Source organism: Melopsittacus undulatus, chromosome 4 (genome assembly GCF_012275295.1).
Source record: "Melopsittacus undulatus isolate bMelUnd1 chromosome 4, bMelUnd1.mat.Z, whole genome shotgun sequence".
Lineage (NCBI taxonomy): Eukaryota > Metazoa > Chordata > Aves > Psittaciformes > Psittaculidae > Melopsittacus > Melopsittacus undulatus.
The window spans coordinates 94,214,917-94,287,005 of record NC_047530.1 but is presented as its reverse complement, the minus strand read 5'-3'; the positions used below and the strand labels follow the sequence as shown (position 1 = coordinate 94,287,005).

The 72,089-nt window shown below is 38.5% G+C and overlaps 1 protein-coding gene across 1 annotated transcript; it reads right to left on the bottom strand.

Annotated features, from left to right (window-relative positions):
- Nucleotides 1–28,767: 28,767 nt before the first annotated feature.
- Nucleotides 28,768–58,316, bottom strand: PCGF5 (polycomb group ring finger 5). The gene is made up of 10 exons (XM_034062129.1): nt 58,280–58,316; nt 57,545–57,854; nt 45,361–45,457; nt 40,883–40,938; nt 40,700–40,759; nt 36,789–36,937; nt 35,438–35,536; nt 33,747–33,836; nt 31,792–31,851; nt 28,768–29,630 (listed from the first exon to the last, which is right to left on the bottom strand). The coding sequence occupies exons 2-10, from the start codon at nt 57,654–57,656 to the stop codon at nt 29,583–29,585; spliced, it is 771 nt and encodes a 256-aa protein (XP_033918020.1). The 5' UTR covers nt 57,657–57,854; nt 58,280–58,316; the 3' UTR covers nt 28,768–29,582.
- Nucleotides 58,317–72,089: the final 13,773 nt, after the last annotated feature.

The window sequence follows — 72,089 nt, the reverse complement described above, 5'->3', positions numbered from 1 at the left end:
CTCATCTCAAGCAGGTATCATTGTAAAAACGGCTACAAGGCACTTTTGTTAGTGTTACAAATTTAACTGGAAGCAGAATTTTGTCACAGCAATGACACTGCTACTGCAAGTATTTTGCAATGGAGAAAAAAGCTTTAGTAGCTGACAAAAACATATATATTGAAAGAAATGGTACATTACTCAGGTCAGCATTATGTTTCACCTCTGATTTCCTTCTCTTTTTCCACACCCTCTGCACATTTCTTTCTTGCTGAAGGCTATAATTCTTGAGAGAGGAGGTAGTGAGGCTCTGTACAAACGTAATAGTCTAAACCTGTCTTTTTTCTGCAGATAGAGACCCAAAAATACAATGATTTACAAGACAACACCTCTGCTTGAGGCCTTCTTTCAACTTATATTAATTAAAAGTATGTCCTTGATACAAAGGGGAATTGGTGAGGTGGGAGGCATTGCATTCTATTTAGCAGAGAGCAACATAATAGATGCAATTTAAAGTCCTTCTGTACTGTTCATCTGTGATGGCATAAATTTAGCAAGTGTTAAAAGGTCTAATGCCTGTAAAACTTAGACATGTTACAGCAAGCCAAAAAAAATAGAAAACCAAAAAGAAGGGATGATTATACATTCTCTTAGGAATCTGTCTGAGGAAGTGATGGGTGTAGCTGCAGTGTTCTTTGGCTTTGGTGAGTCTAGAGCAGGAAGTATTGTGGGATGTCCCTGGGTAAACTTACAGAAACAAAAGCTAAAAGTCAGAGAAAAATACAGATAAGAGAACTGATAGAAATCCTTGGGAGAAATTAATCTCCTATTGGAATGAGAGCCTAGAAGAGTAATATCTCCCTTCTGGAGTTAACGTTTATGCAGAAGAAGAAATTAAAAGCTATAGCAATGATGGGCTCCCCCAGAGCAGTTACTTGGACCTCTAACAGAGAAACAATAGCAGTTTTCTTTTTTTATTCTGCTATTTTGTTAGTTATGGCTGTAATGGGAATTTAGGCAACAGAAAGAATATCTAAAACCCTTGGGAAGCTGTCAGCATTTTGTGATTGAGTATTATTTTGTGATTTATACAAGAGTGGGACTCAGTGCAGTCCGAATCCTGCCCTCCTCACTGCTGACCCCAGAGCCACTCCTAAGGTGGTGCTCTGAAAGTTTACACTTAGTACTGGAAAGATCAATCACTGACAAATGTGGTTTCACAAAATGTTCAAAGTAGTCATGTGGCCTTGTGTTGGACTTTTGTTTCTAAAAGCAGAAGTTACCTGCTTAGGTCTATTCTGGAACAATACTGTCAGTAGTTTCCTGGGTATTCAGAAAGTCCTGCTTTGTTTGCAGAAATAGACTAGAGAACAAACAAAAGTAATTTGCCAGCTTCAGCAAAACTATGTATGTGAAGTTGGAGGCAAATATCAGGATAACTTCTTGCCTGAACATTTTGGTCCAGACTACATCAAATGGTGGAAACCAGAGTCAAGTTCAACAATGCTATTTTGCTAGTTCCCAGTGACTGACCATCTGACTCTGGGCTGAGCTGCCCCATGGTCAGACCTCTGGGCAAGGTATTTGTTCCCCAGATGCTGCAGAAGAGTGCAAATGACCAGCTGCAAATAAACATTTCAAATGTAGCTTGAGGGAAGAGAGAGACTAGAATTAATCCTCTTGAAGCTATTTATTCTGCTGCTGCAGCTTTTTTAAGCATAGAATTTATTGCTGTAAAAAAAGAGACATGTGCCTAATGCTAAAGTTGCAGTGCCCAATGTTTTGTATCTCTGTTTACTTTGCAGTGTCATTCAAGCTCCAGTGCTGCCTGGGCCAAGTAGTCTTAACAATAACTGCTTAATAACATTAGGCCAGCTTCTCATGAAGCTTCCACATGAAAAATCCACTGCTGGCAGACTGAGGAAGGAAGAGGTTCAGATAAAAATCCTCCCTCTTGCATAGACATCTTTAGGATTGTTTGTGGACCTAAACATGTGAAGAATATAGCTTTCACCCACAGATGGCGATGAACACAATCTATGCCTTCCCAAAGATAGAAAACTACACATTTAGACTCAAAGAAATGCCAACATACAGCTTGCAGAAAGAGATCCAGTTTATGTCGAAACAGTATAATCAATTTGGCATGAAAAAAGTGAGAGTCAGATCAGTATCTACCCATTCATCAGGCTCCTGAGAACCAGGAGAGCGCAGACTCTCAGAAGAAAACCGCTTCATCCTAATAAGGCAGAGCTGTTTGCTAGAGACATAGCCCGGATGCCTTGTATATGAACTAATGCAAGCCATCAGGAGAGCTGCTTCTGTGTGGCTGAGGAGCAGTATCATCTTTCCATCAGTAACAAAGTATGATCGTCTTTGCAGGATTATTTGTGCTGAGTTGCACACAAATGCTTTGCTCATATACGTGCTGCATGAAAATCTCATGTTACAAGAAAAGCTTCTTCCTGGTGTCCTGGGTTACCCTCTGCATTTCCTTCAATATGAAAGCACAATAAGGGGGAAAAAAAAGCAGCCATCATAACTGAATAGTAAGCATTTTTTTTTCTGCACAGGGAATATAAAATTATAGCAAATATTTGAGTTACTTTTGACTCTGCAGTAAAATGATGTTGCTTCTTAGTTTGACTTGTCAGGCCCTTCCTTTGTTTAGATATAACCTGATATGACTGAATCCTTTAGAAATACTAGCTGTGCTTCGGAGCAGAATCAACAGCTCAGAAGAGGGGCATCTATCCAAACAGCCATGCTTCTGCCTATTGCTGAGGGGAGACAGCAGAGTGGCCACTGAGGTAGGAGCTGCTGCTCATATATTTTGAAGAAATGCCTTTACTTCTTAATGTATTTATAACATTCATATCCAGCACTTTAATACATTTCAGGGAGAGCCATATCTCCCTGCTGACGTCAAGAGAAGCAGCTGAAAACAGGCCAATAACAGTTTCTGGGTTTTAAAGCAGGCTCTGTGGCTGTGCAGGAAGGAGGAGATTTCTTGTTACAAGCACAAATAAGAAAAAAGTCATTTAGAAAGGAGAAAGTAAATCATGACAAAATTATTCATGTTTTGCTGTAGCTCTTCCACTTCATTGCCAAAAAAAATGATCCTTCCTACAGCAAGATTTCCATCTGAATTATTAGGAGATTTGCTTGATTGAGGACTGCAAGATGTGGCTTTTGCACCAGAACTTCATTTTGGCCTATTAGCATTGTAGGCTTTTCTAATTCAATCAGAAATACCCAGTATATTAAAATGAAAATGAACACTTGGTGACATCTACCAAATCCCACTGTTTTCTCTCAATAATTATAAACATCTACCCAAAACACAGAGACATTTCATTCTTTTGCAAAAAACCTTTTCCTACTGCCTGCAATAATCAAGTATGGCTCCACTGGCTTCCTAATCCTGCTCCGTGCCCACCTTCCAGATTTCTTCCTGGAAGAGGGTATTAGTGGCTTTACAGAGAACAAGGAATTGTGGTGGGGGTAGGAGAACACGCTGTGGTGCTTTTGGGTAAATAAACAGTGCAAATGAAAAGATTTTGTTTAAACAGAGTTGTGTACCTCTGAGCAGAAGAAAGCACAAGCTTACCCAACTTGCATTTTTATGAGGTGGTTTGCTTATCATCATTGGGGCTCCCTAAAGTTTGGCTACAATTAATCCTCAGTTTGGAGGAGATTCTCTCATTTGCTCCTCAATTATTCAGGAAATGAAGGCAGCCCTGACATTCGTATGCAGAAAAGAGCCTCCACCACAAACATGCTGGTAACTGTAAGCAGCTCCTTTAATAGTAAAAATACAAGATACACAAGAGGTGCACTAGATCAAACACATCTATAGCTAATAAAGCAGAAAAGAAGTGCAATTTTGAAAGGTACTTTAAAACCCCTTCTAATGAATGCATATACACAATTCAAGGAAAATTAAGATGGATATCTATGATGTTCCATCTCCTATAGACATGCATTGCCTCTACCAACAAACCACAAGTCAAACTCTACCTGTGACAGGAAAGAAGCTGGGTCTGATTAGAATCTACAATTTACTTACAAGGCTTCCTATTTCACTTGCAATTTTTTAATAACTAGTCATGTGTTTTCAACAGTGGCTACTTCCTTGCATGAGTTATGGTTGCCAGTTCAAATTCCCATATTTGAGTAAATTGACAGACTCAGTTATTTGAACTCATAGATCATGGAGCAGTCTATCTCATTGGAGCAACCCATTCCAGTGCCTCACCACCCTTACCGTAAAGAATTTCCTCATATCCAACCTAAACTTTCCCTGTTTAAGTTTCAACGTGCTACCCCTTCTCCTATCACTACAGTCCCTAATGAAGAGTCCCTCCCCAGCATCCTTATAGGCCCCCTTCAGATACTGGAAGGCTGCTATGAGGTCTCCACGCAGCCTTCTCTTCTCCAGGCTGAACAGCCCCAACTTTCTCAGCCTGTCTTCATATGGGAGGTGCTCCAGTCCCCTGATCATTCTCGTGGCCCTCCTCTGGACTTGTTCTAACAGTACCATGTCCTTTTTATGTTGAGGACACCAGAACTGCACACAATACTCCAAGTGAGGCCTCCTGAGAGCAGAGGGGCAGGAACACCTCCTTTGACCTGCTGATCACGCTCCTTTTGTTGCAACTCAGGATACGGTTGGCTTTTTGGGCTGTGAGCACACACTGAAGCTGGCTCATGTTCGTTTTCTCATCGACCAACACCCCCAGGTCCTTCTCTGCAGGGCTGCTTCTGAAAAGAAGTTTCACCTCTCTGTCCCAAGCAGACAAGGCAAGAGCAAACGCTGAGACATCAGCATTTCACATGAGACAGAAATTGCCATTTACGGCCACCTCTGCATTTTTCTCCTTTGGATAAAGGATATCACTCCTCTGCACCAGAATCTCTCAGCACACATGAAACAATAGTGACATATCCAAGCATAGTTACTCAGCACTGCGTACCCGAGCACCTACAGCTGAGCAAGATATTTGCTTGCTGAGCCAAATTTGGAGCCTTGTTCTGCTTACCCTAAAGAAATGCTCCATCATCATTCCACTGCTTACATCCACAGAAAGCCTGGTGACTCAGAAGTGCCCACTCTTGGGAAAAAAAATGAAAGGAATACATTAGAAAACAGAGGTACAAGAAAAGAAACCTCCTTAAAACCAGGAAAGGTCTTTTTTAAAGGTTTATTTTGAAGCTGGCTTGCCATAGAGGAAAACTTCTTTCCTCTTCCTCCATGTGGCTTGAGTCCTCTAAGCATGCTCTGAGTCCAGACTGTGGTTGGGAGGGAGCTCACTCATCTTTAACATCAGTTGTAATGCAGGTTTACTAGACAGAGCTCCTGCATTCTGGTTGAGAAATAGTTCCCTCATTTCACTGCTTTCTTCACTCCCTGAAGTTTCTCTCTGCTCTCACCATGGCACTATGATGAGAGAACAGTGAGTCCAGTCCCAAGCAATCATTCTGAGTATGTATTTCAACATTGTTGTGGTTAATTAACTTGTCAGATAGCAATCTAGGAGCAGTTGAATATATAGGTCCCTCAGGCATGCTGCATATTTTATCTTCACTGTATCACTAATTATAACCATAGTGGTGATTAGAATGCTGAGATTCACATTTTTACACCTCGCTCTTTCCTTGCCAATCCTAAGTTTCATTTCAGCCTCCTCTCTCTGGCTCCAGCAGCAAAGAAAACAGGCATTGGTGATGGGGAATGCCTGCCAATGCAGCAGAGGTGAGCCAATGCTGATCCCGCTTCCGGTAACATGTCCTGGCTGAGCATGTCCAGACTAAAAAGTCATTACAGCCAAACTTACACATCCTCAAAAGCAGCTAGTATCACTAAGTACTAAAATGAACAGCACTGTCATCAGAAGCTTCTTGAACAGAAAACCTTTAGATTAATGGGGAAATTGGAAGCAGGTATAAAACTAGCTTTTCCTTATACTGAAGAGCTTTTCTTATGCTTAGTTGCACTAATAATACCTAACCCCTTGAAATGCTCATCCTTTCAGAGAAACGTTGGGGTCCTTGCAAAGGGGAATTCAGACCAACAGACCTGTGGGATCCATGTGTGTGAGGAATGGAAAAGAGAAAAAAGGATACAAGGCAACATCAAGAATGACTTATGCAAAACTCAAGCACCTGATCGCAGGCTGTCTTTGCTTGGTTGCCTCCTAGCACTGGAAAGAACTCAGTTTGACAGATACTTACTTCTTCCACTTCACAATGCCTAGGTGCCCTGATCTGCACCACTTTGTACATCCAGAACTGTCTCAGCTCAGACAGAGCAGAGGAGCTCAGCATCTAGCTCTGCTTCAACCTGCTCTACACCCAGACAGATACAATGGTGGTGCTTGTCTACCAGAGAGGCAGACAGATACCATGATGGTGCCTGTCTTGTAGAACAGAGGATGAGGTAGGGTCCTCTTAATTCATTACAAGTCTGATTCTTAGCTGCCTCTGTCTGGGGTCACAAAAACTGTGATTCTGAGCAGCATGTCTGTCACTAGGTGAAAGTTTAATCCTCCATGAAGCAATACTCATCCCACTGCCTGAAGCCTTGACACTGTTCAGGGAAGCACTTGCCATACTCAGGGCACTCCAGTGCAAGCAGAAAATTCTGGTTACTGTCTCTGCTGCCAGAAATGCTTGCATATATTACTGTTTAATTGCCAAACACAATTCATCTTAGGGGCAGGAACCACAGCTCACAACTCCCCCTTCTTCACGAGTGCCCTAAGCATTAGCTTACAGTCCTGCAGCTTTTTTGTTTCTTTGTGTTCATGCTTTTAATTAATTTTGGCTTGGTGGCACACATTCATGAGGAGAGGGGAAGGGTGTTCTTCCAGGATAAGCACTTGGCTTGAAAATAGGATGTGTGGATTTGAATTCTCTCAGGTTGAGAAGGGAACTGAATGTAAATCTCCTGCTTTCTATGCAAAGGGTGTAACCACCCACTGCTATGGGAAAGGTGCACATCTGACACACCCAGCAAGCCATACCCAGCTCCTTGAAGGAATGCACCTTGGAAGAGTCCCCAGGGCAGAGCCAGGACCAAGTTCCAGCAGGAAGGCTTCTCCCTGAAGCTTGAAGTAGGACATTTCACTCAGGTAATTATCCCGGCAACATTTTGTTGAGCATATAGATTTGGCACAACCCTTTCCTCAGGCTTTTTGACTGCTAGACTCAAATGTTAGAGAAAAAAACCAATAAATCAGTGATTTTGTCTAACAATCACTATGATAAAACTGGCACTTTCTGGATTGAGCCAACACATACATGTGCTACACTGACCTTACAGTTCAGGTGAAGTGGTCTCATACCTGATTCAGTTACTTGTTTGGCTGAAAAGCACTCTTCCCCCATAACTTCTTTTCATGCAGCATTGGTACCAGGTCTGGGTTACTCAGATCTCATCAAACTACCAAAAAGCTTGCTGAGGGCATGATCTTTCTGCAAAAATGTCAACCGATATTCACAGAGTGGGCTTAGATCATGTGCTGAGTTTTGTAGGCTACTGTGAAGGTGTCAAATGATGACTACTTCAGGCATCCATAGCAAAGGCCTAGGAGCTGGAGAGGCTGTGACCCTGCCAGTCCTTTAAAACCAACAGCCTTGTGTGCCACACATCAAAAGAATCTGAAATAAGTTACCATGTTACATCATGTTGATTAACACAAATAGATGTCTTCACTTCAGCTTTTCCTGTGCTTTGAGAAAAGTGCAATCAAAAAAAACCCAAAACAAACTATGAAACGCAGTATGCCCAAAAGCCTGCTATGCTTTGCTACTTTCAGTTGATTTACACTAATAGGATTTTTAGAAGTTCAACCTACCACCACTGTCCTGCAATAATTACTCAGACTGTGGTGAGATACACAGCCTTATTTTCCTTCTTGGCACAGAGTGAATGATTCAGCCTTGTGTGTTTCATAGTCTGAGTCATAAATGTTGAAATTGGTTACACAGAGGAATTGGAGCAGTCTTTCACTTTGCTTGCTTAAAGATCTACTGAAATTCATTGAGACATTTACAGTTCCCATGAAAACTGGGCTTCTAACATGAAGCTTTTTATTTTTTCTCACCCACTGTCAGGACAGCAGCTCTGAGGCTGCAATACATGTTCAGAAACTGCAAGAACAATGAAACCCCCTGGTATTTAATGAGGGGGGAGTATGCGATGAACATTGCTTAAGCTGGCTTTCTTCTAGCAGTAAACAGGTATTATCAGAGTACAGGCATATGCTAATTCTTAGTGCTGCATAACCCCAGTGAGAGCCCCTGTTCCTCTACCTACAAAGAATTTTAGTATTTAATAAAGTTTCTGTTTACTGAATTTACCCCCTTTAGCTCTCCAGCACCTCTGGGTAGCAGAATAATGCACCTAAGACCCCCCAATCCTTTCTGTTCCAGGATAAATAAACCCACCACCCCCTTAGCTCTTTTTTTATCATATGCTCAGCCTCCTCCTCAGTCCCCCCATTTTAACAGCTCACCATTGAATTAACCTATTTGTCAATAACTGCACTTGATTAAAAAATCGTGCTGGTCTTGCTATTGGAAGTAAGCCCTAATACATGAGAATGCAGGATGAAAGACAATAAAGCGTGCTGCTTTTGGTTTTTGTTTGGTTGGTTGGTTGGTTTGGGGTTTTTAATTATTTTATTTATTTTTATTTTAAAGGTGGGATTTTGTTTCTTGCATATATGGAACCACTTGTGGTCAACTCAACAAGAGTCATTCGTTCCTCTGTTGAAGTCTATACAGAGCTGGAGTAAATCTACTACAGGAAATGCAGCAAAGGCAGGGTTATTGGATGTTGTTCTTCATACAAGTGTAACTGACTTGATCCCTCTACAGCAAATCCAATGCCAAAGCAGATTAATGTTTGCCATTTTGGAACAGAGATCAGGAGCGATACTTTTCTCACTTCCCTTTAACAGCCCCACGACAGGAGCTAGCTACTATCTAGCTAGCATCTAACAGAAAGGGCACAGCTCAAGGCAGTATGGCTAGTGGAAGAAGAGCACTAGCAATACCTACTTCAAATTCTCAGTATGCTGCCAGTGGAAGATGTTAGGAATTTATAAACATGGTGGCCATTTAAATGGTTGTGTTACATTAGATACAGTAGTGCAGATCTTCATCCATCTGCAAGTACTGTGCAAACATTTTATGCAATGCTTAATTATTTTCTCTTCTTCTGCAAGCTGATGGGCCCTGAAATGAAGGCTCTGGGGCAGACCAAAGGAGCTGATGGATCAACCTCGGCAGCCTGCTCATTACACTTCCTACATGACCAGGACTGGGCAGGATTTTCTGCACAGCATGTTCCTCTTCCCCAGCCTCACAAGGCAAATTAAAGTACATCCAATTAAGACATAGAGGAAGCTTCAGCTAGAAGGAAATAACCTAATTTGTGTTTCACTGGGACATGAGGGTGATACATCCATCTTTATTAAAGCAAACAGAAAAAGGATAACAATGTTCTACAGTCCAGGGCCACACCACAACCCCTACTGTAAATAGAGGGTTTTAATATTATTCTTAGAAGGATCATCTTTTAAAGAGTTGCCAAAACCCTCACTGGCCAGTACTAATGTCCTCTGACATGTGGGCAGTTGTATTTGTTTAAATGATTTGGGTTTGTGACAACCTTTGTCCCCAGTGAAGGGGTCATGCCCAACACACCCCACTGTAGTTTGCTGTGTTGCAGCTGGCTTCGTGTGTATTTCACACCTTTCAATCCTCCCTTTGCTGATCATTTTTGCAGCACTATACTTCAATACTGCTCTGATCAACTGGTTTCCTGTCATAACCTTAGGAATTATATAATTGTTTAGGTTGGAAGATATTTAAGATCAAGTCCAACTGCAAACCTAACACTGCCAAGTCCACCACTAACCATGTCTCTACATGCCATATCTACATGTCTTTTAACCACCTCCAGCAAAGATGACTCCACCACTTCCCTGGGCAGCCTGTTCCAATGCTTGACAACCCTTTTGGTGAAGAAATTTTTCCCAATAGCTAATCTAAACTTTCCCTGGTGCAACTTGAGGCTGTTTCCTCTCTCCCTGGACTGCATTCCATCATTTCCCAATTGTAGAACAGTTTCATGAAAAGGAGCATGGATGTGAGGGAAATCAGTGCCTACCAAGAAGGAAGAGATGTGCACATGCTGATGCCTGGGCACAGCCACATCACCTGGTCCTTCCCAGTTCTGTGTAGCTGCTCAGCAAAGCAGGAGGGATTGCTTTGCTTGCTGCATGCATTTTCAAAAGAGGACTACTACCAAAGTTAGAGATGTCTACACCACACAGCAGGGTGGGAAGGGAGTTGCAGTGAAAGTGAGTAACACTGTTGTAAACCTTTTATAACTTCCCGCCTAAGGCCTCAAAGCATTTCCCAGCTGCTAGTGTAGTCGCAGGAGCTCCCCAGAACATGGCATTCCTGAGCATGGGGGCTCCCACAGCACACCCAGAGTGGCTGCTCACCCCTATGACATCTTACTGTGAACTCCTTTCTGGTGCTGAGATGTTTTGGTTTTAGCTCTGGCCGGGAACATTTCAGTTGCATCAGCAGAAAGCTATTCTGTTCCTCGGGCAGCCTCCCAGACTAATGCATGAGATTTAAAAGCTTACTTAGTAAATATCAGATTTCATATTGTTTCATCTACCATTTCCCACCCCAGTTCCAGGGCCAAGGACAAAAGCAGGGATGTAGCTTTGCATCCAATTGCTGCCGGTCTCCTCTCCCACCCTTCCCCTCTCCCAGAGTTTCCGAACAGCAATCATTATCACTTCCCCAGCAGTCACTCCAACCTCACATCATCCTAAAGCCAAGTGAGGCCATGGCATCTCTTCAGGAACACGAGAGAAAATGAGACCCAAGACATCCACGAACTAGCAGTAGAAGGTAGAAACTATTTCAGTCTGCTCCTGGGTTTAAAGAGCCAGCTGCCAGGACAAAAGACTATTGAAAATGTCCTCCACAAAGACCCACAGCAAATGAGAAAGGTCAGCGGTGGCAAAGCTGCTAAAGAGATGCTAAGCGTAGCTAATTAAATGGGCTGCTGCCTAGCGGTCTGAAACCCAAGCATTTGTCTGAGAGATAGTTTAATTCTCTGAGACTTTGTCAGCCTTGCATACTTTGCTGATGTAGTTCCTACAAGATAAAGACGTTTATTTTCCTTTCTCTCATTATTCATACCTTAAATGCAAGACTGTGTTCTCCTTTGAGTCTTTTTTCCAGGAAAAGTAGGTGAAGGTAGGTAAAGGGCAGAGTTGCAAAACTTCACCTACCAGCCATTAGTGGACACTCCTGAGTATAATTTGCAGGTGCACAAACATTTCAGTGCAAATTTTTTCATTAGGAAAAGTTTTAGCATTTGAAATGGCCACTTCCAACGTTTTCCTGATTGATTTTTCAGTTCAAAATTAAGATTCCTGTTAGGGCCATTTTAGCCTGTCGTCTCCAAGTCAGCATGTCTCCCCCTTTGCAGCACATCTCTGCTCTTTCCCTGCTGGAGATAAGCTGGGGGATTTGCATGCTATTTTCTCAGTGACTCATTTTCCAAATATGGCCATTTAACAAATATTATTTCTGCAGGCAGCCATCCCCTTCAGATCCTTTATAAAGGAAATTACTCAATCAATAAAGTTAATTTTCACTCCCCCCTGAAGCAGCCACCTACCCCAGCAGATGTTCAGAAACAGGCTAGAACAAAGCCGGAAACCTCCTCAGATCCAAGCATCTCTTGCCAATGTCCTCCTGCAGCTAAGGTTGAAATTAATACTTTCTCTATAATTGGAAGCAGTGCAGAGAGCAAGACCATGTTCTGCTGCTTTAATTAGTGAACAAAGATTAACACCAGTAATGAGCTGTGGTCCATTGTCACTATGCTTTGAGTCAACCCACTTCTACCATAGATAGTGTTTTCATGTTGAAACAAATTCAAAGGTGATATTAACCCTAACTAGGTGTCCATGCACAACACAAATTACCACAGTTCTGAAATCAGTGCAGTGGGACAGAAGAGCTAGTCTCTTTGCCCTGTTTCATCCCAGGAGGAGGTTCATACTGGAAAGAGAGGAAAGCCTTACCTGGAGATCCTGAGGAAATCTTGGAGCCACATTACTTCAGCTTAGGTGTGGATGTCACTAGGGAGACCCTCAAAACTTCTTGAGTAGGGTCTGTTTTTGCAAACCTTCAGCCTGTGTCAAGTAACACACAATAGCATTAACCACAGGAGGAAAATACACAACAACAGTCTTGTACATCTCTTTTGTTTGCAATAAGAAAACCAAGGTTCAGTATCACATACACTAAAAACATAATCTTGGGATCTAATTAATCTGCTTTACATGAATATGGTGCTCAGGAGCAAGTTCAGACTTAAACTAAGAAAGCTTAGAATTAGGTTGTCCTCCAGAAGGTTCTTACCTGGTCCAGATTCTTGCCACATTACAATTTCCCTGATCTCAACATACTGGCTAAGTTAGCACAGAAGTTATCTCCAGTTTGAACATCCTTGGGGATGTTCATCACACTGGGGTAGAAGGGGCTCTAACACACTTAAGCAGGCTTTAGTGAGTGCATTAGCTAGCCTTAGATAAAGTCTGGAACAAGACAGGAAAATGAAGGTTTAAATTTAGAGTTTAATTAAAAAAATAGAGTTGTTCTCAGGCATAATACCAAGATGTTAACAACTGAAGCAGGCCTCCAGAGAGGCAGGGGGCATGGGGGCAGGGGGGGAATAAAAGGGAAGAAAAATCACTCAGTTATGGAAAAGGGGGGTTTGTGATTTATTGAGTGAAATAAATATTATGGAATGACTCAGAAGTGCAGTGCTTTAGAGCTTTCATCCTTGCAGTATATGTAGAGCATGATGTAAGAGAGGTGTAAAAGACCTGGGACCATTGATTGTAAGTGTCTGATATGAAGCTAAAACCAAAGTAAAAATACTGTGAATGCTTTGGTGCTGTGCTAATAAGGAAGGAGCAATTGAATACTAGGACAGCTTTGCATTCAGCCCTTAGCATTTGCATGTACCTGTGAGTGCTGTTTTTTCCATCCTCCTGACATAACCAGCACCAGGAGAACCAGTTGCAAAGAAATAAACCACTGCAATTTCAAGCAGAGCTGTTGCTATTAAAAGGGTGAAGACCTTTTAATGACAATCACAGCAAAATCTTTTGTAAGATCTGCTAAGTCAGTATCTCATTTGATCCAACCTGAAAGGATGGAAACTGGTAACACAATGCAGCTGGCTTCTCAGGCAGGACTTCTGGTGCTGAGGGCAAATAGAACAGTCACAGTTGCTGATAAATCAATGGCAAAAGCTCATGGCTTCACAAGATTATTGACTGCTTGAACTGAATCGGTAACAAGCAATCATGAGGAAAATCCTTCCGTGATTTAAATAAATATCTGTGATGTGTCATATGTACTGAGTATAAAATGTGGAGGTCCAGCACATTCCTACCAACAGCTCCTGAAATGAGTAACTCTTTGCTCTGCTTATTTCAGAGTGTCAGGTCAATTTACCTTAGTTTTTCTACACAGCATGAATGCTATCAGAAGAGTCCTGCTCCAGCTGCATCACCTGTTGAAAATAATAGAACCTGAAGATTAAGGATACCTTTAGAAATCTTCAGCACATCAGAGAGCTGGAGCTGCAGTGGTGCTTGGTGTGTCACGATGGCTGGGTCAGCAGTCACTCTGTGTGACTGGTCAGGGCTGATGACAGACTGCACACAGATGGAGCTTCCAAACCTTAAGATAACTCTTTACACCTCCTCCCAGCTATAACAGCTGATCTACAGCAGCTGTCTCCTGCATTTAAGCTCAGTTTTTGCCTAACCACTACAAAGGTATTATTTACAGTTAAAAATCCTGACTTGGACACATCTGAGATGAGGGAGTGGCTGCCATGGACAGATCATTAACAGCAGTAAATACTATGCTAACAGCTTCAGGCTCAACTATTGTCTTTGTACAGGAAGAAGGACAGATATTAAAGCACATGGTGAACATCTATAAAACCACTAACAAGCTCCTTTTTATTTTGCCTTATTCTGCTTTTCTTGGCTTCCACTGTCATGTAAAATTCAAGCAGTTGCTTTTTAAATCTTCTGTAGTTTTTTTCTATTTAATTAGACATTTTCCAGTCACAGAACCCTCTTTCTTTTGCTGCTGTCACATTTGCAGTTTCTCCATGCTGCTGAAGGACTTGGTGCTAAGGGAGGAGCTTTGCCTTCTGGCCTTCCAGTACTGAGTTTTACCATTAAATTTAGGGCTTTTGGGAAACTGGCAAAAAAGTAATTTTTCTTTGAATGCAAAGCACAAACTCTCCATACGCATTCCACCCTTGAGGAAAGCACTGGGTGTGGGTGAAAGCTAAACAAGTATGGACAGCCACGGAGGAACTTTGCCTCCCATTCCTTGGGATTTATTCTTCTGCCCTGTGTCTCAGTCTGGAACCTGCACCTTGCATACATCCACACTGTTCTGTTGATAGCAGTGAGCTGTGTTGCTGCTCCCCATTCTCACTCAGAACCACCTCAGCATGTGGGCACTGCTGATAATTTGTGGAAGTCAGGGAAAATCTTTCCACCTCCCTTTGTGAATTTGGTAGAAGCATGACTGGAGCATCTAAAACGCTGCTTGGAGGGGATCTATGTCACTTTGACCATTCTTAATGCAACCTTCATGGGTCATCACTGACCAAAGCTGGATATTTTCTCTTCTAAATATTACTGATGCATGAAGAGATGCAGATTCAGTTCACTTTCAGTTGCTCAAATTAGAAATGCATATGTGCCTTGTGGTCTGTTGCATTAGAGGTGCTTGTACTTGTAGGCTTTTAGAGATGTGTATAATTGATCCCGTACTGAAGTGGAAAAAACACATTTGACTTACAGAGTAAATGGAAACAATCGTTAGCCTCTGTGGGGACCACGTTTAGGTAAGTTCTCTTTACAGCAGACTGCAACTATGCTTTTGCTCTTGGGACATGGTACCTTTCCTTAGAAGCTATTAATAGCATGAAGTACTATCTACTGCTAACTTTCTCACAAAAATATTTCATCTTTACAGCTGTGCACTCCTTGACATGTTATTTTCTACCACAACCATTCCCAAATAAGTATTCTTATTTCAGGGCTTGCTTGTTGGCAAATAAAAGCAGACCAGATAATATAGCTGCTTCACAGCTGGTGGCTTTCCTTCCCATGACCTATGCTCCCAAAGTATTCAGCAACAAGAAACCTGTGAATCTACAAGGTCAATTTGTTTAGTAATGCCTAATGTTGGACTGCAAACAGTAGCTGAAACTAAATCTAAGCTTCCTAATGACAAAATGTATGTTTAGGAAACACAGTCATGTCTATCATTTAACTTCAGGCATGGCTTAGCAGCAATTACTAAGATGGGTGATATTAAAAATGTATTTATTGGTGAGAGGTAATATACACTGAAATACAGTTTTTGATATATAACCCATGGGCAAACATTCCTTCACATGGTGCTATCAGTGACGTTACATGTTTGGAAATTCTTGGCCTGACCTGCTGCCTTGCAATTGAGAGAGCTGAGAACTATGAGATCTGAAGACTGAATTTCTCACAGGCTAATTCAACTTTGATTTTAGCCAGTCTCCTCCTGTGACTAGCAGAATATGACATCAGAATGAAGAAAATTCGTATACAGCTCTCTCCCTTAGAAATATGACGTAGTCTTTACCACCACATCCACCCCCTGCTCAAAATTCAGCAGTGATTATGAGGAACTTAAAATAATTTAGCTTCTCTTCAGCTTCTTTAAGCAGTGATTACTGTAGTTTCCCCAAGTTGGGAAATGAGCCTGTATTAAGTCTCATAGCAGTGGAGCATTTTACTCTGTGTGTCCTGATGAAACAATTTTTTCACTTCTAAGAATTTGTCTGCCATAGCTCTTGGCCAGGAGCTGCAGGCAGAAATAAGAGCGATTGCAGTCACTGAAAGGGTTTTTCTGGGTACTTTTCTCCATTCAGGGGACAGACCTGAATAGATTTAGAATTCTGATTTCACATTACTGTTACCTTGAAAACTTATCTTGCAGTTGCAGCTGAATTATTTTCTTGTGCTAAGTTGCTCTATTCTACTTTCACCTATGGCCACGTTGCCATGGCAAAGTCACTCCTGCATGTCTATGTTTTAAATACATAACCAGCAAAGCACTGTGGATTCATCTGACATGGTAAGAATCTATCTTCCAGGTGATTTTCTTGTTTTAGATATAATCTGTTGAACACATAGGGAACATGCTACTGGCAGGCCAATTCATATTTCCAGAAGTGCATTACTAAATGCGTATATACATGTGGTGCACGTTACACATGTGAGTGCTCTTTAAGTATGTACCTTTTTATAAGAGCAAGCAGCTGTATAATGTCTTTGGTTTCTTGCTGTTATCATGCTGCAACATAATTCCTTGTGATTTTCATAGCAAGTATCAAAAATTAAATCATAGCAGCCTTTGGTGGTAAACAAAGACAATGTAGATTTTATCCTTTATAGTGTAACTTCTCTAAATAAGCTATAGCATCATTTATTTATTACTATTTTAACACAAATTTCCACTATGTTTTCTGTCACAATGACCAAACATTTTTGATTTTAAATGTCTGCGAATAAGTAAAAAAATCTCACATTAAATGGGTAATTCTCTGAAGAGGCACACATTCACATCTCTGAGCATTCATTCCCTCAAAGTATTAGCCAGAGAACTCTTTAAACCAGCAATTATTCAAATAATGAAGACCAAGTCACATATTGCTTACCTTGAACAGATTAACAGTGCTTATTTAGTTATAAGGTACTCTGGAAGGACCTTTTTGCTCTAAGAAGAAAGATTCTGGCTATCAGAACATGAAAAGAGGGACAGGTTGACTGCTACAAGTTACACAGCTATTTACCTGTGCAGATCCATGCCTTTTCTCGTCTTGTTCCAGGGATTTTCATTACTACAGAACAACCTGACCGGAACATTTGCATAAAGGGTCTAGAAGTCAGTGAAACTGCTGCTTAACATCATAATGCAACTAACACTGGAGATGAAGAAAGAATAGATAGAGAAGTACAGGTGCTAGTCTGGAATCCTGTTTGCTTCTAAGGGGTAACCATTGCGAGTCCCTTTTTCTTTCCTTATAAATGGATTCAAACACATTCCAGAACTCAGAGAAAATGAATGCTGTCCAGATAGCCAATGCTGGATGCTGTACCATAGAAAACCTATGCAACTATTTAATATATGCATTAGAAAACCTAAGACATAGTCTATACACAATATAGTCAATATAGTAGGTTTTACAATAAATAGTGGGAAATCCATTATTTTCAGCTATGATAGCACTCCTCAGATGTGCACTAGAACAAATGCCATTTTTTGCAATGATAAAATTCTTTTATGTCAAGGCTGGTGACAGTCAAATTGTTCACATGAACCAGATTCAAGTTACTGTGTTCAATTTTGAAAGTCCTGTGGAATTAGGCCAGTAGACCCTTATATCAGAAGTAAATAATTTATCTCTTAACATGAGTCATGCATTGTCTGTCTCAGAAGAGATCATTACATCTGCTGTTCAAAGCCATTTTTCTGCTGAGAGTTATTCAGAAGTAATGAGGTAGTTTACAAATTCAACATCATAAACCGGTGAAGCACAGGAGCTGCAGTGAACTTCCTGAGACCACCTTTTAGGATCTTCAGAAACCTTGAGGCTGGATGCAACACAAGGCCAAGAGGAGCACACAGTTCTCCTTATGTCCGCATCACTTTTAGTAGTTTACAGGGAGGAGCATGGGAATAAAGCACATTATAGAAAGTAGTGGAGATAAAATTATACCACTTTGAGAAATATATGAGCAGAAAAACTAAAGGAAGAATACAGGCTAATTAATACAAGCTCTGCCAGTTCTACAGATGTACCAGGACAACGAAGTCTGTTGAACCTACTGGCAGCAGAACTGGAAGTCTGCAGGGGCACTGACACATACATCTTGTTCATCTTCAGTCACCGAAGGATGACATTAAATCCAAGGAATTTATAGTGTCTCCAAAACTGGTATTGAGTAAAGCTTTTCTTAAGAACGGGTTCATTATTGTAATTATTTACCATATCTATAAATGCACTTACTGTATTTGTGTACTGCATGAAAGGACAGAGCTTCACCTATAAATAGTTTAGAAAAGATGGACAGAGTGTTTCTGAATATAAGAGTGTTTTCTCTTCCTGTATTAGTTTAATGGGATGGATGCCAATGCTTTTATGAATTATGAATGCAGCAGTCTTCTTTCCAAATGAGGATGTTGGAAGTCTGCCACTGGAACGAGGTGCTCATATTACATACTGCCAGCAAATTTCTGTTTCTTTAATGAAAACTAGATTACTAAAGCACTTTTCTTTTGACAAACACTACTCTTGCCTATAATGATGTTTCATAGCATGCTCTCCTCTAGAATAAAAGAGAAAAAAATAATCAGGATAGAAAACAATTTGAATCACAGTTCTAATAGGGAAATTCATATGTTGTTCCCCTAATGTAAATAGCTATTTGTATACCACCTACTTTCCTCCTTCATTAGAACATAATCCAGGTTGATGACTGATCAGGCATTTGTTACTAGTCCTATGCATGTTTTTTTCCCCCACAAGGATTCTCTTTTTAGCTACCTGAAACAAAGTAGTTATTAAAAACAATTTAAACACCAATATTTTTAATTGAAATCTTGCCTGAGAAAACATTGCTTGCTATTTAGGGGCAGAATTTTGCACTTAAATACAATTAAATTTCTGTTTCATAAATAATGTAGTAGCATTATATAGAAGCATTATGCAAAGTTTGGGTTTTTTTTTCCACTGAGTCTCAAGAACACTTTTAGAAAAAAGGAGAGTATTAGTCTATGACCATTGACAAATCTGGAGTTTAAATATTCAGCATATGAAAGGGTCAAAGAAAGCCAGTGAGGCTGCACTGCTTCTGCTGCCGGGGTCACACAGCAGCCAATGATGCCACAACTGCCTGTGTATCAGCAAATGGCAACATTACTAACAAATCCCATGGACAATGAGTTTCATTTATTCCTAGGTACATATCGCAATATATTTCATACACCTACACATTTTGTGTTCACAAGCAATTGTTTACTTCTTCTGCTAATATGGACAAGGATCTTACAAGAGGAAACACTATTTGTCTCTAATAATTTTAATTTAATCTGCAATCCTTTCTATCATTTTCAAACGTGAACCACACCTCAGATCTCCTGTGGCGGTTCTGCAGGTTTCACAGCAGCATCTCTGGTAAAACGTATGAGTTTTCTTGAAAAACAGCTCTCCCTCCACTGTTTTTCTTTGCAGTAACTCAGTATAGAGTATGAGGACTGCTGGTTCACACCAAGGGCTCATTTATAAGAATATCCTCTAGCTTCCAATTTGCATCCACATTACGTTACCTTAGAGTTAAAAACCCCAACATGAAAAAGGGTAAACAAGGATAAGTGCACAGAACAATAAATACCAGTGAAACCATATTAACTCAGTAAAACAACAAAAAGAGAGAGCAGAAAGGAAAAAATAAATCTGACATGATAAAACCCAGTGAAATTAAGTAAACCCCCCAAAAAAAACCAACTGTGGCAGAAACTCTAAGGGATTGTTTAAGCACTGAAATATACTTTAAAAATAAAAGCATCAAATAGAGTCTCCCTGTGTAACCCACCTGGTTGTATTTTACAAACAGGGTGCCAAATCCAGTAAACTTCAGTGTTAGGCAGGCTTTGCACACACAAAAATCATGAAACACTCTCTACAGCATTAATGAGAACAAAATTAGGCCATGTAAGTATCTTCTTGTTTTTCTGTAAGGCAAAATATTACTGCATTCCATTTTCTAGTCTGCATTTCTGTCAGCTGCATGATTAAGATATAAAGCTGGTAAATGTTTTAATTCGAGTATTATTACAAACTAGAGAGAAGTCAGATAAAACCAGAGATTTTTTTATTGCACAAAATAAATTATATAGAAACAATGCAACAAAACAACTCGTATTGTAGGCTGCACAACAGATGTTACAACATGAATATATTTATTGCTTTGAGAAAGGAGCAATTCAGTGCTAGTAAGCAGATTAGTTATACTTCTTGCTCATCTAGATTTTTCATAAGATTAATCCAGCTGGGCTAGAGGCATCTTGCAGCATATGGGTCAGACCAAATTGTCACTTGTTTTCCACTGTTACAAAGGTGCTGTGAACATTCTTGACATTAGCATGGATCGATTTAATGTCACCAGTACTGAGCAATACAGGTAGTTACATATTTAGAAACATCATTATGTATTAGTATAGTTATGTACAAAACAAAAGGTCCATTTACACATTTTGTATGAGCTATTGTTCTAAAATAAATCTTGTTTGCAAATGTTGATGCAGCTTTGAACAGCCACACTTCACATCAAGAGGCAGGACACCCCTGACTACCAGCACTTCCCTTCCCTAATTGCAAAACTGCTCACTGATGTTAACTCAGTAATAGGTGTCTCATTTTTTCCCAGGGCCACACTCAGCTTCTAAGGACTGTAGCACAGATTAAAAAAAACAAAACAACATCATTCCTTTGGTAGAACTGGGTGAAATTTACAGTGCTTTTGAAAAATAATTCAATCTACAACATATTTGGTTCTTTAAAAGATATAAGGCTGCAATACTGTTATTGTACTCAGCTTGTAAGGATTTAAGTTTTTAAATGGCTACTTTGTGGACCCTGAGGTGTTGACTCCCAACAACAAATACAGAAATTAGTTCTTAACTGAATTTAAAAAAAAATTGACAGTATTCAAATAATAAACCACATCAAAATCTGATCACTTGCAAATCTTTGTGAAGTGTGCGTATTAATGAGATAGTGCCATTACAGGTGTTGATAGTTTTAGTGAAATTCTCCCCCAAATTTGACAATTATGCAAGCTGAATTCTACTGCTAGAGTACACATTCAATGCAAAACTTATTTACTTAAGGGAAGGTTAATATAATAAGATTAATTTTAACAATATTAGCCACCCACAAAAGGAAATTCAGTGAGGAAGTGGGAACTCTGGGTCATTTCAAGTCTCAGCTACAAAGATAACTAAAGAAAGTAACTCCACTGAGGTCAGGCTGAAGAGCTTAACTCTAGTGTCAGGCCCATGGAGTAGACCCCTGCAGAATCCTACTAAAATAAGTAAACACATTTTGGATCATATAATAATAACTACAAACAAATGTGGTGGCCACTCTTTACTGTACTTCAATAAGATTCTTTGCTTTAATGTCCATTTGTTATTTTTTTTCCTGAAACTGTTAATGCACTACATTGAATCAAAATACAGTTGCAAACAACTGCAAAATATTACAAGAAATGAGCTAATCTGATTTTTAAAAATACTATTTGTACAAATGCTCAGAAACCTTACAGATGCAATCATGTTCCATGCATGTACTCAGCAGTAATTTCCTTTGGAGGAAAGTAAGTATTAAATTTGACCAATCTGGTGTAGGTTTTCCATCCAGGGAACTGACGTGAAATTTTGCCACAATTTTCTGAAAGTGTTTACAAGCACAGTAAGATTCAACTGAATAACCAAATATACCCTGAAACATCCATTAAAATGCGAACATCACCAAAAATATTAGTATTCTTTATAATTACTATGAAGTAGAAATGTTATAAGGCAGGATGAAGCTAATATCAAAGACGAAAAACAGCACCACCAGTCTATGCTTTTCAATTAGCTTTCTGATTGGACAGCAAATATCATAGTCAGATACAATTGATTAAGAAATGCATTTAGCCCAGCTGTACTAACTATACAGCTTCACACAGAATAAACATTCCATAAATCAACAGAAAATGTATTTGAGCACAGAAAAAATAAAAATATGTGATTCTCTAAGCAGCATTTTGTTTTCTTTTTTCTTTTTCAAAACATTAACATAGATAGATATTGGACTGATTAAATATCTACAAGTGCTTTTCCTTTACAAAAATACATATATTCTTAATAGTAGGATAGACTGTCATTAACAATGACCTGTGTTTTTTTCACTTCAATTTGAATGATTTATATGCTAAATTTTACAACCACAAAAAGGTTTAGTTGTAATACGATGTTATCACTTTTGACAAAAAGCTTAAAACATTTTATATTTTAAAACAAATTAGCAACATAACATCACAATATGTTCTATGAGCTCCTAAGTACTGTGAGGGCTGCTTTCTTTAAAATGGTAACTACTAATCAAATGCAAGGAAGCATTAGAACATTATTACTGCTCACCGTAGGCTCCTTTCTTATCGTAACTTGGATCACAGCTTATATAAGGACACTTAGGCCCCCATCCCTAAAAAAACTCCATTGAGAGTAACTCTTTATCATCTCTTCAGTAGCCTGGAACATCCAACAATTCAGGCTTTGCATTAATTTTAAAAAATGCAAAATATTTTCCTTTCAATAGTTAAGTCTGCAATAAGGGAAAAAATGATGCATTGCTTCATATTTATTCTAAGAAGCTTGTATTTGAGGAAAAAAAATCAGTAAGTTTTTAGAATGAAATATTGTAGTCAGCTAAACAATTAAACTGTCCTATTAATTTCCAGTTTAGTTAATCACTATCCTGGAAAAGGAAATAAAGACATTTGTATTTCTTTATTCTTTCTATTTCACACTGCACAAGTAAAATAATCAACTTCTTGCTAATCAATAGTCTGATGTCAAGGACAGCAATGCCATTTGCTAAAAAAATATCTATAAAAATCTGTATAACATACTTAACATCTTCTCATTATCCTCCCAGTCTGTCCTTTCCACCCTCCAAAATATCACTGAACTACAACTAGAAAACCCCGAAGTAGCTTGGTGTATATTTTGTGCTTTGGAAGGTTTACAGGATTGACAGCGCACTGAAGTTTTTTGTTAGTTCACAGACCAGGTATAGCAGACACATCAGTAATGCAAGCCTTTGTGCTTCTCACTGGGAACATGAGCTATGACTCAAAGAGCTACTCTGTTAACTCAACCTTCAGGCTACTCCTGCCTTTTTTTTTCCTTTCCTATTTTGTCCTGGAAACTGCTATGTGCCTAACCTTTTAGCTTGGTGACACAGGCAGCTACCACTAGTTAAGTTCTGCCTGACTGATTCCAGGTGCAACTCTTGACCACTGTGTTCCAAGTCAGTTTCTGGGTGGCTTTACCTTTGGTATTAAATAGGTCCCTTAAAACTATTAGGCAATCAGACTATCCATAAAAATAGTTTATTAAAAAAACCCAAACTTTTTTCTAATGAACAAAACTAAGTATCTGACAACAAACAGTAATTTTAAATCAATTAGTATGGGATTATTTTTCAGTAAAAAGGGAGAGTGTTTCATTTTACTGCATCAAAGTTAATGAGAGAACAGCAAAAATGTCTACTATACTCATGTAATACAAACCAGAATTTTAGGAGTAGAATAACATCATAAAATATGTGCCTTGCACTTTGATAATAAACATCTTTACTACAACTTAATTATTAATATAAACCTCAGTATTTTAACTAGCAGCACAAATGTTTTACTGTTGCAGTAATGTTGTATAGCAACTTACTCTCACCTTGTACTTTGCTTTCCACTCACTGTCATGAAGAGAAAATGCATAGTAACTACTTCTGTTCACCTCATCCTGTCACCTGTCACATTATTAACCTTGTTAGAAGCATTTGCTAAAAATACACATAAAAGTTACTTCAAGGAAAAGTACATCTACTGGTTCAGATAAACAAGTGAAGTCAAACCGATGCCTCTATTTGGTTGAAATTAATGTGATGACAAAAATTTCCACTTGCAGACATCTCTTATTCTAGACTGTTTCCTCTATCCCGTGCCTACAGAACTAGGTCTTTTACTGCAATTACAAAAGATAGCCTAGACATTTCCACCTGTCCACAGAGCTCCTCCATTTCACTGCCACACTCCAGAACTGTACAGATCTAAATTGTGAACTAGAGAATGAAACAATGTCCTTACTCAACTGTAGTAACAGCTACCTAAATTCAGAGGATTTATGGCACATATCTTGGATGGAAGAATCTGTCAGGAATTAATTAACCATTTTCTTATTCTGAAATCCGGTGTTTTAATTTGCTCTACAGACAGAGTAGACAGTAACTTAAAAAATGAACAGACAGATCTGCTTCTATATTACCATAAATATATTTATGGTAATAAATACATTACACGATTGTTTTTTTGGAGGACATCCTTCCATGAGAATGTTTTGGCTGAGGTCTGAAGGCCTGACTGTCCATATATGACAAAACTAGGGGTAAATGCGCAGTTGGAAGCTTTTCACATTTCCTTTAGGGTGAATCAATCCCCCTGTGTTTCGGAACACATCCTGGAACACACTCCAGTAGACTGCAAGCACCCCTCAAACAAGTATCCTTAGCTGAACGCCTCATGGAAGCATTAACTTGCTCAAACTAGCTATAAAAGATTCAAACTGCAGAACTGCGAAAACTTCGCTGAAATCCAGAAGAGCTGCTTGGTGAATTAAACCTATGAGCTGATTCCTCCGGTGCAATTTCTCCTTTATAACTCCTCAATGTTTTCACTTGGTGGGCATTAAATAGCGTGGTGTATGGGAACGAGCAAAAGATGTGTAAGAACCTAGAATTAATTACAGGAAAGAGAGCGCCTGAATAGACATTTTAAACTGAGATAACTAATAAATTAACATAGCATGAAGTACAATGAGGGTGAATATTCTGCATGATATATGCATTTTTTATGGAAGCAGATGCCTTTAACCTGGCTAGGTTAAGTGAAGAAACTGGACCAAGCTCTTGATTTAAACATCTCTGTTTATATATTTGTTGTGAATAAGCATATGTATCTTAACTGCCTTTGGTCTTTTCCAGGACAAAAATTAGTTTGATCAGTCCATGTAATTGATTGGTATTTTAAGTAGCCCATCTATAAACAGTGCTCGATCTGTTTGAGACACAGGACTTGCTTTGAACAAGGATCTGTTCTCTAGTATTTCTAGCACAGTGTCTGGCTGAACTGGATGCTATTCCTTTTGTTGCAAGTCTTCACAAGAATATTTTTTTCTCGGGAGTGAATGCTTCTTCGTGTTTTCAGTGATATGAAAATGCAAAAAAACCCACAAAAGGGACAATGCAATTCAGCGATTGGTTCAATGAAAGGACTAAAACCTGGCCTATGTTGTTATTTTAGAAAACAGCGGAGAAGGAAAAATTGTTTACTTTTCTCACAAAGTCATGTCTAACAATTATACATGAGAGAGATGAGATGGAACTCTGGACCATTGCCTTGTCTGCAGCAGGGAACAACAGCCTAGCTTATATCTAAAAGGAATGTGATCGATCTCTTTTCTCCTGCAGATATACAGGAGTTATTTTTGATAACTGCAGAAGAGAAAAGTCAAGTGAAATTGTTGAAACCTATGTAGAAAAAGACAGAGATTCAGAATTCAAGGGTTCCGCATTCAGAAAATGAAATAATTTATATAAAAAAATAATTTTTTCATAATAGTTCCTACTGAGATAGCGTTTTTTGTTAAATTTTAAATTATGCTATGGAACACATTCCTTTTTTTGCTTGCTTCCCATGAAAGAAAGCTTCTCAATACAGCATGTTTATGAAATATTCTTGCAGAAACTATTCAGATCGTAGATAAAATACAGAAGCAAATATTACCCTGCCAAATGCAAATAATGGGCTTAAAATGTATTAATAACCAGGCACTTTGCTTTACATAACATTTTCAGTAAAGTCAAAATGATACTTTTTATTTTTTTTTTTTTTTTATAATAACTGCAAGCTAGCTGAGTATGCACAATATAGCGTTTCATACTCCTAGGACCCAAACCACAGAAACTTTCATGTGAACAGTACCTACTATAGCAATGAGTCACTTAGATTATTGTAGCAATCTTTTTTGGTATTTCATCCAAATAAAAATACGTTTCTAGGACTAGGCCCTTAGCTATGAGCAGTGTAGTAATGCATGGTGGAAGATACATTTCTTGATTAACCATATAATTCCACACCATTTAAGATATTGTAAGATCTCGTTTGTAAATTCTAATTTACGGTTTGTTACTACACAAACGCAGTACACAGCTAAGCTCAACAAAAAATTACTTATGACTTTCATTAATGAGTTACCCCAGAGTTAAAAGCAGATAGAAGTTTTTCACTTTTTGGGTAAAAAAACCCCCAAAACACCAAATCTACTAAATAAGAGATGGCAAGGTTAGGTAGTAGTGTGTAATTTTTTAGGTCTTCTTCCTCTACAGCTAGGTACTGTCAATATGGGAAAGCCATAGAAACAGAGTGGCAGCAATACTTATTTTATATTCTTATTCTTTACAAGCATGCCGTTGTGACACTTTGTCATGGAAATGCTCAGAAAGTGTGACTGTATACAGTCATCTGCTGTATGATGGCATATGGTGCAGTTTTAATGGAATGCCTAGGTACTCATCTCACTTTACCCCATCTTTGGCACACAGAAATCTATAGACACATTAGCATATTCCTACCCTGTTCAGATACTCCTAATTGGCACAGATGAATTATATATGCATATCTGTAGACACATGGCACATATGTAATATACGGGAGAGAAATATCCTGTAAAGAAGGCAATGCCTGTGTCACACAAGCTGCCCGGTTAAGATACATACTTCACTGGCACTTCACTGCTACAAAAACTATTAAACTGTAACAGCATTCAGGCACTGTGCCGTCAAATCAGAAATGCATGAAGTGCAGGTGGCTAGATCATATGCATTTAATACCATGATTCTCAGCTGGGAACATTAAATCGTATCTGTCTGCATATTCCATGCTTAAAATGAAGATTTGCCTTCTGTAATCTAGCCTTAAGTTGCATCAAGATAATATGATGAATTAAGCCAGTATCCATGTCCAATCAAAAGAATTCATGGTTCTCTGAATTGTGATTACAGAAAATCATTAAACAGTCATTAATCTTCTACTAGTTGCCATTGAGAAGCCAATATAAAGTAGTCCTGTTTCAGGGGTCTGTTTGGTGGATGAAAACTTCTGTGTAAGATAACTTAAAATGGATTACAAAATAACGGTTTTCTCTTTTTAAAACAAGTCTGTTCAAACTTGTCAAAACAGCAAGCACAATTGTTGAGAAAAAAACTGTCCCCTCAACCAAGCAGAAATCATACTTACGTGTACTACCACTAGTTTTGCAATAAATTGAAACAACCATTTTATGTCAAGTGAATCTACAGTGAAGATTCTGGTATAAAAACACGTGAAATATATAAAAACTGTAAGGTGTCATTTGTATGTGCATGTAAATATTTACAAACAATACCTTATTTCTACCATACAAAACAACTGTATATACTAAAGAGAAGAATGATTTGCAATTAGAATGCACGCTCTGCTCTTCCAAGCTGCTCCATGAGGAGGACGTGTATACACACAAAGAATCTCTGCTTCCCTACAGATTCTGCAGAGGAGAAAGGCCCTCCCTACACGGAGTATCTTCTTGTTTCTGTCAAGTAGCACATCATAGACTGGGTGGGCAAAAAGATGACCATTTCCTGCAGCCAGCACATGCACCTATCTACAGTGTGGGCAAAGCGGTGCCTGTAACAGTCAGTTCACTATGCCTGCAGAAAGGAGCAGCAGCTGCGTTGACATTTTGCTTCCCCAGGTTTCACTGGCATCTGCACAATATGTGCAACCTTGACCTGCAATGGCAGGTTTCCTAAACAGACTGCTACTGACTGCATCTTTATTTCTGCATGTCATATGGGCTTTGGAGTGCAATGGTAGAATTCAACCCGACTACATACAGATTCCTCAAGTCATCAATGCTAGAACTCCTGCTAACATTAGAGGGGGCAGATTTACCCAGAGCATGCTTAGTTCTCCTACAGAAACATACTAAGGTACATTAACATAAATTCACAAAGAAGTTACAGCCTTGCACCTATTTTTTTTTTACTTGATCCCAAGATATAATTTTCACTTTGTCTTATCTAAGAAGAATTAGTTCACTCTATCCTAGCTTCTGAAAAACTGATTTGGCTCCTTTTTGCTGTATGCAAAAGGCCTCAGAAAGTAAATTGTTATCTACAATACTAGCAGGTGTGTATTAAATAGAAATTACATATAAGTACTGAACTGTAAGTATCTCCATAGAAGTTAAAGTGAAAAACTCAACTGAATTTTAAGCAGAGCAAAGACAACAGAAGACTACAGAAGACATATGCATTACCATGCTCCCTGCAACATTACCAGAAACCTCAATAAACATTCTACACTAGAACCATCACGCTTGCAATACCTAAGGCAACAATCACTTTATCCAGCACTAACAGGTCTTAGAAAAATAATGACCTGAACAATTATTTTGGTCAGACTGCTTATCTTCAGTATTGCATTACCTCTAATTTCATGGAAATATTTTATGATGTGACTTTAACTAATGAAAAATTCTGTAATGAATTCTAATCTCCAGGTAGTCACAAGAGATATATAATGTAATTAAAGCTATATGTTATTTTTGTCTTATATACCTCCAACCAATCTTAAAAGGAAATGCTTATTATGAAAGGCAACATTTATGTAAAATTTTGCCTTTGTTGTAGTCTTCTAGTGAAATTTATTTGTTTCACAGACATTGACATTATTTTTAACTTCATTTTTTAGGGAGGGTTTATTAGAAGAAATGTAATCTGACCAGAAGATATTTTCCAAAATTAGTTAGTATCCCAAATTCCAATCTTTAGGGAAACCATAGAAAAGTGCAATCACAAAGGCTGCGATGCTTTTAAGCAATATTACCAGAATCTATTAAGAAGATTTAAAATTACCATTTTGAATTACCACGTTCTGAAACTCTTGTTAAGGTAATTAATCTTCGTTCACTGCAAAAGGACTGTTGAGTGAGCTATACCTGGACCCATGAGAAACTTACCAAGAAAAAAGTAGTGGCCCAATCACCACTTTTCTAAATATGTTTTCTATACAAAATATTTTCAAGGTATAATCCTTAGTTATTTGTACAGTACTCTATGGTTTAAACAACAATATCCAGTAAAATAGTAAGTGTGTGAAACTGCAACACCACATGGAATGAGCACTCTGCCATTTTGCTAGTGTAATCAATATTAGGACCAGAAAAATTTTCTAACACGCAAGCAAAAATATTCCATAGTTTCTGAATCTCAACTGTACACTTCATGATTTTGGCTATGATTTGCAGCACACTCGTAAGATACACAAATATCTTATGCACATTTCAGTAGCAGAATGGCACTTGGCTTGCTCTAATAAAAACAACAGAGATGCAACTGACAATTTTAAGAAAGACAATGTCCTTATTTGCATGCTGAAAATCTGGTTGTGTCCCCCCCTAATCCAGGCACATCCATTCATTGTGCAATCTGTCGATGGGTAAACAAATAGTGCAGGATTCATCTCAGTGGGATCTGGCCCTTTGGTCTAACCGAAGTCAATTCTAGGTCGATACTGAAGTACCATAGGGTAAGACTGAAAACAAAAGCAAGAGAAAAACAACAACACACAAGACAAGAAAAAATAAAGACATAATTCATAAAAAATAATAATAAAATGCAGTTAAAGATTGCCTTCAGAATAGCCAGAGATTACCACTGTGTATGACAATCAGCTTTATTTATATAAATTAACTCTATATATTTCAACAGTTAAATCCCTATTCATAGTTCATAATCCATATTCAATCTCTAAGTCAGTTAGTTGTAGTTATTTGTCATTAATATAAAACTCCTGTATATGCTTTTATGTATTTCATGATTATGTTCTGACACAAGTACTTAGAGGGCTCAAACAACTGCTCTTCTGTTGCTGTGTTTGACAAAAAGCAATCTTGAAATTTTATACTTTCTAAACCAAAGTCTAGATGTACTTGGTTTGATTTTTATAGATACACAAATTCATTGCTATACTAGTAGTCAGCACTAGGTAACGGGAGCCAGGTTAGCCTAGTATTAAAAAGAAAGATGAGAAAAGAAAGAAGGTCAAATAGCCATCAGCTGATTTTCTGAATTGGACAGAATTGTTCTGGAAGGGGAGGCAAGAATAGGCGGGCTTCCAGAAAATGCTCTGAGCACTTGTTGCTGCAAAGTCCTCTTTTACTAAATGTCTTACTTTTTTGATCTGTTAGCATTTTACGTAAATCTGCTGTTTTCCTAATAACTTCATTAGGACACTGGATGCTTTCTATAGCATAAACCCCAGGAAAATCTTACTGTCTCAGCTACAAGGCAGAGGAACATAGCTGATTTGAGTCTGTTATTGCAAACTTGGAAATATAAAGAATTGTTACAGAAGCTATCACTAAACCCAGAAATATTTTACTGCATCATTCAAATGCAATACAGATGAACTTCAGTGATCAAAGAAAGAAAAGGATACATTGCAGAGACCTATACAGGTTTACAAAATTTCCATGCCATGATAGTGAAATGATCACCAGAATTAAATGTGCTCATGCTTGCTGGGGATTTACAAACTGGAGTGTAGAGAAATGACAACATAAACCCAAAGGTGTTCATAATAGCAGGAGCATTTAGGAGAGAAGACAGGGAGCACCACGTGCAGTCTGCATTTGCAATTAACAAACATATAATACTACAAATGTAGTATCATAAACTACTTGATCTGTTTTCCTTGCATTGAATGTGACAACCACATCACTTAAATGCTATTTCACATGTTTTTCATTTTGATTATATAAAGTCTAAAAAGTACTAAATATATATAGTTTCTAAAAGTACTCACATTAATTGGAAGTGCACACAGGCACAGTTACCTCAGTGAAACTGACATGTAAACCAGTGAGGCTCAGGGTTTTTCCACACAAACTTACAAAGCAACTATACAAATAAAATGCTCCATGTTGGACAATTCTATTTATTGAAGTAGGCATGACTGCAGCACGTCATTCTCATCCATAGTGGGAAGTGACCCTCCATCATTAACTTCAGCTTTTGGCTTAAGCAAAAATATTATTTCAAACTTCCAAAGTAACTTTTAGAAATTAGTTCAAATCAAAATTCTCAATGAGGAAACTGAAATATTGTTTCATATGGGTATGAACCAGACTGATCAATGAAATTTAGAAATCAACATCAGTTTGCAAGTTCTGGAGATTTTGGTTTGTTACATTCTAGAGATAAGGTGTTATTAATTTCTAATTTTAAAAGATGTGAAAGGAATACAGTATTAGAAAAATATAACATTTCTTCACTCTATTAAAAAGAATATATGAATTGCCATAAAGAGATGAAACCAGTGTAGTCTCTTTTGACCCACACTCTTTAGTTTCAATCCCTTGTCAGTGCTCCCAATGCTACTAGTAAGAAGGGTGAAATAGAAGAGGTAGATAAACCTTCCAGGCTGATGGGGATATCAGCCTGCAGAATGACATCTCTCAATAAACAGATAAACGGCATTATGCAAAGTAAAGGAAATCCCTAAACCTTCTGAATGGGTTCTATTTATTCATTCAATAAAACTTTCTCTGAAGGAACAAAAATGTTCAGGCCTTGTTCACAGAATTTTAGCACTTTCTAGTGAGGAATTATAAAAACTCCACAACTTGGATTACAATTGAAGTGCTGACAGGACCTTAATGACTGTAGTATGTACAGTCGTGAGTGCCTCTTACCTGATAAAAAGTGCCATCCTGTGAGCAGACTTGCGAAGATGAGCAGTTCTGACACCGAAACTGCGAAGGAGATGATTTTCTGATCAGATAAGAGGCATCCACAGCTGGACATACACATTCACCATTTAATGCTTTTTCTTTTTTTTAAGTTTTCAAATGTAAAGCTTAAAATTAATTTACTTATTTAAAAAAGGAAAGACCTCTCTAATGTATAAGTGGATATTTCCCTTTACTACGCCACCTCATGTAAGGTCCACAGGTGCACCAGTACAAGCTCATGGTGAATAGTACCAAAGATGGAGATAACAGATTTACTTGATCTTCATCCAAAGGAAAAGATTGTTAATTAATTACAACTTCTGTTTTGTAACAAGACCCAACACAGTTAAGGAAAACAAAATCACAGAAGCCCAGATGTTACTGGATTTATTACCAGTACAATCTAATTTGCACAGGTTTTATCCTGTCATCTCTTGATTTCAGGGGAGTGATTTAAAAATGCTGAAAGGAAAAGGTGTACACATACCTGGCTATACTATGTGTATGTAAGCACAACTTACAAATTTTATCAAGAGTTGTTAATTTTTATATTCAACTTCTGTTAGAAACAATAGTTCTGAGAATTTTTAAATATTTAACTAGCACAAATAACATCCTTTTTGTCAAGATGACAGTTACAGTTGCTTTCAAACCCATGCGACTAATGCCCATTGTAGGCAGAGGTGGCAGTATTACATGGCATGAAAGAATTCCATTATCACTAAAGTTGTTGCCTCAACACTTCCCAATAGTACAGCCAATGCTAGCTAAAATATAAGAGGGCAAGCCAAACAAATACCCACTGGTTTCAAGGCAGCACTGGAAAGAAATACTACTTCAAGCTCTGTTATTGGTACCGAATTGGGGTTTCAGCAATCATCAAATTTCAGTGCAGTATTCCTTTCAGATTTAATGAATACTTGCCTATATATATTAACTCCCTTAATTCCTATCAAAATCTATCTGCCCTCCTCCAGATTAAAGTAAAACTTTAAGAAATTTGTGAACTGTTAACTCCACAATGCGCTCAATCCTCTGTCTTTTCTGTCTGTGCCCCAATGCTTTTTATTTTGAGTACTAGGAAGCTTAAAAAAAATCCAGAAAGTTTGGAATATTCTACAGATATATATGTTAAGTGCCCAACCGAAGTTGCACTCCAATATAACCTCCATGGTAGAGACAGACAACAAATCTGCATATACTTCAAAGCAATAAACAACACAAACAAATGTATAAAACAAAGAAAAGAAATGGGGATATGACTTCTAACAAAAAATAAATAAATTAGCAAGGCAATATAAGTGCCACTAAATCACATGGAATATCAGATCTGAAAGAAATGTCTCTTATTAACGGAAATATTCTAAAATATACACATGGAGCAAGGAAAACCCATTCAGCTGTGTTACCTGTATGTTAGTGTTACACAGCATATCTAAACTATTAGTATTAACAGAAAGAGTAACAAAAAATTAGATTTCACCAATAACATTTCAGTGTCACTTTCAGTTTACTGACTGAGATTCTTAATAAATAACTGCTGGATACAGATTCCCCAACTACTGGGGATTAGTATTCCCCAAACTCAAAAGGTCACTAAACGCAAATTCAAATGCAGAAAAAGAAAAGTTCTCGGGTTTTCAGATACCTGACCTAAAACTCTGAGCATAACTTCGATGTAAACTTGATCCCCTCTATAGTATACCTGCTATGTTTAAGCTTCAGAATCCACACAGTATATGTGCTGCAATAGGGTTTAACAAAAGAAATCCAGAAAACTGGATCCAAAAAAAAAGCATTTTTAAATAAGGATTTTTGAAGGGTCACAGAATATATTTTGGACCAAGCTGTGAAAGCATGTATACTTTCTATAATAAATATACCAAAACATCATTTAATAATGTAACAGCATTTACGTTTTCGCCTCTTAGTCTCCATCTTGTCATATAGATGAATTCCATAGTATGATCCTTCCCCATGATTTCTCCATTGCATAGTACATCCAGCTTAAAATACAACAGAACAAACAGTAAGACACAGGGACACAAAATTTTAATGCCTAAATGAACTCCTAAGTGAGTATCATTATACAATAATTCCATTGAACATGCGTATCAACCCTGGATAAATATAACATACTGACAATATGCTATTTTGTACACTAGTAATTCACTTTATTTTCACTTCTAAGTTTTCAATTAAAGTGTCAATAGAAGGAAGTCTGCTAAACTACATAGGAAATCACAAGTAGATAAACACTCCCTATATTTAGCAATACTACACAGTATCTCTAGAGAAAGCCTTGTGCTGTATGTTGAAGGCCTTCTTGATATGTCAACACCTTCATAACCAAATATCTACAGAATTACTGTAATTTTCATTAAAAAAGGCAATTTAAAAAAGTAATTTAAAAATAACTATAAATTACAAAGAAAATACACTTCTGAGTATAAAAACATTACTCTTCATTAACTGAAGGCAAAAGAAAAATAAAAGTAAGGATCTTACTGTGGAAAGTAACAGTTTTATAGCATTATTGTATTGTAGCATATTACTGTATTATAGCATCTTACTTTTACCCTCCACTGAAAATATTTGACAATTCTTTCATTACTGTGGCCGTAATGCTTTTCTGGTTTTTAGAGGAAAAAAGAAAAAAAAAGGTCAAAATGTTTAAGTAAGCTGATACTATGTAACACCATAGCCACAATGGTGCCAAAGACAGATTAAATTAATATAACTAACAAAACCAAATAACAGCAAAATGGCTGATCATCATGTCATGAATCTGACGGACTCCTGCATACAGCTCTCCAATAATCTGTGCACCTGACTCAACTCAGCCCTATCTCTGATCAAAGCTGGGAGGCTGCCATTTTTGCTAAAAACAGCCTGTAGTTTGTACAGTCGTAGAAAGAACTGGCTGAAGAAATTGCACTTAAGTCAAAATTCCTGTATCCCTGCAGAGGCAGGAGTCACACACTTCCCAGTTCCACCATGCATTACAACTTCAACCATGTTAAGACGTCCCCCCAGGGAACAGCCTTGGCCAAAATCAAATCACTCATGCAAAGTGCATGATCCTCTCTCCATCAAATTCCAGAGAAGGTGCAAAAAAGTCTGTGCATTTAGAAAAATTAAAATGCTGTTATTCCTCATTTCTTTGTAATTGTTGGATAGTTTCTTATACCTAAAGATAAATTGCAGAGTAGTTTGGTGTATGTCTAATTGAGCTCTCCTTTTCCCCAATAGCTACTAGCCCAAAACTGTATTAAGTGACTTTTTCATTAGCCACATGGAAAGAGAAGGCATTTTTTTTTTGCAGAAAAATATCAATACCTAATGCATGTGTTCCTTCACAGGTGAGCAACAAATTGAGTTTACTAGAACTGTATGAGCTCACTAACTAGAAACTTCAGTCACTGTGATAAAATGATCACTTCTCATTTAAGGGCAGAAAATGTAACTTGGAATATTGAAAAGTACTTGGTGACTGGGCTGAAAGAAATATTTCTCAATATGTTCCATTTCAAATATGATAAAGTTTCATAAAACCTTAATACTTTGCAGGGAAATAAAAATATAAGCATCATTCTTTCAAATGTACCTCATAAGAACTTGGAAGTTTTAATTTTAAGCTGAGAAACTTTTTGATAGTTCCCACGGTCACTCGAGTGGAACAGCGGATAAATTTCTTCATTAAACCCTAAAGCAACAGCAACAAAACAGAAAAAACATGTTAGAAGTTTTACTGCAAGAACAGCTGTAATAGATATTTTCTTCAACCAGGAACCAATTTTACTGCGCTCTCCTCTAATTCATATTGGCACCAGAGGTTCATTTTTCTTCACTTTTTTGCAAAATGTACAAGATGACAAACTCATTTGACCCATCCAAAAAATACAGAAGGGAGGAAAAAAAAAAACAAAAACCAACATACCACCCCACCAAAACCACCAAAAGAGAGAACTCAAATATTCCATCTGTGTTAGTAACGCTGGGGGTCAAACAGATGTGACATTTCTTAGAATTTCTTTAGTCCTTGAGAGAAAAAGGAAGTAAAAACATCCTCAAATAATCTAGGTGAAATACAGGGAAGCTACAATTCTGAGAGAGCCTATCAGCTTTGATTCAACAGGAGAGCTGGAAACCTAAGACTCCTGCATGGCAATGGAGATACAGATTTCTTACTATTTAGCATAAACATGGTGACAACATGTATGTATGTTTTCTTGCTGAATCAAAACCTTCTTACTAAGAACTTTCAAAATTATACATGTAACATAGTGCACAGAAAATGTAAGTAGTGTTTTATTAGACAAATTTTAAATATCTTTTATAATTCTTGTCTTTGTAATTTAATAATATTTTATCAAAATCTAAGAGGATTTCTAAACACTTTCTTTTAGATTTAATACCATTAGGTAATCTTCCCTTCCTGAATAGAGACAAAACACCCCTAATTCTTAAAACAGCAGTTAGCAGGTATTACTTTACACATTTTACAGATGGAAGTGACCTGCCCATGGGCACAAAAGATCCAGATCCCAGTCATTCAGTGCACAACATATATGTAAAGCAGCTTCATGCTGGCATGGGAAGAGAGCAGTCCTGAAAGTGTGAGGCAACTCCCCTACAGCTAGCTTTTAAAGTATATCTGTGGTATGCTGTAATCAGTTGTGCAATGCAGTTATATACCATCAAGGCTATAAACTACAAAACTATACTTCATATAAAGACAAACTAATCCATGGTCACAGATGGATTTCTGTATGGAGTTGTATTTTTTTGCAAAATTCCCAGATGCATTGAAATGTTTCAAACAAAAGGACTAAATAAGTGAGGAGGTGGAGACAGATCACCACATTAAGGTGTCTTATTAAAGGTTATAAAATTATTTGGTTCCTGCAAGGTGCTATTCTGCAACAACAACAGCACAGATTATCTTTACCACTCACTTTGACAACATTATCTCCTGATTGCCCATTGTTTCGTAAACAGTCGAGGCAGATAGCAATCTGTGGGTCACTCCTGTGGTAGTCTTTATCTTCTTCATTTTCATCACACTCCTCGTCTACTTTGGGTTTATCAGCTTTTGGGCTTTCATCTGTAAAATACGAAGATCATATTATTTAAGTGTAAGACAATGAAAAGTCATAGTAGCAATAAACATATTTAAAGCAATACTTCATTTTCAAGTGCATATTTTTTTCTTCAGATTAACTTCACAAAATTTTAATTCAGTGCATTCTTAAATCTACCAATTCACAAATCTCTGAAAACAGTTTTAGTATTGAAATTAATAGAAAATGAAACAACAGATTTCTGTGACAGAAAATTATTAGGCTCACGGACCACTAATGGTTATTGCTGTCGACTTCTGTTTCTGTCCAGTGATTAAAATCCCACAGCTGAGCATGCATCAAAATCATTCAACCTACTCTATGGCGAAGCAGTACACTGCCAAAAAATAATGCTTTTAAATATACAGTGGAATAACTAATCCCGATACTTGTATATCAAAATAACATGGGCAATCAACTCATATTTCCTGTCTGCCACAATAACCCAGCAGAGACTGAAATGTTAAGTTAGCTAAAGAAGACAAAGCTTAAATTTCATCCACTTTTGACCCAGCTAGGTAATGTTTTTGTAAGAACTCCAAGTGTCCTTCTCCAGAAGGATTTTCTAACTAGTCAAACACATACTTACTCCCCCTTAGGAGTTTGAGCAGGGCACACGTAGCCTATGTAATCACATATACATACCATGTTATCTCTCTTTGCTGATGCTGTTACCTGCTCTGTTGATTCCTGGTTTAGAAATCTAACTCTAGCAAAATGCTATCTCCTACAGTTTTCAAAGGTTTAGTACAGTTGAATGCTGAGACTAGCTCATACAGCTAGATAAAGCTGCGATACATGTAAGTAATAACCATAAAATGAGCCATAAAATAGAGTAATTTTTACAGATTTGGAATACAGTATACAATAACCCTACTAAATATGTTTGTGGTTTTCTGTATCCCCAACTTATTTATCTTGATTTAATACAGAGGCTGCTCTCTGTGGGAATAAAACATTATCACAAGTAACTTGAATAAGCTACTTTTGCATTTTCTGAAAACCTTCCAGATCAGATCCTGGTGTTTTTTTTTTTTTTTTTCACATTTACCACGAACTTTTAAAGTTATTTAGAAGAATTCGAATGAGAAGATAGAATGAAAACTTTAACAAGTACCAAGCCATGCCTAAGTTCCTAGACACAGTGATTAGTTCATTTTGTTTAACTTACATATTCAAGATGAGATTTAAGCTATGTTTATTACTTTCCTTGCATATAATTTTGAAGTATTTTATAACTAGAAAAGATTTGTCCACATGTCCCTAGTAGCTATTGACAGACTTAGTTGAATATGTATCATATATACATTTTCTTCCTATCATCTTGCTATGAACAGAATTTACAGTATTGAACTATAGATATATATTTTTTTCCTTTTTGTGAGAGTCCAGAAACTCTTTTAATCAATCAGGCACAATCTACCTGCCACAGGCATTTATCTTGGGAGTCTGCCTATGATTCACAGATCCTTCGGCAATGCAAACGCATCCACAACTTTAAACAGTTATCACAGTGCTGAGTAACAGAGGAAGATTTAGTTACGCAATTTAAAATGTCTTGAAAGGGAAAGCAACTACAGAAAGTTGTAGAGAAAGTAGAAAGCTAGGGAAACTAGCACATATCCAATCACAAAATCATTCCAGACACAGGTATGCTCACAAAAAAGATCTCATCTTTCAAAGTGTTCTAACAGAAATTCAAATGCTCCTCCACATAAATGGCACCAGCCTACTTACTAAAAAAATCCCTGTAGACATTAGAATTAATGATGTTTGTACAGGCAGCCTCCAGGAATCAATGTGATGGTCTTTTAGAGGCATGTTATTAGAATTCAATATGATTTAAAAGAAAGAAAACAAACCAAAAAAAAACCCAAGAAAATGAGAAGTTTGGATCTCACCAAAATGGACTTGGTGATTTCCAAGTCAAAAACATCAAGCCAAGAACAGAAGGCAGAACAAAACAAACCCCCACCCCCACCCTCTCTTTCTGTAAGGAGTAAACTGGTGTCTCATTTTTCAATCTCACCTTTCTTGCAAACTTGGAAACTTGTCTGTTTCCTGTTCTTTACCTCAAAATTTAATGTAAAACTGTTTGCCAGAGTGACTCAACGTAAAGCTGTTTGCCCTCTTCTTTTTCCAGTTCAGACTGGAGCGGCCCAATAGAGATTTTTCTTCTCTGAATCGCAGTGTGTTTACTATCATCACCCATCAATTCTCTCTGGTAACCGGTCTCCTAGTGGAGTCACCAATGCCTGAGATATGCTGTTGTCTGAGGGTTTTTTTCTTTTGAGATGTAATTTTATGCCCTGCAATTATTTTACAGATCCTGGATGCTAAGGTTGGGAACTGCACTGTGACCTGCAGATTCTTTTGAACTAGACTGACTATAGGATTGCAGGGCATGGTATTGACAACTGAAACAGTCTTGTCTTCCTGAAATTATTCTCTCCAAATAATCTATTCTCAGGCAAGATTCTAAATGCTTGTTTATGGCAGAAAATAGTTTAAATGCTCATAATTTGTCTCATGACTTTTGAATGGTTGGCAGAGCCAAATTTCCATAGCCCAAGGATACAGTCACTAACAGAGCTGGATACATCTGTAGCTACTTAAAAGTGTATTTTGAGAGTTAGAGCCGCCTTCTGATTCACCACTTAGTAACTGATTGCCATTAGGTTTGCCATCAAATTATGGGAGAAAGGTAAACAAGAAGAATAAGGAAGTCACATTCTACAAATCTGAAAATTATATACTTTTCTATTTATATATATAGCAGAAATACTTTTCTAAACAGTCAAAAAATGTCTATATTTCATAAAAATATTTTCTAAGTATTTTTTAAAAATGAATAGGTATACACTATGTTGTAGTAAACTAAAAAAATATCACATAAACTGTCCTGCAGTTCTTCATTTAATTATATAACAGAGAAAAGAACCTTGTCCCTTATAATGGATGCCAATACAAATCAACAGATTTGTAGTGAGAAAGAAAATGAAAAGTTATTAAGTTGAAAAGAAGATATTATAAACAATTGAATACAGAAGAGTATTGCAAGACATTTACTTGACAATGATACTTTACTAAAAATAGCTATTTCTTTAGCTTAGCAGAACCTTTTAAAAGTTCTTTAAAATGTCTGAACCAAATAGACTATGGTATCAAAATCCTAATGTCAAATTAAACAGACATAAAACCAGTTGAGTGAAGTCCTCACTTAGCACCTTGATAATCAGCTCCAGAAGTACATAGGTGAACTACCAAAAAATAATAAAAAAAAAGGAAAAAAGATTATAAAAAAAAGCATTTTGGAATCTATATAAAACAATTGTTTAGCATGTGTGGAAAGCTGTTTTACTACTTGTCATAACTAATTCTTGACAACCTCCTACTTAACAGCTGGTCAAAGTCAGTAACAGAAAATAATCTGTAAAAAACTCAAGTAGTTCTGCATCTTGCTGTATTAAGAAAATTAAGAATTCAAGTGGAAAATGAGTGTGGAAAGTGAGAGCTTAGGGAAATGCAATGAAAATAGTGGTAAAACAGGTAATGTTTGTAAAACAAGTAGTTAATAGATAAGCAGCAGTACATGAAGGCCCAGGTTACGTTTATGAAGATTTGTTACAAGTTTCTGTAGTATCTTTAGAATTCAGTAAAAACAATGTACATGTGTAACTGTTTAAAGAAACAGGGCTTAATCATCAATGTTACTTAACAGATGAGAGAAAAAAAAAAATCATCACCTTGCCCATTTTCTTGAGGTTTATTTTTCTTCCAAAATTCGATCTCCCGCTGCAGTTCCTCTAGTTAACATCAAAGAACAGTCATGTGAATTTTTAAATCAATACTACAGGTATATCACTAGAATTGACCATATGCCCTCCATCAACCCAAACAGGTAGCCCAAAAACAAACAAAAAACTTACGTTCCCGAAGTCCAGGCACCAGCTTAAATATAATTTCCTCTAAGGTGTTATCCAGCCTTTTAAAGGGAAAAAATACATTTCATATTAAGTAGAAACTAACATTCTATATATTTTCAGACATTAAATAACAAAAACTTTTGAATAATAAAATTGCATATTTCTCTTAAATAATGTATCCTGAAAAAATCAGCTGATTTTAGCTTGAGAGACAACATCTCAACCACTTATCTCAACCACCTCCTGAATGGATTTGTTTTAGAATTAACCAAGGAATTTATTTTTTAATGTATAAAGACAAAAAACCCCAACCCCCCAAAAACATTATACTCTAAAGTTTTCATTATTTTAATTTTTGTTGCATGCAAACAATTGTGTTACTAAAAGGAACAAACTGGAAAAAATGTATGTAATTTTAAGGTCCAGATCATGAGTAATAAGCATGAAAACTGTAAACTCCATGATCATATTAAGTGTTCAAGTGCTTTGGTAATAAGGCTGTTATGAAAAACTGAACAGACTATTCCCTCCTCATTACAACACAGACAAACCAGTCTTGGCAGGAGAAAGAAGACCATAGAGCATCCATGCTGCTCTGGCTAGACAGTTCTCAGTGCCCAACATAATTCATTTAAACTATTTAAATCTGCCATGAATTTGTCTACCAGACAACAGTACGCAGCACAGGCATGTCCTCTGTTACCCTGATATTAGTGCTAGAAACAGCTATTACAGTCCCTTCCAGAGGACATAGTGCATTTTGCTTTGTTGCTGAAGCTAAAATATTTTGCTTCCCTTTTCTCTGAATTTTACCAACTCTCCTATCCTTTTAATTTATCATCCGCTTTCTAGTTCCACTTCCTCTCCTTGTCTCACTTATCACCTGGTTTCTTCTGTCTTACTCTTTCTCATTTCTCTCCTCTGCCCTCTTCATCTTCTCTTGTGAACAGTAACTCCCACTGTCCACAGCCTAAACAAAAACGCAGGACAAAACCAAGTACTAAGCAATATGGCCAGAGAAATTTAGTATTTTGATGCACAGTCAGAAGCTACAATACAATAGTTGACTTAGTTATATTTTTGATTCCCTTCATTTTTATCTCAGCAATGAGATATCTATGCACACGTTTGTATATATACAGATATGTATGTATAGATGTTATCAATAATACACTATTTGCCTGTTAAAAAACATATGACTGTTCTCTAGCTTTTGTTCACTGGCAATGCAAAGTAGGAAGACTGAATGATTTTATTGCTGAGGAATGCCTAAAAGCCATTTTAGCAGACAACAGTTCTCTTCTTATACCAAATATACAAGCAGTCCAGGTTCTCCTTCTTTACAGAATTTGCTTTTGTAATTGAAAGGTTACAATGGGACTTACTACCCAGTTACCTTGTTCTGAGACTAGTTTCCTGTGTTATCTGTTAGTTCATAAAGACAGTCATACCATAAGAATATTAATGTTTAAGCTACAAACAATGCATTTCTAATTGCTTCTTCTTATAAGTACCCAAAAAAATAAAAATAAAAATAAAAAATCTTCAGCAAGTGAAACAGGCGTCCCCTAAAACAAAGAAGCATAGGGAGTAATTTGTCACAGGTAAAAAGGGAACCAAAACCATGGGATGTCTGCACACTCAGTTTCTGATAGACAACAATATAGGTCTAGCTTTCCAAACAGTATGTTATCTCTTCTAGCAGCTCTTATCAACATCTAATACAACTAGAGGGTACTGCTTTATATGAAGTTTCTGCAATAGAGCACTGACAACCTGTCTTGCAAATGGGATTAATTTCACACTGTAAGAAAGCTCTGATCTTAATAACTTATTCATTAAGAGAAAAGAAATAAGAACAACACTAATTTAATTAAAAAACCCACTAACTATTCCTCAAGATGGCATAATACATGCTGTTTTTTCTACATTTATTTTTAAAATTCCCTTTTAGCACTTTCAAATTTGTCTTCAATGGCCCAAATCAAAAGTCTCTAGTAATGCTAACATAGGAAGAAAACCACTATACTTAACAAATCTACAATGCTAGCAGCTAGCTTGATGTGCTATAGTCAATAACTTCATCTTCTTCCAAAACTAAACAAAAAGAGCTATTTGTCCTTATGAAACAATACTACTAACCAATACTTTAAAAACTTAGGGAAAAAACCCACTTATCTGATTTTTAAGTACAGGAAAACTCAAAGTATAGGGGAAAATAATAGGAAATTATAAGAAGATTCTTAATTTCACATGCATCTTTACAGTGTACCTATTATCCACTCCTATAAGGACTCTAAAAAAAAGATCTGTATTTCTGTGACTTGCATCAAACCCATTCCAAAATGCAACTACTTGAAATAACTCCAAACATGGTCTCAGTCATTTAGTATGATACTTCCTGTTAATGCCGAAACAGGAACATTAACGTTTTAGACATGCTTCTTTGTACCCTCACATCTTCCAACCTCCAAACCTCTCTTTTTCACCTCTTCTATAATACTGAATGAGTTGTTATAAGATCAAAGCCATTCCCTGATAATTGTCAATTATCTGAAGTGAAGCAAATGAAGACTATCACTCAAGAAAACCTGCATTCCAAGTGCAATGGAAAAATGCAGCCTGCCTTCATGGCAGACCACTGAAGACCCTAGTGAATACTGATGATTCAGAATTCTGCTAAATCAGGAAGGGGAATTCTAGAATTTAGCACTTTTCCTAGATTTTTATTTTGGAGCTCAATGTTGGATTTCAGACTTTGGCTTATTGTTTCAACAGTCCTGAGTGCTGCCAACTAAAAGATACATCTAAAAACCTCACATAGTTATGAAGTTATTCAGAACTGAGTTTATAAAGTAGTTTATACAGTTTATCTGAAAGATCTCAGTTAAAAATACTATCTAGAGTGTTCAATGCCATTTCTCAGAAAATGACTGCATTCTTGAGCAATGATGGGGCTGGCCTCTACATTCAGAGTGTAAGACATGTATTAAGTTAGGCAAGCAACATCCAAAAAAGATAATTCCATTATACTGTTCATGTGCTTTTCTGATTATTAGCTTAGCAAATGTTGAAAACTGTTTCATAAAATACAACCAAACACCTTGCTATATGCAGTTAGTTGGCAAATAAACACCGTGACTCTAAAAGGAGTTTCAGGAAATAACTGCAGAGAAAATAGCTCTTCTCACATTTCTGGCTTGTGGTCTCAACTTTTCTCACCTTTCTATCATTTCCTGCTTAGAGTGTGGTATTAATTTAGCAAACATCTATTAGAGGCTTCAGAAAATGCATTTTTCAGGTACTATGAAATGGTCTTACCAGAATAAAAGAAATATTTCTAAAACGCTTTTGTTTTCAGTCTTACGCACTCTATATAGAAACTTCTATTACAGCTGACCCAGCACCTCAGACACTGACAGATCAGAATAGTGCTTAAGGTAAACATCTACATAAACCCTTTTAGCCCTACTGTTCTAAAAAATATTCAGATGATAAAGACTTAAGCTAATAACACCCTTTAAAGTTGCTGTATTTAATCTCTCTCACCTACCCTCTCGGTACATAACTAAGTATGGGAATTGCTGTGCACACACATATCAGTCAAAAAGTAAAGTATGATAAATTGTAGCAAACACAATATGTAAATATTTATTGTGACATTGATTGTAAGAATATTTCTTTCTAAGTTTCCAACAGTATTACAAACTAATAAAATCAAGGGAGGGGGAGGGACTGTTGGGAGTGAGGGCAGGGAGAAGCTTCATTGTTTTAGGAAAACATTTAGTTCTTCCACCTATAACATTTCTCAGTTTCTCTGTACTATACTTGTAGCAAGGTTACCACCTTTGTTTCAATATAAAATGGCTAAAAGAAAATCCAGAATTTCAAGAAAAATAATTGTTTAAAACAAAGTGTGTTATTGTGACATAAAAAATACAAACTCTCAAGAAAAGGTACTCTTGGTGTCAGAATTTTCTTTCATGTGTGTCTTTCCATTAATCTGGCAGCAGATTTCAGTTCAGATTGGTAGGTCTACACCCTGGAAAGCATTTAGTTATTTCTATGATTCATTTTCTATATTGCTTTACGAATTAAAAAAAACTGCACACAGTTTGGAATACCCTAAATTAGTTGAAAAATAAATTCTAGAACTTAATTTCATGTAAAGAATAAAAGTTATCTGGTTTATTTATTAGAGGCATTAAATAATTAAATAATAAAATTAAATTAAACTTGTACACTACACCCAGTCTTTCTGCATCTTTCCATTATCTTTCCTCCTTTTATTTTATCTGAAAAGTTAATTTACCTTTTACTGGGAGATAAGAAATTGATAGTATCTATGGCCAAGAACAGTTGATATATGTATTATACAAAGAAGCAAAAAAAAAATAATTTCCTTTCAGGGTAAAGATATTAAGATTATTTTTTATTTTTTATTCTTCCATTTCAGCAAATGCTGTGCAATGTCATCTTACCTTAACATTTCTAGTGGATTAGTCTCATGCACTTGGTTGCCACACCTGGGGCAGTCATTGCTGTCTTCAAAGTGTTGAACGATGCAAGTCTTACAAACTGAGGGACAGAAGAAAAAAAAGGCAAAACTAACTTAGTCTAAGATCTGAATATTGCTTGAGCATGACCTAATGATACCAGCTAACTACTTCATGAATCAGAGTATTATTTTAAAGCAAATAAGGTATGTATTCTATCCACTTCTTCCTCAAAGCTATAGCTAGTTCTGCTCGGCCAACACACTGAGTTCAGCAGCACAGGTTAAACAAGTGCTGCTTCAAAGTATGCAAGATTTTTACTACTTAAAATTCTCCCACCATCATAAAATGCAAACCCCATACCATATAGCACATGCAAAGAGCAGGTTCTGAGAAAGTGCATGCAGGGTTGCTCTCGACCAGCAAAGCCAACCATCACTTCAGATGATTTGAGAATGACTTATGCACATTGTTTTCTTTCCAGCGGTGTTGCTGGCAGCTAAAAATACTGTTGTAAATACTCACTGTAAGACAAAGGCTCACGGAAATTGTACACAGGTTCAAAGCAGCTATGTTTCCCTTTTGACATAGCCCCTTCAAAAGCTCTGATAGAACTTACAGGGAACATTTAATAATTGAATCTTGCAATGAAAAATCAGGATCATAACCATGGGAGGTATAAACAAACCCAAAACATCAACGTGAATTTAAAATCCAATAAACTGAAATTAAACCAAACAAGGTGCTACACTTCTGTTGTTTCTAAATGATTAATTGCAGACTGATAACTTTACTGCCATTAATAAAAAAATAGAAGCCAAGCTGACGAGAACAAATATGCCTGCTATTATACATTCTGCATGGAGATAAACTCCATCCTTTGTTTATTATTACTTCACTTAAGCTGAACTGAGAACTGCAAATTCATCAGTAAATGGACTGAAAAAATAAATGGACTGCTGCAATTACAGTATGTTTTCTGCTGAAACACTGTAATTTCTTTCATCAATTACCTAATGAACTAAGAGTACCTCTAAACAAGCTGGTAAATCCTAGTTATATGAAAATCTTTAAGGAATCTTGAAATTCCTCTAACAAATGTCACCTAATAAGCAAAGCTTGCATTTATATTTTCTCAGAAGAGTTACTGCAACTCAGCTGACACTGATAATACACACACATTAAATCTCTGTGCAGACGTTTTTTCCAACTGCTTTAAAACATGAACTTAAGGATGTTAACTTCATAGGTTTGGCTGAAATTACATGAACTTTTCCCTTTAAGGTGGACAGATTTCCGAGCTCTCTGGCTGGCTCTTGGCACCTTCCCCAACCTAAATGGTTCTAGTAAAGCTCGATGCAGGGCAGATTTCCGATGATCTGGTAAAAAAAACTCAGGAAGCTCCCGAGTCCTGCCAAAGAATCCCACTAAGTGGGGCGCATTGCGATCCTCTGCACATAGGGACTCCAGAACAGCCGAGGATGCTGATGCTGTGAGAGTGGTATTCAACCCTCAGGACATGAGTTATTTTTTTTCCTGACCTCAAATTGTGAGGTATTTAGCACTGTCACACAAATGTAAGAACCTGTAATTACAGAACTCTTCCTATATCACAGGTCTTTTATAATTTGTTAAAATACTAGACTTAACTGATTTTTTTCACATGCATTCCCTAACACTTCCACAGGGTAAGAAGTCTAGTACAGAGCAGCAAATGTGATGTTCCATACCTACATTGTTTGTTCCTTTTTTCCATATATTTTTTATAACTAATACTCCTAAAACTGAACATTTTGCTACTACACTTACAGAATATAAAGAATTTCATCACCCATATAGAAACTCCGATGCCAGCCCAAAGAAGCACTTCAGAACATGCTTAAATTAAAGCACAAGTCCAGATAACTTAAAAAAATACATGTAGCAAAGATTTCTATAATCTCTCCTCACTAATATGATAATGAATTTCCTCTACAACTGAAAATAATTTAAGTTACCCTTGAAATTTAAAAGATATGAAGATTCTCAGCTGAGAGTTTTCCTGAAGATGTAGCATCTGCACATGGCAGGGGGATTGGAACAGGATGATCTTAAGGTCCTTTCCAACCCTAACTATTTTATGATTCTATGATATATTAGGTAAGAGTCACGGAAGTAAATCGTATACAAAAGTCACTTCTCCAACAGTATCAATTACTGTTCTCTTTTCTTAAATTAATGCACTAGCTGATTAAGGGTTAGAGCTTTCTGATTTCAATGAGCTGTGCCAAGATTAAACAGATGTGGGATTTTTTTTTTTTCATTTTTTTATCTGAATCTATTACAGACATTTTTAGTGTGTTGTTTGCTTTAGATACCACAACTTTTTTTTTCCACTTTATCTTAAAATGGTTTGTTTTCCTAAGGATTTTAGAGTAAATGGATAAGAACACGACATTGATCATCAAAGGGTATCACCAATCTGCTCTGCAGTGCTTCCTTTAAATGAATATCCTAAACACAAGTTCCAGCACCCTCAAAGGTAACAGTGTGTACCTTCATTTCAGGCACAAAGCATTGGAGAGGAAATGGTGTTGCATACTAACATGTAATAAACAAAAAGCCCTCTCACCTTTATCTAGATAACAGGGTGCATGCTCAGCAAGGAAGTCTCAAAAGTGTCTGAGTCACAGGTGAGGAAGCAGCATCACTTCCTCAAAGTTATACTTTTTGAACAGGCATTTTTATAAGACATAATGCTGTGTAAAAACATGTACTAAATAACAAATAGAAACCCTAAAGGTGTCCAGACCTGAGTTACTTGCAAAGAGTCACCAACACTATTCAAGTGGTCAGATAGTATTTGATTAACTGGTCAAACAACATATTGTAATATTCTCCAAAAGTGCCCTTGCTTATCTCCGAACTCTAATTATGGTACCTTTACTTTTTTGATAGTAACAGTAGTCCTGAAGATTGTCCAAAAAAAAAAAAAGCCTCCATCTAAATCAAGAGCATGCCATATCCTTGAATTCAACAAAACCCAACAGCCAATAACACTAACTAATATGAAATTCAGATACAGTGTTCATGAGAAAGCTATGATGAAGTGAACTTCTCTTTCCAAAACAGGCCATCATAGTATCATGCCATTAATTTATATTGCTTTTCTTGAGAAGTGAAAAGTGAGCCGAAGTGAGTAAAAGGTCCTACTCTAAACACATGACAGAGAGATCAAAATAGCAGACAATGTGACCAAAACCAGGCTCTTTAAATATTGCTATGAATGGAAGTAGTTAACATTGTTGAAAACGGGAGTAGTTAACATTGTTAAAAATTTTACCTTTCCCATTCATTAATGAAGATCTCTTCTTTCTACTTATTAAAAAAAAAAAAAAAACAAAACAAAGACAAAACAAACCCAGGACATTTTTAGGGTGTGATTCTTCTACAGTATTGAAGTAGAGAAAATTAAAGCAATTAAATGTAGAGATACTAGATCGGTGTGAAGTAAACCAAAGGACAAAATAAGATTAACCTATTCAATCTGATGTCAGATATAGCAAAAGTCTGAGAGTCCTAGAATAAGCACTTCCTGAATTACTTTAGTGAGAATGTAAATAACTATATTCTGCTCAAGCTTCTCAAGGAATCTGTAAAATATGCTATTGACACTTGAGCTCTTCAACTGTAGCATTTGGTATCTCATAATCCTGGTCTCTATATTGTGCTGAAGGTGGAGACGATACACTACTTCTATCAGGAGAAAGAGTACAGATTAGTGATGGGTGATGACAATACTGATGCGAACCACAAGGTTAAGAATCATCTGCTATCTCAGAAATACCATTAGTTGGAGAATCTCAGATTAAAGACTATAACGGAAAAGGTCTGGGAAGCTAGTATGATGATGAAATTGTGAAGTCTAATACAGTTGTGAATAATGGCCATATGGAAATTCATCTGAAAGTCGCTGAGGTTAGTAACAAAAGGATTTAGTATGCTCTGACTTGACTTCATAGAAACTGTGTTTAGGGATAACCCTTTTTCAAAGGAGAGCTGCAAGGGACATAAAGTTCCTCTTCTGCTAACTCCTATAATAAAGGAAGGGTTGGTATTTAATTTTCTTTCTGTTGTAAACATCTTGTCTGGTATAAACAGCAGCATCTTTATTGGGTCAGTCTTTCTAATCTGACACCAATTTTAATAGAATTATAAAAATAAAAGAAATGGAAAAATAGTATAAATGCAATTGGTATTGGTCAATATTAATTTGGGAGTTGATAAGACTAACTACTAATCTTAGTTGGGAAATTTTTACCAATGAAGACTCTGAGAGGGTTAGCACAAAATTTTTTCAAAAGGATTACCAGTAGCTTCTTATCAGTACCCGAGAGGTTTCTTTCTGTAAGCAATCAGTACTAGCCTCCTTCCAAAAGCACTTCTCTGTGTTTTAAGGAAGCTATGCCTAAAATTCTTTGAAGAGAATTTAATTCCCTTCACTTGCTCTTGGAATTTCTGTTCCATACACGTAAGAGAAGTTCTCATAGACTGTCAATGAGAGACACTGATCTGACTGCTTTGAAAAGGACTGACTTGCATGGTACAGGTATTTTAAATTTGGCTTTGCTAGGCTTTTTGATTTTCAAAGTAAAGATAAATAGGACCTACCTGAGCTATGGCTTTAATTTAGTGTATGAAATTTGAAACTGTTACTGTTCAGCAGAAATCTATGCCACAGGACAGACACACTTATTTGAAGTCAGATGACTTGACTCCCCAAAACCTTCCGAATACTAAATGCTGCCAAACATAAAGCCTGCTAAAATCCATGGTAATGTTACTTGAAGAAATATTTCTAACTAATATTTTAATTAATATTTCTAATATAAACCAATCTGTGGAAATAAACTGAGTTCCTCAATCTGAATATACATGCTCTCCTTATACATGCTCTTCTTGTAACTTTTTTTGAGAGAAGATGGCACCCTTGGAAGCCATGCATGGTTCAAAAAAGTGACTAATAATTAATGAAGAGTTTAATCTCTAGTTAAGAGAGGTCTTTAAATAGAACATACACAGACAAAACATCATAAGGAAGCAAGAATCCTCAGCCGGTCCTACATGGATGTATTCCCTACCCAGAAAACTTACAGATAGGTAACAAGTCTTTGCACAGCCAGCTCAAAAGATGAGATAATCTTATACAGTGAAAAAAACCTTGAAACTGTTAAATCAGTACTGCAGCAATCTAAAACAACTTTTGCTTTTTCTCATGTAAAGCTATGGTGCTATGAGGATTTGCCTGTCAAAACTAAACGTGATTTACTGATAGCAATGTGAAAGTAAAAAACATACATAAATTCTAGCACTCAAGAATAATGAACTGATACATAATACTCCTAGTAGGAGTATGATCATCAATCAGCATTTTCAGATATGATAGGTATAATCATCCTCTGTCATTCTCAATATAAAACACTGAACATTTTTCAAAGTCTTACCACTGAAGTTTCAGAGAACGGGATGAGGTCCAAGTATTAGGTGAAAAGGGTAGGGAAAAAGGGAGTCTTTAAATACAATTTAATTACAGATATATTTAATTCACCACTTTTTGGGGAAAAAACGCGCAACAACAACAATGTATGTGCTACACATGCCAGTGAAATAAGGACCTGGATTTCATGGTTGTACTATGACACTTTAGATGAGTCACAGTAAAAGATAAACTCACTTAAAAGGTGATTTACTACAGCATGACATATGCTAACTGGCTGGCAACCATAGCATAGTTCACAATACCATTTTTGCTAGTACATAGATACCTGGCTCACACAATCTTTTAGACCTTTGTAATCAGCTGTGCTGTCATCTTGTGCAAACAAAAAAAATACGTACCTTATGTCTATCTACACACATTGTTCAACAAGAAAAACTTTGTATTACATGTCATTCATAAAAATTCATATTGCATTTTTAAACCAAAATATTTTACATGAGAAAGTTTAATTAGTTAATTGTGGCACAAATTCTTTGTTAGAATTCATCCTTTGAGTTCTTTCAAGGATCCCGTCTCTCAAAGTCACTCTTTAATCCAGTGAGCAAAGGAGGGGCACAGGATACGCATAGGTACTGGAACATCAAATCCATATCAGTGATGGCACACGTATTTGCTATGTTTAGTGAAGTATTTAATTAGCTACTTTAAACCTGCTTAAAAGCACTTTTAGGGAAAGAGTCTGCATCAAAACAGGACAGAAAACTTTTAATATACTTAACCACCCTTTTCATAAAATATATATGTGAGACTACTCACTCCTCTGTTAATTACAATTACCAGAGAAAGACTGGATTCCCTTCTGTTAAAAAGGAGAGAAAATTTCAGTACATGGTGATCAAAAAACACTTTCTGGATTGAAATCTTCGATTTCAGAATAAGACATATCTGATAACCTTTAAGATCTGTGACATGCCATTGACTGAAGCTTCTGCAGGAGGAGGAGTATGAAAGCAGATCAGCTTGTCTGTCTGAGGGTGGGAAGTTTTGCTCCAGTATAGTTCTTTTGAGATCTTTTGGTGAGAGCATAAGTTTTTTAGCAAAAATCTGAAAAAATTCTCTGCTTATTTGATTATTGATTTGATATTACAGCTCTGGTCATTTTCCTGCATGGAATGACATTTCTCAAAGTTCCTAGACTGCATCAGTTGATGATTTCTTAAGACAAATTCTAGAGAAACTAACTAGGAGTAATGCAACACTTGATCTGCTGTTCATAAACAGGAAAAAACTGGTGATGAATACAGCTGCAGATAGCAGCTTGCCTTTCAGTGAGAGGAAGTTCCGACAACATGTGAGTCTAGTAATTAATGAATGAGGGGAAAAACTTAGGAAGAGATTATATAGGAAGGTGGATGTATTCATACTATAAGCCAGGTAGGATTCACTAAGCTGAAAGTTTATCATGATAATCATGGTAATAATGGGAGGTGTCTGATGACTGGAAAAGGGTAGTGTGTTACATACACCTTTAAGAAAGATGGGAAGGATGACCAGGTAACCATAGCTAAACAGTCTCCCCTAACTCCCTGGAAAGATGACCACTCACATGATGTCCCTTGGAATCAGATTGCAACCACATGAGAGACAAAAACCTAATCGGGAACAGGCAAGATCAATTTACCAAAAGCAAACCATGGTTGAGGCTAGTAGGTAAACTAACCACAACCTATACCACTTGAACAGCAGTCACAGGAGCGATAGAGCGCAGCTCTCCTTGGTAGTGGTAAAGAGTACCACAAGGAGAAATGGTGAGAAGTTGTTTGGTAGGACATTCAGAACTTCTCCAATGGGTAAATAGTGTAGCACGGTTATTGAGAGAGGCTACAAAGTCTCCACACTTGGAAACTGACAACTCAGCTATACAGAGACATAGCTTTACCTGGCACAGTGTTGTGTAGTGTTGGCAACTAACCTGCCTCATGCATGAAGTTGGCCTAGACAACCTCCACGTGTCCCTTCCAAACAACACTTCTAAGACTGTGTAAACAGTCTGATATTTTTTAGGACACTAAAGAACATTCCTGAGGAAAGTTTATTTTCCAAGTTTTGTAAGCGCAGACTATACTAAACAATGGAGTGACTCGGGAGACAGGATGGGACATACTCTTTAGCTCACATCTAGCCTGCTTCAACCAGTAGTTCTTGAACATCCTTGACAACTGTGTAACAGACTAGGAAAAAAGGTCTCGGTCCTTAAGACAAAACCATTCTATTGCAAATGGCAAACAAGAAACAAATTGCTGAATTTGCAGAATAATTAACTATTTTGCTGTAATACAAGCATTTTCTTCGCAACAGAGACAGGAAAATTTGGGTGATTCCCAAGTTGTGCTTATTCTCCCCAGTAAATGAATGGTGGACTTGTCTATCCAACATTTCCAAAAACCCAACAGAAACATCTCTTATTCAAAAGGAACATATTCCTCAGAGCAGAACTTTGCTACTTAACATTTTTCAGCAAAACTGATGATGTGAATTAATCACTTATTTAGTTACTACTGATCACATTAGTTCCTGTACAATCACTGGAGAACATCTAGGTCAATACTTCAAGGCTTTTCATCTTGTCAAGAGAAATACGTTGTATTCACAATATCTAATGAATTCATGTTGCTTCTTAAACTATTAATATCTGCAGATTTTGATCATCTGTGCAACACTGTTTTGAATTACCACAATTAGTAGTACAAGACAAATATTAAAGGATTGTTAAAATCATTGCATTTTGTGGTAACTATTTGGATATGACTGAAGGACCATACCTGTACATAAAAAAAAACCCAACCAACCAAATGAAAAAAACCTCCAACCAACCAAAAATGCTTAAATATTTTCTAAAAGCCAATGTGTAAAGTAATTTATCAGAGTATCTTCCTGAATACTGCCACATACAGATCACCTTTTACTCTACAAACATAAGACTTCCATATCACCACTCTTTAAGTTTTTCATTTTTCTTTCCATCTTTGTAAGCTTTGTATTTTGTCAACTTAACTTTGCTTTAAAGAAACTTCACCTCCTTTCCTGCAGTTTTACTTAACAACCAAAACACGTGGCATCTTTTCTGTGAGGAGACCTGTGCAACTATATGGCAGCTCTGTAAAATTCACGTGTGCTAATCTGGGGAGTAGGCAGTAGCAGAGCTGTCTCAGTGAAGAGCTCATGATCTACAAGTGAACAAAAGAAACAGATGCTGCTGACAAAAAAAAACCAAAAAGCTCCTCCTTACACTGTTTCATAATGGCAGCGAAATTAAATACACATATAAATTATCTAAACAGAAAGATACCATAAAAAAACCTATTTTTTACTAAGTTTGAGCTAATTTCTAATGCAACTTTTTTCCTCTCACCCCAACCTTTTAAAAGTTACTACTGTTCATTAACTTTAACCATAAAAAAAAGTAGCAAATGCTGGAATTTTTCCATTTTCTTTGAAGGGAAAGATAATGCAATAATAGGTAATATACCTCTCTCCCTCCTGTTTTATTTCAAGTTCTTATAGGGACACTTTGCTTACCTTTTCTCCTCCAGAACTTAAATTATTTTACCAAGTAACCCAAACCAGAAGAATAATACCATGAAACACACAGTAATACTTAGCTACACTATTTCTGATATGGGCCAGGATGCTGTTGGCCTTCTTGGCCACCTGGGCACACTGCTGGCTCATGTTCAGCTGGCTGACAACCAGCTCCTGGCAGGACCTGGCACTGAGGCCACACAGAATTAGCCTCAGATCATTGATCCAGCCTGTCCAGATCCCTCTGTAGAACTTTCCTACCTTCCAGCATAACAACACTCCAGGCTCAACTTGGTGTCATGTGCTAACTTACTGAGGATGCACTTGATGCCCTCATCCATATCATCGATAAAGATACTAAACAGAGCTGGCCTCAATACAGAGCCCCAGGGAACACCACTTGAGACCTGGAACCAACTGGATATAGGTCCACCACTCTTTGGACTTGGCCGCCCAGACAGTTTTTTACCCAGTGAAAAGTATACCCATCCAAGTCATGAGCAGCCAGTTTCTCCAAGAGAATGCTGTGGGAAATGGTGCCAAAGACTTTACTAAAATCTAGGTAGAAAACATGCCCAGCCTTTCCCTCATCCACTACGGAGGTCACCTAGTCCCAGAAGATCAGGTTGGTCGGGCAGGACCTGTCTTTCATAAACCCATGCTGACTGGGCCTGATCACCTGGTTGTCCTTTATGTGCCATGTGATGGCACTCAAGATAATGATGCCCCACAACCCTCCCTGGCACTGAGGTCAGACTGACAGGCCTGCAGTTCCCCAGACCCTCCTTCCAACTGTCCTTGTAGATGGGCATCACATTTGCTAACTTCAGTCAACTGGGACCTCCCCAGTTAGCCAAGGCTGCTGATAAACGGAAATAGCATGGTAAGCACTTCCGCCAGCTCCCTCAGTACCTTTGGGTGGATACCATCCAAACCCATAGACATGTGTGTGTCTAAAAGATATAGCAGGTGACTTAAATTTTCCTCTTGGATTATGGAGGTTTCATTCTGCTCCCCATTCCTGTCTTCCAGCTCAGGGGCTGGCTACCTAGAGAACAACAGGTCTTACTGTTAAAGACTGAGACAAAGAAGGCATTAAGCACCTCAGATTTTTCCTCATCCTTTGCTGCATGTTTCCCACTACATCAAATAAAGAATGGAGATTGTCCTTAGCCCTCCTTTTCTTGCCAATGTATTTATAGATAAGTTGTCTTTTACAGAAGTAGCCAGATTAAATTCTGGTTGGGTTTTGGGCCTTCCAATTTTCAACCTGAATAACCTCACAACATCCTCGTTGTCATCCCAAGTTGCCTGCCTCTTCTTCCAAAGGTCATAAACTCTCCTTTTTTTCCTGAGTTCCAGCCAAAGCTCTCAGTTCAGCCATCCCAGTCTTCTTCCCCCACAGTCTGATTTATGGCACATGGGGACAGCCTTCTCCTGTATCTTTAAGATTTCCTTCTTGAAGAATGTTCAGGAAGTCCTTCCCAGACTCCTTTCCCCTTTAAGTCTGGCTCCCAAAGGACTCTTGTCAACCAGGCTCCCAAATAGGCCAAAGTCTGCCTGCTGAAAGTCAAAGGTAGCAGTTGTGCTACCTTGCCATTCTAAGAATCAAAAACTCTATCGTGACTGCTATGCCCAAGATGACCTCCCATCATTACATCACCCACAAGTCTTTTTCTGTTCACAAACAAGAGGTCCATTGGGTGCCTTCCCTAGTTGGCTCACACACCAGCTGGGTCAGGAAGTTATCTTCCACACCCTTCAGGAACCTCTTAGACTGTTTTGTCTCTGCTGTACTGTATTTCCAGTAGACATCTGCAAAGTTGAAGTCCCTCATGAGAGCAAGAGACAGCTACTGTGAGACTTCTCCCAACTGCATTGGGAATATTTCATCTGCCTCTTCATCCAGGTTGGGTGGCCTATATAACAGGCTCTCACCATGATATCTGCCTTTTTGGACTTCCCCCTGATTCTTACCCCTAAACACTCAACACTATTGTCACCATCATTAAGCTTTTGACAATCAAAATGCTCCCTAACACACACGTTTCCCCACCTCTCCTTCCTTTTCTCTTCTGAAGAGTTTATAGCCAGCCATTGCAGCACCCCAGTTGTGCGAGTCATCCCACCATGTTTCCAGGATGGCACCTATGTCATTTTCCTGCTGCACAATGGCTTCGATTGCTATAATTTTCTAGTGCTTGACATACTAGGGACAGAACACAATAATGTAATAATTAACAGTGAAGACAGTAACAACTGCAAGAACACTGCACAGAACTGACAGGAAATGCTAACACAAGGCTTTCAACTGGTATTTATTAATGGCTTAAAAATGGTAAAGATACCAGAAAACATATAGCTCCCCTTATTCTTCTTTTAGAATAATTTAAATTTCAGTTGGAAAGATGAGAAGTTCTCAAGAGGTCCAAGCAAACTATCTTCTACTCAAGAATGAATGTTAAAAAAATAGTAAAATGATTTAGCTTGTGTAAGCCTGAGTGTGATAGGGCATTCATATGTTTAATATGTCATACACACCAATGTTTTAGAAGTATGAGGAACATAAGACAACCTATTTTTTCCCAAGTCAGTTTAATTAGAAGAGATCTATTCCCTAAATAAAAATTTTGCCAACTTTCAAGCATTTCTATGCATTATGCCATGAACAAATTACAGAGAGATGTGAGCCAGTACTGACTGAACTGGTGTATCCATCATGCACACTGCCAACAGATACATAGCTCTAGTTTTAAAAGCCTAGTTACATTATCAAAATACCACATCCAACCTAATGATCTTACTTGGGATCAGCCAGGTCACAGTTATATATGTTTCCTTCCAGAACCAGCATAATCACCACTAGCTTGGGGGAAAGAAAAGGGGTGTTTTTACTCTGCAAGGTGTTAAGCAGAGTTGACATACCCTCAAGATGACCCAGATGGCAGATCAGCATCTGGAAAGGATGATCTGGAAAACCCATCAGAAACTACATGGCATTTCATGCAACACTTCAGAAGGAGACAAAAACTGGCATAAAGGGCATATTAAACGCTTCAGGGAAGCAACACTTATGAAGGAGGGAATGTTTTGCAAAGTACTACTTACAGGTATGGAGGCACTCAGTTACTGTAGTTGGCTTGATGAGATAGCCTTTACAGATATAGCAGGTGATATGAGGATTGAAATCTTTCACCAAGTGCTTCCTCTGAGTAGCCATTCGTGGTGTAGGAAATGCTGGCAGAGTGCTCGGGACCAGAGGAGCAAGTCTGAGGGATGACGATGCCCACGGTTCACAAGAACTGTGGCGTTGCTCTGTGCAACTGGACTTCTCCAGGCATTTGCTCTTAATTCTGGACGTCTCACAGGAACATGGCTCATAACTCCTGCTCCTGTGCCAGGCGAGTCATCTTCCTACCTGTAACACACGTGGAAATACAGAGGGGCGTGAACCCGGCAGCACAGTGACGATGCCCCAGAGGACACGAGTCACCGTGAACTTGGCAGGGGCACGCAGCCCGGCTGTTATTTACATAACAGCAGCGGGGTGCCCGGCAGCAGAGCTCCCGACAGCGCCCTGCCCGCGGCAGACTCCGGCCGGCGGCGGGACAAGCAGCCTCGCTGACAGGTGCAGGGGCTGCGGGCCAGCAAGACCGGGCCCCGCCGAGCCGCGCCGCGCTCCGCAGGCCTCGGAGGGCCCCGGCGGGGCGGGGCCCTCACCCCCCACACCCCGCCCCAGCGCCGCGGGAGCTAGCCGGCAGCAGAGGGCGGCGGCCGGGCTCTCCCCCGGCTCAAGTCCCCCGCTCCCCGTACCTACGGCAGCTCCTGTCCCCCACCCAGTACCTGGCGCAGCCCCGCGGCCGCCCAGCGAAAGAGAAAGGGAAACGGCGTGCGCCTCCCGCCCCCTCCGAGCCCTCCCTCCTGCCCTCCCCGCTAGGCTGCCGCGGCCGGTCCCAGGGCGGGACGGGCGCGCAGGCGCTGCTCCCCGGCCGAGCTCTGCTGCGCCACGGCCCGCAGCGCCGCTCCGGGGCGGGAGCCACCGGCAGCCCCTCAGCGGCACCTGGGCGGGCGGAGGGGTTGGGTGCGAGGGGAGGGCAGGCAGCAGTGCGAGCGGAGCTGCTGTCGGTCAGATGTAAAGCGGCGGAACGGCCGCCGCGCAGCCCGCGCCCGGCCGCACATCACCTCTTGAAGCTAACTTCGGCTCCTGTCCCTAAAGGAGAAACTTACACCCATTTCCATCCCTCCAGAGGAAATACCAAACGCCTGGACTAAGTTAGGCCCAAACCCTGTAAACAGTTATACACGTTAGACATGTGCTTCCCTCTAGCCGGGACCGCCTAGCCAGGGAGTCATGAAGCACGAGTGAATGCTGCCTCCGTGGTTCAGTGCATCTGCTTCTTGCTCCCCTGTTACCAGAAATGTACCATATTACCAGGAAATTATCCATGAAACTAAAGCTGCCTTAGTGATATTTTTCAATTACACTATTTCTAGAAAATTTCTTCTACACTCCTTTTAATAATAAAAATATAAGGAGGCATTTCCTGTATTGGTTGCAATACCCTCGCATTACCTGTGACTGTGTTAGGTCTTTGCTTTTCCACTCTGCATTTCAAATAAATACTCATTTTGCCTCAGCCTTCCAGTGCAGTCTCCCTTTCATCCTCAGGTATATGCTGCAACAGCAGAAGCCTTTAGTAACTTAGGCCTGTTCCTGCATCCATTCCTACTTCTGGCATATTTACCCTCCAATAGATCTCCAGTTACATCAGGTCAACTGTAGGGCTGAGTTAGGTGCATTACAAACTCTGGCAAAGGAATACGTGATAAACCTGACATGGAGTAACTCAACAGAACATGCATAATTTTATCTGAGAGAATGTTCAGCTTGGATGAGATTCTTTCCCCACAACATGAACAGAAGTTTATAAAACTCTTTCAAAGTTGCATGTGATGTAGTTTGACAAAAACTTGTGTTTTGATGGTTTCGGTCTGCTGTTGTTAACCATTGTTTGCATTATTTTACCATAAAGCACACACTGCTGACTCAAAGGTTAGAGAACACAAAACTCTAACAGAGAAAGTAGACAGCCTTGGGCATATTTTAATTAGCAGTCATATTCTGTCAGTTTAGCAGAAGTTGACATTTTTCAGAAGGTGCATGAGAGCAGCCCCGCTTGAATGTAGACCAAGCATGATACAGCGTTATTATTTAAAATAAGCAACTGCTGATGCTTTCCTGGCTGTTTCAGAATGACTGTGTATGGCAAGATTTGTTTTAAAAATAAACTGGGTGCTAAGTGAGATTTCAAAGCAGAGTTTATCAAGTGTCCCTACTGGGGGAAAAAAATATCTCTAAACAAATTTATCAGATAGCTCATGTTTACACAGTAATGGATACGCAATGTTCTATTCAAGCACATTAAAAACACAGAGCTACAACATTTATTATGCTGTGTAGTCCATACAGTAATAACTGCACAGCAGTTGTGACACTTCAGTCATACACCACTGGTACAGATTCCCACAAGCCATACTGAAGTCCTTCTTTTAAGGACTATTAGTCCCATGCCAGGTAAGTGACAGGGTACATGACAAATTCATGCCTCATCTCTTCACAGTGTAAGAGCTTAGTCCTGCTGGCACCAAGCGGTATTTATAAGATGCTGAGTGCCCTTCACTCTCACTGAACATGATGAAAGTTAGGGCATTTGGCACCTTTCAAGAACACAACACAGAGAGCAAACAAGAAGCCATACAGAAGCTCTCAATTCATTATCAGAAGAAAGTAATGTAATAAATTTCCTTAAATAAAATACTCCTAACTTTATATCATGAGGAAGTATATTATGTTAATAGACACTTATGAATTATTATTTCAGAGGTAGTTAACTCCTAGCATACAATAGTGTTGTTCGGGTTTTTTTAATATACGACTGTATAAGTGATGTGAGCATTTTGATCTACTTGCAGCAGTTAAAAGGTACAGAGGAATAGTGTTTAAATCAAACAAGGCAGTCATTTTCATATTATGAGAGAAACAATTAGCATAATAAACTGAGCTAGTCAGAATAAATATATATCATGTATTAGAGACAGCAAACATGGTATGACAGGGTGATTACAGCCCTTGCCTTGACTCAGTGATGAAAATACAGCTGCTCCCACTTCTCCATGTTTCTTAAACTTCTGACTTTCCGACAGACTACCTCGTACTCAGCAGTTCTCTGTGTCCTTACACAGTACTTACTTTTTCAAAAAACTAAGTCCTTTTGCACATACGTGAGCTCACCTAACACACAGAAACTAAAGACTGCTTTCTAAGCATTATCAAAGAAAATGAATAGTTCCTTCAATCCCCAAAGAACTACTGGATCATCCTAATGGGAAACAGAGTAATTATTTACATTTAATAGAAATAAAATGTTTCCTTTTAAAGGAACAGCCAGAACTCATAAGAACTTCTCAACTCCAGGCATTTCATTAATTTTACTCATTAATGCAGCTCCAACATTTTTGAAAAGTACCAATGTTTTATGTCAGTTCTCAAGTAAATTCCAGAGAGAAGATAACCATTGATCAATACAGCCAAGTTCTCAGTAACATCTGAAGTAATTCTAATTCTGTAAGTAGATCCACATGAGTAGAACCTTACATCCTTAGAGAATTACACCGGAGTTTGTTCATAGGCAAATCTCCAATTATCCTCCAGTACTCCAAATAGTTACTTGTATTTTGTTGATGGAAAAATTACTAGGATACATATGGACTGTGAAAATAATGGAAAAAAACCCCAAACCAAACAAAACCACCCAACCAAGAAACCAGTCATCAAACCAACAAACAACAAAACAATCACTAGTTTTCTTAATAGGCATTGTGAAGCAACCTGGATGATATTTAGTGGGAAGCCACAGCGTTCACCTTCACTGAATACAGAGTATCTAGACATCTGATGGAAATGCCATTTTGTGGCTTCTAAAATCTTGAAAACTTCACCGAATTGCTTATGATGGAAGAGACCCCAGGAGATCATCTAAAACAACCCGTCCGCTCAAGCAGGGTCAGATAGAGCAGGTTGTCCAGGACTGTGTTCAGCTGAGTTTAGCATATATCAACAGATGGGGACAGCACCACTTCTCAGGACAACTCGTTCCAGTTTTGACCACTTTCATAATAAAAAAAAAGTTTTCTTGTGATCAGGTGAAATTTCATGTGTTTCAATTCACAGCCATTACCCCTTGTCCTGTCAGTGGGCACTAAGAACAGTCTAACTTCACCTTCATTCTCTCCCATCAAGAATTTACATGCTGGTAAGATCCCTCTGAGCCTTCTTTTCTCCAGCTGAGCAGTCCCCACACTCCCAGTCTCTTCTCATGTGAATGATGCTCTAGCCCCTTAATCTTCTCTGTAGCCCTGTGCTGGACTTTCTATCGTTCTCATACAGAGAAATCCAGAACTGGACACCAGATGTGACCTTATTCATGCTGAACAGAGAGGAGGATCAACTCCCCAAACTGCTGGCAACTTACCTGAAATTACTGCACATTTATTAAGGGATGAAAAATTGACCAAATATAATTTTTTAATTCCATTGTTAAATTCCCTATACACTAGAACAGTATCTGGACTAGAACCATATACTAACTGGGTCAGAGAGACATTTGGACACCATCTGGTCCAATGCCCCTTCTCAAAGCAGGTCTGACATTAAAGTTAAATCACATTGCTTAGGGCTTTATCCAAATAAAGTTTGTATACATCCAAGGATGGCAAAATACAGCCCCTCTGGACAACCTGTCTCAGCCTTTGGCAATACTCATTGTGGATTTTTTCCCTGAGGTCTAGTTGGAATTTTCCTTGCTGACTCTTGTATACTTGCCCATATATGTGAATAATTTACTAGCAGCAAGTAAACTTAACTGTTGCTGTCATTATCACTGTCTTTGGCATTATCTTGGGATCATGCATCATATTTCTTTGCTTTTTAGGAAGAGAAGTAACATTGTTTATCATATAAACAATATTACTATGCTCAGTGTGAAGACTGTATTTGATTTTATAGGAAATGATAGGAATTAGGTTATTCTTATCCCCATCTCCTGTTTGTGAAAATGAGATTTTGCGTTTCTGTTGTGAGGGCTTTTCTTCATCCCTGCTGAGCTCTATATAAGATGCTGTATATTAGCACATAATAGTTCTTCTGGGATATACACAGCATTTCTTTCTTTATGCTTACTCTTCTTTTATATGCTAAAGTAAAGTAGCAAGGCAGGTAGCAAAATCCTAACATCTGTATTATTACACCACTGACAAATAAGTAAAAAAGACAAATGCATGAAAGACACATTTCAAGAGTAAGGTAAAATTGTTTCACAAAGTGTTTCAACTTTGTTGAACTAATTCCAAGCAAATTTTAAAAATTAAAAGAAATTGTAAAATAAGTTCCTACAAGTTTTATAGTAATTGGGGGCTAGAAAAAGAGAGGGAATTAAACCACTGACTCTTTCCCTCTACCAAGGGAAAGATAAGCAGATCTGTATTGTTAAACATTTCCCTGGCACACTAAAATACTGATTAGCCATAGCATAGATTGTCTCTTTCCAGCTTAGAGAAAAACAGAAAATAAGACAGGGACAAGGCCATAGCAGTGGGAAAGGGAGACTGCTATCCCAGGGAGGTCTGTCAAGTTGGTCACAAGATCCTTCCTCAGTACGTTTAACAGCCATATAATAATATGTTCTATACAGGTATTTTTTCACTTCAACCTCTGTATTTAAGTGGCTGAAGTTAAGACTGTCTCCTTCATGCTTGTGACATTTTCTACTCAATTTTATTTCACAGTTCTGATTTTACTTTTTTTTTCTTGCAGTGGCAATCTCCTTCTTCCAGTACTCTTGTGTTGTCCTTGTGTTGTCATGATCTATCATGTTATCATGATACTATTCTGTATTTTTCTTTGGAATAACAGTTTTAATAGGCATGATTGTCTGCAATCAGACACAAAAATCTACACATCAACAGAAACTTCCCAGAGAAAGTGAGATAAACTTCTGAAACATTATAGAATCATAGAATAGTTAGGCTTGGAAAGGACCTCAAGATCCTCTAGCTTCAACCCCCATGCCATGGGCAAGGACACCTTACAATAAACCATGTCACCCAAGGCTCTGTCCAACCTGGCCCTGAAAACTGCCAGGGATGGTGCATTCATAACTTCCCTGAGCAACCCATTCCAGCACCTCACCACCCTCACAGTAAAGAACTTTCTCCTTATATCCAATCTAAACCTCTGCTGTTTAAGTCTGAACCCGTTACCCCTTGTCCTATCACTACAGTCCCTAACGAAGAGTCCCTCACCAGCATCCTTATAAGCCCCCTTCAGATACTGGAAGGCTGCTATGAGGTCTCCATGCAGCCTTCACTTCTCCAGACTGAACAGCCACAACCTGCTCAGCCTGTCTTCATATGTGAGATGCTCCAGTCCCCTGATCATCCTCGTGGCCCTCCTCTGGACTTGCTCCAACAGTTCCATGTCCTTTTTATGTTGAGGACACCAGAACTGCACACAATACTTCAAGTGAGGTCGGACAAGAGCGAAGTAGAGGGGCAGGATCACCTCCTTCAACCTGCTGGTCACGCTCCTTTTGATGCAGCCCAGGATACAGTTGGCTTTCTGGGCTGTGAGTGCACACTGCTGGCTCATGTTCATTTTCTCATCGATCAACACCCCCAAGTCCTTCTCCGCAGGGCTGCTCTGAATCTGTTCTCTGCCCAACCTGTAGCTGTGCCTGGGATTGCTCCGACCCAGGTGTAGGACCTTGCACTTGGCATTGTTAAACTTCATGGTTAAACTTCATGCCCACCTCACAAGTGTGTCAAGGTCCCTCTGGATGGCATTCCTTCCCTCCAGCGTTATCAACTGAATCACACAGCTTGGTGTCATCAGCAAACTTGCTGAGGATGCACTCAATCCCATTGTCCATGGCAGCAACAAAAATGTTGAACAAGTCTGGTCCCAACACCAATCCCTGAGGGACACCACTCATTGCTGGTCTCCAGCTGGACGCTGAGCCATTGACCACAACTCTTCGTGTGCGGCCATCCAGCCAGTTCTTTATCCACTGAGTGGTCCTCCTGTCAAATTGATGTCTCATTGGCTGGAGTGGCTGGAATATCTCCATGTTGTTCCAAGCATTTATTATAGGTGCTGGCAACTGACTGTGTGTTGGGATGGAATGATGCCCCCCTCCCCCAACACATCTAATTTAAAGCATCCTTGACCAGTCTGGCAAGCCTCCTACCAAAACCACTCTTCCCCTTCTTTGTCAGACCAGCTCCATCAGCCCCCAGTGGACCTGGCCTCCTAAACTGAGTCTTGTGTTCAAGACGCACAAACCTCTGACTATGGCACCACCCTTCTAACCATTTATTCACCTGTCCAATCCACCTCGCCTTTTTGGGCTCCTCCCCTGTATCCTGGAGAATTGACAAAAAGACTATCTGAGCACCAGAGACCTCAACCAGCTCTCCCAGGGCTCTGTAGTCCTTCTTTATTTTCTCTGGACTACTACTATCTATATCCCTAGCACCCACATGGATCACTAGAAGTGGGTAATAGTCCATGGAACTTATTAGAGCAGGCAGCCTCTCTGCAACATCCCTGATCCATGCCCCTGGTAGGTAACACACCTCCCTTGAGACTGGGTCAGGCCGACAGATGAGTGCTTCTGTTCCTTTCTAAGCAGAGTACCCTACCACTATGACGTGCCGCTTTTTCCTGGCAGCACCAGCAGAGATCTTTAGCAGTGCACCAACTGGTTGTTCATGGTGCAAGTGTGTTTCCTCATCAGCCCCCTGCAGGACAGCAAAGCAGTTCTGGGTGGAGACATCAGATTTAGGAGGAAGCCCGTTGCTTTTAATTGTCCTCTTCCTCCTTTTCGTGGTGTTATTTTTTTGTTCCTAGTTCCCAGCTTCCCAGGTTAACGGCCTCCTTCTTTTCTCCATGAGCTACAGTGAACGCTTGAGGCCCCTGCACAGTTTGGGCCTGGAGCAAGCAGTCCTGCTTCCTCTCAGCTTGCCTGACATCTTGCAGCCTACTGATAGCATCCCGCAGCTCAGAACCTGCTGCAGGAGGACCTGCACCAGGGCACACAGAGTGCAGCCCTGCCCATTGTGCACCCTCCCCTCATGAGACCAGTGCAGGCCCTCTCTACACTCCGAGCTCTGCACTGCAGCCTCCTCTCTCATCGGCTCTGTCTGAGTGCCTATGCTGGCCACTGCCGGGGCAGCCAAAGCAGAGCTACCAGACGCGGCCCTGGTCCTGAGGCAAGTGCTCACCATCCCACTCACCTGCCCACACAAACTGCCTCGACTCACCCCGTTCGCCACCCTGCTGGTCACTCTTGCTCCCGGGGACAGGTTTTTAACCAGTCAGGGCTGGTGCCACTCCTCCTGGCTCCGCCCCCTGTGAGTCCTGTCGAGGGCTTGAGGCTCACTCGGTGGTGGCTCTCGCCGCTCTGAGTTGAGGCTCCTGGATGCTGATCTTCCCCTCACTCCGGTGTTGAAGGCGTCCTCTCTCGAGATACCTCAGCAATTCATTAGCGGCAAAATTCTCTATTCAGTTACTCTAGAGTCCAGCTGTGTGACTGTTGCTTATGGAATCTCAGAATCATAGAATAGTTAGGGTTGGAAAGGACCTCAAGATCATCTAGTTCCAACCCCCCTGCCATGGGCAGGGACACCTCACACTAAACCACGTCACCCAAGGCTTCATCCAACCTGGCCTTGAACATTGCCAGGGATGGAACATTCACAACTTCCCTGAGCAACTCATTCCAGTTCCTCACCACCCTAACAGTAAAGAATTTCTTCCTTATATCCAGTCTAAACCTCTGCTGTTTAAGTTTTAATCCATTACCCCTTGTCCTATCACTACAGTCCTTAATGAAGAGTCCCTCCACAGCATCCCTGTAGGTCCTCTTCAGATACTGGAAGGCTGCTATGAGGTCTCCATGCAGCCTTCTCTTCTCCAGGCTGAACAGCCCCAACTTTCTCAGCCTGTCCTCATACAGGAGGTGCTCCAGTCCCCTAATCATCCTCATGGCCTCCTCTGGACTTGTTCTAACAGTTCCATGTCCTTTTTATGTTGAGGACACCAGAACTGCACACAATACTCCAGGTGAGGTCTGATGAGAGCAGAGTAGAGGGGCAAGATCACCTCCTTCAACCTGCTGGTCACACTCTTTTTGATGCAGTGAGGGTTTGCTTTTTTTTGTTTGTTTTGTTTGAGTTTTTTGTTTGTTTGTATTTGGGTTGGTTTTTTTAGCACAGTAAAGGTACAGTATAAGCTGCTGTGTAGGCAAGCTGATTCTTCATGTGAGAATGACCTAAGTGACATTATTTTGGCTTCAAAGGTAAAAGCTCTTCATTGTGGTATAGCGGTTGTGCCAAAACAATTGTTTTTCTTTTCTTCATATGTAATTAATTTTGGTGACATGGTGAAGAGGGATTTGCCTTTGAACCATCAGAGATTGCTCACAGGGAGTGGTGCAGCAGCAGGAAGTACAGATGTGCCATCAAGAGGCTTCTGTGCCCCTGTTTGCCTGTGTACTTGGTTTCAAAGCAATGATCTGCACTGGAGTTAGGATCTGTAGGGAACTAAATTGCTGGTGGTATCCTCAGCCTCTCCTGGTTTTGTCTTACGGCACACTGTAGTTTCCATGTGTGTTGGTCTCCTGTACTATATTGCCTTTAGTTTTTTATAGGGTATTATAAAAAATGTTTTGTGGTTCGTGGTATGTTCTGTAGGCTGAAATGGAGTAGGCATTATTCACAGTTGCCTGCAATTGTGGAGAACCACAGAGAATGACCAAAGTAGTTGTTTACAGTCCTGCATTTTATACAAATTTACAGCAATTCTGTATAAGTACTTAGAGAAAGTAATGGTCACACATTTTGGTAACAGCTTAAAGAAGATGCATAATGTGAAACAACCCACTTTGGTTCTAAATTAGCTGCTATCCATGTACCACAAAGCTCTCGCATCTTCAGAATTACTCTTTTGTCTCTGGCCTCTTATTTCACTTTGACTGCACAGGTTGTTAGACTTTCTCTGAACTCATGGAAATCACACCTGTGTTGCAATTTCTATTATCATATAATCTCTAACACTTCTTAACTACTTCACCTGTATTGCTATCTCATCATATGCTTCTGCCAGTTCAGTTTCCTTTTATTTTGCTCTCTGTAATAGTATTACCTTTCTATTCTGTGGCTTTTCCAGAGAAAATCTACTCAGGAATTAATGCTACTTCAAGTCTTCCTGCTACTGCACAATGGGGATAGAAAAAAAAATAAAATCAATCAGAAACAATAAGAGCCACATTATCATAAAACCTCCAGTGCTGTAACACGCACAGGCCAGCTTGAATATAGCTGTTGTCTGCATGGCAAAGGCTATGAGGCTATGTCTCCTCCACAGAATTCCAAGATCTGTTGGTCATGAGGCAAACACTTTGCTAACTTTATGTGTGTATCCTTCCAGGGAAAAAGTACCTCTATACCACTGTAATCATAGGTTTCAAATTTTCTAATCAGGTCTCAATGAAGTCTCTGCTTTTCCACAAGACATCTTAATGGATATTTGCTATAATTCAGTGACCCTTTTTTTTTTAACCCTTGTCTCTATCAGCATTCTGTTGCTTCCTGCATTCTATACTGCATTTTATATATATTAAAATGCATATTTTATAGATTGTAATTTTTTTTTCATTATTCTTCCCTGAAAATATCAAAGCCACTTATATCAACATACACTGCTCAGCTAAACAATAGTGTGAAGTGTTCAAATAGTTTTATAAGAGTGCCATCTTTCCATTTCTGGGAAATGGAAAACAAACCGTAAGAAGCCTCCAGTGACTCCCGCTAAAACTGTTACTAACAGATTTTGTTTCTTACAGTTGAAAACTGGCACGAATGCAAATCAAATTGTATCACACATGTCAAACAGCTTCACAATTACGCAATCAACTTGCACTGCAAATTAAAAACAAGACTTGCTACTAGATCTTAAGTCAAAACAAATTTTAAACTCCAATAAGCTCAGCAAAAGCAATCCTCAAGAAACCTACTCATGCCCATTATGATGGCAGAACCAGCAAATAAAGAGGCTTGGAAGGAAATAGAAAAGTAGCAACCAAATTGCCTCATCTTTTACAAGACAAATTAATGACATTCACAATGTCTTAGGGAGTTAACTACGCTACTTCAATCGATTTTCAAAAGGAGTTCTGCTTCCAGCTCTCTCAAGAATAAAACCTTTAATTTAATAACACAATGTTGGATGGACTCCATTTCATTTGAACTGCATGGGAAGACCCTCATTCATTGGAACTATCATTTTGCCAATTAAAACAGTAGGCTTCACTGGAGGAAATCTTGCAAAGGTACTTGAGAATTGGATTTTTAACTTTTACCTTCCCATCCTCTTAATTTTTTGATGGCAACTTAGCATATAAAGAGTCAAAATCTGTGCAACAATGTGTTCCATGTGATCAGTCCATCCAATCATATGACCACAGTTACAGCTGAATTTGGCCTCATGAGTTAGATGCAAGGTATTATCTCTGCCTTTCTCTAAGAAAAATAAAAAGTTCTTCATGTAATTTGGACATTGTAACAGTTCACACTAACAAATAACATTCTACTGAGAGCATTATCTCAAAATACTAATAATTTTCATCCAGTATCATAATGGAAAAAGCTTAAGCAAAACTGATACTTCATGTGAATAATACAGTATTTTTTAGGGAGAAATAAACTCAGGATTCTAGCTAGAAGCTATTCTCAAGTTAACAGTCACTCCTCAGCCCCTAACTTGGTATCACATGCCAGTTCTGCGATCACATTAGCTTAGGAAGTTGACATTGCTGGTTTCCCAACTGCAGTCCCATGACTTCAGTAAATCAGAAATGTTTGCATAAATGGTGCCTGTGTCTGACATTAGCACCACAGAGTCTTCTAAAGGAAAGATGTATAAAATAATTCTCAAGTATGCAAAATAAAAGTTTGAATTCCTTTCGTAATTACAAAATTATGGCCTTCAGACTCTGCATGCAAACAGCATATTCTGGGTTGACGAGTATTTAATCAGATCAAGCACAAAATCAACTAAAACCTGTGCAACTATGTTTACCACCCCTGCATCCTGAGCTTCTGTGTTGTAATGCCTGGAAATCTGGGTTCAGCACCGTGCTAATGAGATCACGTGGCTTTTAGCCAAGTAGGCTATGGAAGTTTGGACTCTTTTTGGGCTCTGGACAGACCAGGGCTGAGTTCCTCCCAGAATACAAACAATATACAGAATCCTGCTTTTAAAAACCTGTACTGTCTGCAAAATTTCATTCTCACATTACTAACTTGTCCAGTCTCATCAACTAGACAGGATCATGAACTATTTTTGCTATAAAATTCTGCAGGAAGAAAACAATGCTAAGAAATGTAGGTAATACATCAGGAGATCACATGCACTTGAGTCTAAGAAATCAGTTCTTAAGCATACTAGTACAGGCAAACCCCTTCTATAGTTGTTTGAATATAACAAAATGATGTCTGGTTTGGTCCTTAAATATCTAATGGCATTTACTGAAAAAGCCTGATAAATGCTCAAATTAGATCATTCTATTAAGATTCTTGCTTTATATTTAGAAAAAACATTCCCTCCTTAAAAATCAGTCAGCAAGAATCACATTCTTGCTGAATTCACTACATTCTCTTGCAGGTATAACTATACTTAAATGGCAAGTGAATTACGTTTACATTTCATACTCGGGTCCTGATTCTATAAACACTACTATTCATGCTTCACTATGCATGCGTATAATCCATGCAAGTCTACTATCCAGCTCATTAAAGTGAGTGACTACTTACTTGCATCAAGCTTAACACCTAAGTCCATGCAGCAGTGTACCTACATATTTAACAGTCACCTCCTTATATTTTATAAAGGCATATAAAATTAGTGGAGAGCATGCATCATTCTTTACTATTGTTTCATACCCCACTGCTATTTTTAATCTCTACTGCAAGAGTTCCAAATCCTACAGTCACTGACAAACACTAAGAGATTCCAAGAGATGAGATTTATCTCAGATATAATACTTCAGCTTCAGGTTGCCAGCGGCGTCATTTTTTTTTTACAGTACCAACACATTAAAAACAAACAAACAAAAAAAAACCCAAAATAAAACAAGCCCCAAACTTTCTCACTTCAAAAAATTTTCACAATTAGTAATGAACTGAGCTGCCTGTTAAATACATTTCAAGATTGTTCTTATAAAGTAAAATATAAACTATGCTAAAGATCTCATACAGTATCTGGCCATGCTATACTATTACAACATCTATGCATTTTGCCAAATTTTTTTAGAAGTGACTGCTTTCTTCAGTGCTGTGATACATTTGGGTTCCAGAGGCTTAGAGCTAGAAGGCGACACCTACCAATTTCATGGCAAATCTCACTCCATTCCCTAATCTAATACCCTTGGTAGGGTTTAAAGAATAAAAGGCAAACTACTTTTAAGATTATTTCCCTTTGTCACAAATCCATAGATGGGAATATGAATTTCTAACAAGGTATTTGGCTTATGAGAACTTATTGATATATATAACACATATCCTGATCCTGTCATCATCGTGCTATTTAATAATTCACATTTAAATACAAGACCTTAAGTTGCCACAGCTCAGAGGAATAAAATTAAGGAGATTTACATTTTCCTGCTGTGAAATCTGGAATGCTGTCTAGTGTTTTATCCTTGTCTTCTAAACTTGTCAGAAACACTGGTGCCATCATAACCCTCCATCAGTCAGGAACAAAAATACATATTTCAGAGCTATGTCTTCCACTAAGCAGCAACTTACTGAAATCATGAGAGAAACCACTGTTACAAAAGACATCAAAAAGAGATACTTTCAAACAGACTGCCAATTTACACTGTTATCCTCTGTATTTTAAATCTGTGGTACAAATTTCTTCACCGCATTAGTTAGTTTCTGTATTTGTACCAGTAAAGCAATTATCCCCTCCTTTAATAAAAACTAAGTAAATCAGAGAATCACAGAATCCCAAGGGTTGGAAGGGACCTCGAAAGATCATCTAGTCCAACCCCCCTGCAAGAGCAGGGTAACCTAGAGTACATCACACAGGAACTTGTCCAGGCGGGCCTTGAATATCTCCAATGTAGGAGACTCCACAACCTCCCTGGGCAACCTGTTCCAGTGCTCTGTCACTCTTACAGTAAAGAAGTTCTTCCTGATGTTCACATGGAACCTCCTATGCTCCAGTTTACATCCATTGTCCCTTGTCCTATCACTGGATATCACTGAAAAAATCCTAGCTCCATCATCCTGACACCCACCCTTTACATATTTGCAAACACTGATGAGGTCACCCCTCAGTCTCCTCCAAATTAAAGAGACCCAGCTCCCTCAGCCTCTCCTCATAAGGGAGGTGTTCCACTCCCTTAATCATCTTTGTGGCTCTGCGCTGGACTCTTTCAAGCAATTCCCTGTCCTTCTTGAACTGAGGGGCCCAGAACTGGACACAATATTCCAGATGCGGTCTAACCAAGGCAGAGTAGAGGGGGAGGAG

Coding starts and splice junctions, on each gene's coding strand:
- PCGF5 (XM_034062129.1), bottom strand. CDS start 57,656: ATGGCTACTCAGAGGAAGCACTTGGTGAAAGATTTCAATCCTCATATC. Junction 40,939..45,360: donor AATCCACTAGAAATGTTAAG/GTAAGATGACAT, acceptor TCCCTTTAAAAG/GCTGGATAACACCTTAGAGG. Junction 36,938..40,699: donor ACCTCAAGAAAATGGGCAAG/GTGATGATTTTT, acceptor CGTATTTTACAG/ATGAAAGCCCAAAAGCTGAT.